The sequence below is a fragment of the Lactuca sativa genome, chromosome 9 (genome assembly GCF_002870075.4).
Source record: "Lactuca sativa cultivar Salinas chromosome 9, Lsat_Salinas_v11, whole genome shotgun sequence".
In the NCBI taxonomy this organism is placed as follows: Eukaryota; Viridiplantae; Streptophyta; class Magnoliopsida; order Asterales; family Asteraceae; genus Lactuca; species Lactuca sativa.
In genome coordinates, this window is record NC_056631.2 from 10,362,648 (window position 1) to 10,434,736 (window position 72,089).

Below are 72,089 nucleotides of genomic sequence, written 5' to 3' on the forward strand. Positions count from 1 at the left end.
TTGCCAGACAAGTTGAATTTATCAATTATAAACCACAATCACATTCACATGTTTGTTCATTAATAAATGTTTCAAGTGCGTTTTTCAGTTTTATGTTTCAATTAGGACAGTACACAATTACATAAAAGTACAACATGTTGTTGCGTAAATTCCACTAACAATTGTAACCTAGAAGGAAGCATGTTAGCTTGAATGGAAAATTCCTCTATGTTATGAAAAGCTGCGGGTGCTCTACCTGTATTTTGTACTACTGGCAATAGCCTTCGATGTTCTGATGTTACTACTGAAACCTAAGAACTCTATGGAGATTGTGCCTTAAACAGTGCTTGCAGGAATATCCATGACCACATTATTTAGTCTACTGCTACTCAGGTGACAGGCTTCTTTAACTGTCTAGTCTTTCTATGCTAACGAATATGACTATTAAGGCTTAACATATACAGCTCCAACCATGTAGAACTCAGTCTTTCTTCTACGTTGCTATATGTCAATTGTATTTGTTTGATTTAAAATACTAGAGCAACTGTCATTCTGTATAATCCATATCTGGTTAGTGGTTATTGTACATCTATTTCAGAATTGAAAGTTAAGCTGTTTTGTAGTTCTTATCAAGAATCTGATCACATTCTCCACTCACTATTTAATAAAACCGAGAAGCAAAAGATCAAAACATTCTTACCTTTCTGTAAACTTGGTGGATTAGTTTATTAAAAGTTAAATTTTGTTGTGGAATCCTTAGGATAGATGTTGTTTGTCATGTTTTCAACAATACATACGAGAGCCTTCTGCTCCCTCTTTTTACAACTTAAATATCACACAAACAATAGAATCTTATATACGAAGATTATTAGCTTTACACATGTTCTGTTTAATTTTGCAGTGACAGCTGTCACAGCAATGGCTACTTTGATTTCTCAAAATGCGGTTTCTAAAGACAGAGGCGAGAAGATCAAAAGAAAGAATCCTGATCTTGACGAGACTTTAACATTAGATGTGTTACAAGAAACAAAAAATTCAGAAAACATGACCACAGTGAAGCCTAAGAAGAAAAAGAAAGAACGAAAAGAGGACAAACAAGCTGAAACTGAGCAAGCAATTGAGATGAAGAAACTCGAAAACGTCTTGTTTGGGTCTTTATATCCAGTGGAATTTGGGAAGAACATTGAAGAGGAAGAAGAAGAAGAAGAAGAAAGTGCTTTGTTCTTCACTGATCGTTCTGCCAACAGTGTGTTGTCTGTATATGAAGAGGATGCAAAAACAGGAGAAATAGAAATTGTTGCCACAGAGGATCACGCCCCACGAAAACCCGTTTGGGTAGACGAAGAGGAAGAAAAAACCAACATAAACATTTCAAACGTCAACCGTTTAAGAAAGATCCGGAAAGAAGAAGACAAGAAACTAATATCGGGATCCGAGTATGTTTCAAGGTTACGGGCCCACCACATGAAGCTCAACCCGAGCACAGACTGGGCCCGGCCCGATTCACGCGAACGGATTTACAACTCCGATGACAGCGATCAAGAAAACGGAGATTTTGATGGTATCCTTCAAACCATGGAAGATCTCGTTGTTTCGGGCAGCTCAAAACTGCTGCCCGGGTTACTCGAGTATTCAAGATTAGTCGATGCAAATGCACAGGACCCGTCCAGCGGTCCGATTAATTCGGTTCAGTTCCATAGAAACGGTCAGTTACTTCTAACCGGTGGACTAGACAAAAAGCTGCGGTTTTTCCAGATCGATGGAAAACGAAACACAAAAATTCAATCCATTTTTGTTGATGATTGTCCAATCAGAAAGGCGGCTTTCACCCCAGATGGCTCGCAGGTTATCCTTTCCGGAAGGCGAAAGTTTTTTTACAGCTTTGACTTGGTCAAAGCAAAGATGGATAAAATCGGTCCGTTGGTGGGGCGTGAGGAAAAAAGCTTAGAAACATTCGAAATCTCCCCGGATTCGAAAACAATCGCGTTTATTGGCAACGAAGGGTATATTCTACTGGTGTCATCCAAAACAAAAGAATTAATAGGAACTCTGAAAATGAACGGAACTGCCCGGGCTTTAACTTTCGGGAATCACGGGCAGGAGTTGGTAGCCACGGGTGGGGACGGGCAGATCTACCATTTTGATATGAGAAGCATGAGCTGTTTCCATAAAGGTGTTGATGAAGGGTGCTTAACGGGTACAGCTCTTGGAATGTCACCAAACGGGAACATATTTGCAGCGGGGTCCGATAGTGGGATTGTGAATGTTTACAATAAGGAGGAGTTTTTGGGGGGAAACAGAAAGCCAATGAAAAGGATCGAGAATCTGACAACAAAAGTTGATTTTATAAAGTTTAATAGTGATGGGCAGATTTTGGCGATTTGTTCGAGTATGAAGAAGAACAGTATGAAGTTGGTGCATGTGCCTTCGTTTACTGTATTTTCAAACTGGCCACCAGCAAATAAGGCGTTGCAGTTTCCTCGGTGTTTGGATTTTAGTCCGGGTGGAGGGATGATGGCTATGGGGAATGCTGCTGGTCATGTGTTGCTCTACAAGTTAAATCATTATCAACATGCATAAGCCATAAAGCAAGCAAAACCCCATCTGTCTGGTTTTTACCTTATTCAAGCATGTTTGTTTTTACTTGATAGTATTAAGTTACAGCGACATCTATCTGTTTGCAGATTATTTTTTGGCTATAAACTGTTTTGGTTTCACTTTGTATTTTTTTATTTTACTATTATTTACTTCTATTTTTTGGCTATAATCTTATTTACTTTCGTTTGTTTATAATCTATAAACTGAGTATTTTAGTGTTCCGTTTTCCATAAAATCTATAAACGATGCACTGTGGAAGCTAGAGGGAGAAGGTAGGGCCGTGTTGGGCTTTAATACCAAAAAAGTCGGTTAAACTCATTGATACGTCTCATTCCATTAAGACACTGACACATACATATACAACAATCAGTTACATATCGAACCTATCTACAAACATATGCTAGAAAAAAAAGATATACGCCAATTCACTAAAATGTCTTATTAATAAAACTGATATATTTACATATTTTATGTTAATATGTTTTGTTCTTTTGTCCATAAAATATATTGATGATGAAGATGCCCTTCGATTTCCAGTTTTTGATCTTTTGAGTAGTTATAGTCAAGGAAGCGAATGATAGCTGCATAATGACACCTAACTAATGTGAAACACCCTCGGACAGACAATTTGTAATTGTCATTTAAAATAATAGTTCCAAGGCATTTTGTAGAACAATGATCATTTTTGGATAAACAAATTGCAGACAAGGTTTCAAATATGACATCTATAAGAAACAAGTGTCGAGATATATGTGGGGGTAACAAAATATCAAAAGACAATAGTTAAAGAGTGACTATTTTAACATCAACCAGATGTCTGTTAAATGTCCAAATCTAAACTTCATAATATGAACACATGTTAAACTTAACAAAAAAAAAAAAAAAAAAAAAAAAAAAAAACCATGAAACTATTTTTTATAATCATTAACAGTTTTCAAATATATAATTTAAATATAACTTACAATAAGAATAGTTAAAGACAATTACAAAAATGTTCCATATGGTTTGCCAAAAGTCATAAAGTCAGTCCCTGCTAATTTTTTTTGATGCAAACAGTCCTTGTGGTTTGCAAAACTTGCAAAGTTGGCCCTTTTTACTAACACCGTTAGTAAAACGCTGTTAGGGACTGAATCTATAAGGGCATTTTCGTCTTTTCAAGTATAAAGGAATTAAATTCGTTACATTTGATAAACCACAAGGACCATTTTTGAAATCTCTTTGAAAAAGACAATTAAAATGCAAAGGAAGGAATCGAACTCGTGACCTCCACTCTTCAATAAAGCGCCTTAACCATTTGAGCTAAAGACCAAGGTTTTTACCTTCTAAAACGCATTTATATAATAATAAATTGATAAAACATAAACAATAAATAAATTTAAAAAAAACATTTTTTTACATAATTTTTTTAATAAAACAAAATGTATTTTAGCGTACTATAAAAAATACGTTTAGAAAAAGTATTTATTTTTATATATTTATTTTACATAAATTGTTTTTTTTAATAAAACATTTTTTTTACATATTTATTTTTATGAATTTATTTTACATAAAATGTTTTTTTTATGTCTTTAAAAAATACATTTTCATATAATATGTTATTAGGTTGTAATGGAAGCCAAAATCGGCCGAATTGGTTCTTTTTTTGGCCAAATCGGATTTCTAAAAACCGTTTTTCGGTTAAAAAAAACATAGCAACAATTTTGCTATATGTATTTAAGCAATTAATATGTTTTTTAAGTCACAATCAGTGTTAGTTATTGTTATTTTAAAAAAATATATATTTATTTCTTTCCATCGTCATTTTAACCATACGATTTATAACTAGCGGTTAAGTTGAAATACGTAGTTTAAATAAGATATATAACCGAATAGGTTTTATATGTGTTTTTAAATACATATAACCGAAAAACGATTTTTAGAAATACATAAAACAACATATTTTATGTAAAATAAATACATAAAAATACGTTTTATTTATTGTTTATGTTTTATCGATTTTATTATTGTATATATGTGTTTTAGAAAAAAAAAATACGTTTTGTTTTACTTAAAATGTTTTTTGTAATTTACTTATTTTTTTGTAATATGGAAAAAAGTTTTATTTTATTTAAAAAAAAATTATGTAAAAAAATGTTTTTTGTAATTTATTTATTGTTTATATATTATTAAAAAAAATATTTTATATAAAAAAAATACATAAAAATAAATACTTTTTCTAAACATATTTTTTTATAAAACACTAAAATATATTTTGTTTTATTAAAAAAATAAGTATTTTTTTTAATTTATTTATTGTTTATTTTTATCGATATATTATTATAAAAATAAGTTTTAGAAAGTAAAAACCAAATGAGCCTTTAGCTCAAGTGGTTAAGTTGTTGGACACCGTAGTAAAAAGGGCCAACTTTGCAAGTTTTGCAAACCACAAGGACCATTTGCATCAAAAAAAATTAGCAAGGACTAACTTTGTGAGTTTTGGCAAATCACAAGGACCATTTTTGTAATTTTGTCATAGTTAAAAGTAATATTATATAAAAAATTATAATGTTATATTTAAAAACAAAACAATATTTGTGGTTTTAAATAATTATTATCAAAGAAACTAACAATATTCATCAAAAAAATTTAAAAAAAGTTAACTTTCTGAAACCAAATTAAAATAATTAAGAGTTTCAAATACATTATTTAAAATAACTTACAACAACAATAGTTAAAAGTAACATTATACACAAAAATTATATTGTTAACTTTAAAAACAAAAATAATGTTTAATATTTTGAATAATTACAGTGATAGAAATTAAAATGACAAGCAAATAAACTTTTTAAAAATAATTAATCATAACAACAACTATAAATATCATTAAACCATATATTATATTTAATTTTATTCACGAGTAACTCGCATGTAGAGGTCATTGACACAACTGAGATTATAGAATTTTAAAAAATATCTATATTATCATATAATTCAAAACAAATAATTTTTATACCAACTTATTATAAGATTTATTATATAAGAACAAATAACAACCTTATTAATATACTTATAAATATTTCAAATATATTGTTGTATTCTACGCAACGCATGCCTAGTCATACATACTTATAAAGTTAGCATTTTTTCTTGAATCTTATGCATTTGAAACCCCCATTCTTTTTTCCTTTCACCACATTCATTTGAAACTCCCATGACTTTTCAATTTCTTTATAATAATAATTATAATTTGGTAATTAGGTTAAATAAATATCAAATCTAAAGTGTATTCATATATAAACTAAATTACAATATTAAAATAATATCTTTAATTCTATTTATAAAATTATGTTTTTTTAACTTTTAACATATCATACTTAATTTATTAATTTTAATATATTGTTGAATGTAAACCATTATCATTTTAAAGGTATAATTTTTGAACAATTTGTATAAAATACTTAAATTATTAATTAAAATATAACATTATATGCTCAACTTAAATATAAATTTTATTTAACTTAAACAACCCAAAGATTATTTTATAAATAATTAAAAGTGATTAATTGTAGTGTCTTTCTAATAATGATTTTAAGTTGGTTAATAAGGTTAAATTAATATCAAATCTAAAGTGTAATCATAAATAGACTAAATTTCAATTTTAAAATAATATCTTTACTTCTATTTATAAAGTTATGCCTTTAAATTTTAACATATTATACTTAATTTATTAGATTTAAAATGTTGTTGCATGTAAACCATTATCAGTTTAAAGCTACAATTTTTGAACAGTTTGGACAAAATACTTAAATTGTTAATTTAAATATAATATTACAGTGTCAACTTAAATATAAATTGCAGTTCTGCTAAAAAAACCAAATAATATCTTGTAAATAGTTAAAAGTGATAAATTATAGTGATAAATGCAAAAACTAAATTGTAATATCAGTTTAACTAAAATATTTCCTAAATATATTTATATAATCGTTAAAAAAATTCAAATAAGTAGCTTAAAATAACTTATAATAACAATAGTTAAAAATAACTTTATATAAATGATTATATTGTTACCTTTAAAATCAAAAAATAATGTTTAATGTTTTAAATAATTATAATGATAGAAATTAAAACATTAAGCAAACATATTTTAAAAAATTAGTTAAAAATAACAACTATAAATAATACTAAACCATATATAATATTTTTTTTTGATGTGTAACTCACGAGTAGAAGTCATTCAAATGATTGAGATTATGACGTTATAATAGATTTATATATTATCATACAATTCAAAATAGTCAATATATTATATCAAATTAATATACGAATTATTATATCAAATTTAACAACAACGTTAGTGTTATATTTTAAAATATATATATATATATATATATATATATATATATATATATATATATATATATATATATATATATATATATATATTTGTAAAGACTTCAACTATATAGGTGTTTCTGCGCATTACAATGTCAACTCAAATATAAATTTCAGTTCCATTTAAAAGAAAACAAAAGAATATTTTATAAATAGTTAAAAGTGATAAATTGTAGTGATAAAAACAAAAACTAAATTGTAATTTCAATTGAAGTAAAATATTTCTTAAATATATTTTTATAATCGTTAAAAGTTTCCAAATAAATAGCTTAAAATAACTTATAATAACAATAATTAAAAACAACTCTATATAAATGATTATATTGTTAGCTTTAAAATAAAAAAACAATGTTTGATGTTTTAAATAATTATAATGATAGAAATTAAAACATTAAGCAAATAAATTTTAAAAAATTAAATAACAATAAAAACAACTATAGATAACATCAAATCATATATTATATTTAATTTTATTCATGTGTAACTCGCGGATAGAAGTCATTTAAACGATTGAGATTAAGAAATTATAATAAATGTATATATTATCATATAATTCAAAATAATCAATATATTATATCAATTTAGTATATACAAATTATTATATCAAATTTAACAACAACGTTATTGTTATATTTTAAAAATCATATATTTGTAAAGACTTCAACTATATAGGTGTTTCTGCACAACGCGCGGGCATTCGCCTAGTATACTTATAAAGGAAAAAAAAAATCTTTCACCACATTCATTTGAAACTCTCATGACTTTTCAATTTCTTTCTAATAATGAGTATAAGTTGGTTAATAAGGTTAAATAAACATATAACTTAAAGTTTAATCATATATAAACTAAATTTCAGTATTAAAGTAATATCTTTACCTATCTTATAAAGTTATGTCTTTAATTTTTAGGGTAAATTACACGAATGGTCCCTGTGGTTTGGGATAGTCTGCGTGGTTATTCTCTAACAATTTTTTTTAACTCGGATCGTCCCTACTTTATATTTTTATTGCACGCTTGGTCCCTGATAGACATAAAATGACAAGATCACCCTTATTATATATATATATATATATATATATATATATATATATTTCATTATTTATATATTATTATAAAGTATAAATAAAATTTAAGTTGAAAAAATTGAAAAAAAACTTAAATAAAATAAAAAATGTATATAGTCGTCATCATCGCTTCATACCCTATTCATCTTCATCCCCATTCCTTCTTCCTTACCAGCTGCAACTTTCCATCTTATTTAAATTCAAGAACTCTAATGAACAACTAAACCCACTGTCACCGAACACCACTTCCAAGCCACCAACACCGGCCGGAAACAACAACAAAGCCGTCGACCACAACAAAGCCGTCGACCATGCCTCACCACCTTTATACTCTATCTAAGCCCCTCTAAAGCCTCCATCGAGCAGTCACAAAGTGTCGATCTACACTCTAGAGCTACTGTCGACTGTCGACATCCTCCGCCACCTATTGACGTCACCGGAAACCACTCTAAAGGTGCCATCGGTCCCGATTTACACTCCAAAGTCACGATATTTCACTGAAACGACAATCATTTGGTTTTAAAAAAACAGAAAGCATATTGGAAACGACCACCCAATCTCTCTCTGTGTTTATCTCTTTCTCTCTCCCCCCCCCTCTCTATGTCTCCTTCTCCCATAACATCGACGAAATCTCTACTCATTGTTATTGGGAATATTACGGAAAGGGTTGACAGAGAACCGACGATGTGAGAGCATCATGACGGACTTCAAATGTGATATGATTCATTAATCATTTCAGATGGGGTTTCATCATGAAAGTGTTGGGGTTTCAAACATTTTGATTTCGAATTTTAATTCTGATTTATAGGTTTCATTTGATCTCAATTTCTAATTTCTAGTTTAGTTTTAATGTCTTTGTTAGTTAAGTACGTTCAGTTTCAATTTCTGATTTCTAGGGTTCTTATTTGTTGCGGTGGTAATGACCGGAGGTTGGTGGTGGTGGTGGCCAGAAGTAATTTTCCGGTGTAGTGATTGGAGGTTAGTGGCGGTGGTGGCCAGAAGTAATTTTCTGGTGACTGGACATAAGAAGGGGAGGAGGGTTGGGGGTAGGGAGGGGTCACATTTTAATTTATTTTATTGTTTAAATAATTAATAAATAAATATATAAATAAAACATTAATTAAAAAAGAAATGGATGAGGGTAAATTAGTCATTTTAGAACGGACAGGGACCAAGCGTGCAATAAAAATATAAATTAGGGACGGTCTGAGTTAAAAAAAGTTGTTAGGGACCAAGCACACAGACTACCCTAAACCATAGGGACCATCTGTGTAATTTACCCTAATTTTTAACATATTGTACTTAATTTATTAGTTTTAAAATGTTTGTAACAGCCCGGATTCCCAGGTATTATTTATTCTTATAAATTTGGTGATTTGTGAGGAGACTCGGCGAGTTGGAGCTAAAACTCGCCGAGTATGATCGCGGTTTGGGCACGGGTTCGCGTCCGGACTCGGCGAGTCCACGCTGTTTAATGAAACCCTAATTTCCAAAGTATGAGACCTATTTAAAGGGGCTTATGGCCGTCATTTGCGGCCACCAACCCCAGAGAGAACCCTAAAGAGTCTTTGAGCGTTTTGTGAGAGAGAAAAGGAAGATCCTTGACTATTTGTGGGTGTTTTTGCATATAGAAGAGGATCAAAGCAAGAGGAGACCAAAGAGGGTGCTAATCCAGTGATTCCTGAGCTCAGAGACTTCATTTGAGGTAACCATTCGTTCCTTTCTCAGTCCTTGGTGTAAATCTTAGAGTTAGGGTTTCTTTGTGGAATGATCCATGGAGTAATTGGCCTCTTCTCGTGTTGGTGCTTTAGATCTGGACCCAAAGAGGTCCAGAGACTCTTTTCCCTCAAGCTTTATGAGTGTTAATGGAGGCCATGAGCTTAGAATAGCATTCTAGAGACCATATCATCATATAAGGCCTTTGAACCTTTGCATGAGCACCAAGATAGTAACTTTACGTGATGTATGTGCTTGGAAGGACTGGATCTATGAGTTATTGGAACGGATCTGATCTTAGGAGTGAGTTTGAGTTTATGCATGGCATAGACTCGCCGGGTCCGAAGAACAGACTCGGCGAGTAGCATGAAGATTGTCCATAACTACTCAGCGAGTGGTCTTGCCGAGTTAAGGGGTTGACTCAGTGAGTCAGGGAGAGTCAGAGAGGGTTGACGGGTGGACTGAGTCAAGCTGGAACTCACCGAGTTGTTCTTGAGACTCGGCGAGTTGAGTCGTGGTGGCCCCGCGATTCATGCCAGGTGGAACTCGTCGAGTTAGGGAAGTACCCGACGTGTCAAGAGAGGATCCTAGAGAGTCAGTGAACACGTATAGACTCGCCGAGTCGCTCTAGTGCACTCGTCGAGTCCGGTCAAGTTGACCGTTGACCGTTGACTAGAGTTGACCAGTGTTGACTTAATAGGGGTAGTCAACCTTAGTTGTGAAAGTGTTAATTATAGATATATTGTGTTATAGGAGGACTATAGCTCGGGGGATCAAGCGCGAGTGATTTCTGGGATTTGCGAGTTATCGAGATACGCGAGGTGAGTCTTCTCATTATACCTTACCTAGTGTGGTAACAGAGTTAAGAGACAGAGTATTATAGAGTTATATGCCAGTGTGATTGCATGTTATTATGTGTTGTGATTTATTGTGATATGTGATATGCATGATTCATAGATACAGAGTTGGGACTTTCGGGTCCCTAGAGTTAGGGCTAGAGGGCCCATAGAGAGTTGGGGATGGAGGGCCTCACTGAGACACATTGACCAGAGGGTCAACAGAGTTACAGCCTCGAGTGGCTATTATGTGATTATTGTGGTATTTTGGGGAAACTCACTAAGCTTATGCTTACAGTGTTTAGTGTTATGTGTTTCAGGTACCAGTGATGACCGCGGGAAGGCGTCAGCTTGATTCATACACACATATGGGAATTGGATGTATTTTGATCTTGGGAGACATTGTGATTTGAAAACTTGATGTTATGACGTTTTGTGAACGAATTGTTTAATTAAAAACGTGTTTTCAAAAGTGAAAATTTGTTTTAATTTTACAGTGTTACAAGTTGGTATCAGAGCCTAGGTTTGAGGGATTCGGGTGCACCTTCGGGCGTATCTGAACTCAAACCGAGGATTTGAGAATAAATTTTGATAATAAAACTCGTTTTCAAAAGAAGAACTTGCGAGATAAACAGAGCAGAGTCGTGTGTACGAACAGCCAGCGCCCGAACGGTGATTTCCCAAAATACCATTATTATAAGTGTTATAATATATGATGTAATATGTTATCTGATGAGCTATGATATGCATGCTAGAGTAGACTAGGTATTCTTATTAGGACTAGAGTGGCCTGATATGTGATGCCTGAGTCTAGGAGTCTTACTGCTACGAATATTTCAGAGTGGTTAGGTAGCAGCGAGGAGATATTGAGAGATCTGTTGCGAGTATCATATGATTAGAGAGAGTAGAGTGCTTGGGACTTGGGACTCTGGGAGGAGGACTTGGGGTGGATGTTGATGCGGTGTGGACGGTAGTATTGGGCCCGTACTACTGAAGACACCGGGTCAGTGCACAGTCCAAGTAAGAATCTATGGAGTACCAGGGAACAAGTAGGATGGAGTACTCGAGTGTGAGTATACTCGAGCGAGTCCCTGATATTATTCTTATGTTGTATTTCAGAGAGAGATCATGGTTGGGAATCGCCAGACATCAGGGACCAGTGACACGAGGGATGAGGAGATCCGTAGGATCATCCAGGAGGAGGTGGCTGCGGCCATCAGGGCAGAGATACCAGAGATGTTTGGGTCTATCAAGACCATGTTGATAGAGACATTTGATGAGAAGTACGCTGCTCTTTCTGAGGCTGCTGTTGCTGCAGCCACTGCAGCCATAGCTGCGATGAGGCCGCAGGGTGGTGATGCGTTGCTGTTCTAAGAGTTCAGCAACACGAAACCACCGGAGTTTGACGGGACCCAAGACCCGATTGCGGCGATGAGATGGATTTCAGACATAGAGGGGTGTTTCTTCACTTGCTCATCTCCTGAGCATTTGAGAGTCCGGTTCGCGCTGAACCAGCTTCGCTTGGGGGCGAAGGACTGGTGGAAATTTGTGACGGCGCACTATACGCCTGTTGAGCTTGCAGTAGTGACCTGGGAGAGGTTCACTGCTATGTTCCGAGATGAGTACGTTCCCCAGGTGGAGAGGGAGCGTTTGGCCCAGGAGTTTTTGACCCTCAAGCAGGGTACTGAGTCTGTTACTGTGATCACGAGGATGTTTCATCAGCGGGCGATGTTCTTCCCAGAGCACGTGTCCTCCGAACAGGCACGTGTGAGTCGATATTTGAGCATTCTGAGGAGGGACATACGTGAGTTCGTGGCGAACTCGACGTACCGGACATTTGTCGAGCTTCAGGCAAATGCCCATAAGAGGGAGATAGAGCTGGAGACTCAGGCTAGGGGGGAGGCTGAGTCTCAGGGGAGGGATCAGCGACCGGCGCAGTCCCAACTGGTAGCCAAGCAGGCCAAGCCTGCCGATTTGAGATCATGGAACCAGAGGGGCCGCACTTGTGGCAAGTGCGGCAAGAGCCACGACGGAGTGTGCAGAGCAGGGTCTTGCTACAAATGTGGCAAGGAGGGGCATATGGCCAAGGACTGCCCCAAGGGGTTTGCAGTATGTTTTCACTGTAACCAGACCGGACACCGAAAGGCAGAGTGTCCGCAGTTGTCGGGATCAGCACAGGGAGCACCTCAGGGATCTGCGCCTGCCGCCATCAGAGCTACCGAGAGTCGGCCAATGAAGGCCGAAGCGCCGAGGGCACGAGGGAGAGCCTTTCAGTTGACCGCGGAGGAGGTCCGCGCAGCGCCCGATGTCGTGGCTGGTATGTATTCTTTCATGTATTTAATTTGATGATGAGATATTGTGCTTATATTATGTTATGCGTAGGTACTTTTCTTGTGAATTTTGTACCTGCCTTGGTGTTATTTGACTCGGGTGCGAGTCGGTCTTTTGTATCTTTGGCTTTTAGTCAGCATATCAGTGTTAGTCGTGAGGCGTTGAGCCGGCCTCTGAGAGTTTCTATAGCTGACGAGAGGGTGATTTATGCCACAAAGGTGATCCGAGAGTGTGTATTCGAGATTTTCAGTGTTGAGTTCCCGATTGATTTGATTCCTATTGCGATGGGTGATGTCTGTGTCCTTGTGGGCATGGACTGGTTGAGTAGATTCGATGCGATTATCGACTGCGAGCGACAGCTGGTGACCATACGAGACCCTAGTGGGGGAGTTCTTACGGTGTACGGCGAGGGTACACGTTCTGGGTCAGCATTTTGTTCGGCCGCTAGGGTGAGGCAGTGTCTACAGCAGGGCTGTCAGGGCTTTGTGGCGTATGTGATGGATACGCGGGTTGATTCAGGGAGACCGAGGTAAGTTGAGGAGGTTCCGATAGTGCGTGAGTTCCCGGATGTTTTTCCAGAGGAGTTGTCGGGTATGCCTCCCGTGAGGCAAGTGGAGTTGAGTATCGATTTGGTTCCGGGGGCCGCGCCTATTGCCAAGGTGCCCTATCGCCTTGCACCTCCAGAGATGCAAGAGTTATCCTCGCAGCTTCAGGAGCTGTTGGGGAAGGGCTTTATTCGGCCGAGCAGCTCGCCGTGGGGAGCGCCTATCCTGTTTGTCAAGAAGAAGGATGGTTCACACAGGATGTGCATTGATTACCGGGAGTTGAACAAGCTGACGGTCAAGAACCGTTACCCATTGCCAAGGATCGACGATTTGTTCAATCAGTTACAGGGAGCATCTTGTTTCTCCAAGATCAATTTGAGGTCTGGATATCATCAGGTGAGGGTGCGAGATGAGGACGTCCAGAAGACAGCGTTCAGGACGCGTTATGGGCATTACGAGTTTGTGGTGATGCCTTTCGGACTCACCAATGCCCCGACAGTGTTCATGGATCTCATGAACAGAGTGTGCAGGCCGATGTTGGATCGGTCGGTGATCGTGTTCATCGACGATATTTTGGTGTATTCGAGATCCAAAGAGCAGCATGAGGAGAATTTGAGGGAGATCCTCGGAGTTCTGAGATCGGAGAGGCTTTACGCCAAATTCTCTAAGTGTGATTTCTGGTTGCGAGAGGTCCAGTTCCTAGGGCACCTCGTTAACCAGAAGGGGATTTTGGTCGACCCGGCCAAAGTAGAGGCAGTGATGAGTTGGGAGGTGCCGAGGTCACCGTCCGAGATCAGGAGTTTCTTGGGGTTGGCAGGCTATTATCGGAGATTTATCAGGGATTTCTCCAAGATCGCCGTGCCACTCACCAGGTTAACCCGAAAGGGTATCGCTTTTTCATGGGAACCAGAGCAGCAGACCTCCTTTGAGACGCTTCGCCAAAGGCTATGTGAAGCCCCAGTGTTAGCCCTCCCGGAGGGGATGGAGGACTTTGTGGTGCATTGTGATGCATCGATCTTGGGGTTGGGAGCAGTGCTGATGCAGAGAGGGCATGTGATAGCATACACATCGAGGCAGCTGAAGCCTCATGAGACGAGGTATCCCACCCACGATCTTGAGTTGGGGGCAGTGGTGTTCACCCTCAAGATTTGGTGTCACTATCTGTACGGGGTTCGGTGTACGATATACACGGACCACAAGAGCCTGAAGTATTTGATGGATCAACCCAACCTAAACATGCGACAGAGGAGGTGGTTGGACGTGGTCAAGGATTATGATTGTGAGATCCTGTACCACCCGGGCAAGGCTAATGTTGTAGCCGATGCACTGAGCCGCAGGGCGGAGAGCACCCCGTTGCGAGATGTATGTTTGAGATTGACCGTGGTAGCTCCGGTGTTGGACGTAATTCGTGGGGCACAGGCTGAGGTTGTGCAGCCTGAGATGCAGAAGAAAGAGCAAGTTGTTGGGTTGATATCGGGGTTCGTTACCGATGGCCGGGGGCTTATGACTTTTCAGGGGCGTATCTGGGTACCGTTTGTGGGAGGGACGCGTACCATTTTGATGGAGGAGGCTCATCGGTTGAAGTTCTCGATCCATCTTGGGGCCACCAAGATGTATTTAGACCTGAGAAGGGAGTATTGGTGGCCATGTATTAAGAGGAATGTCGCATGGTATGTTGAGAGGTGCTTAACTTTCCGTAGGGTTAAGGCCGAGCACCAGAGACCGCATGGTAGGTTGCAGCCGTTGGAGGTTCCCGAATGGAAGTGGGAACAGATTACCCTGGATTTTATCACCAAATTGCCAAGGACTGCTAGGGGAGTCGATGCAATTTGGGTGATTGTGGACAGGTTGACAAAGAGCGCCCACTTCCTTGCTATCAGTGAGAGCTCTTCCGCAGAGAAGTTGGCAGAGATATACGTGAAGGAAGTGGTATCTCGGCATGGAGTGCCGATCTCGATTGTCTCAGACCGGGATGTGCGTTTCACTTCTAGGTTCTGGAAGAAGTTTCATGAGGAGTTGGGTACTAGGCTGCATTTTAGTACCGCATATCACCCCCAGACTGATGGGCAGAGTGAGCGGACAATTCAGACGCTCGAGGATATGCTCCGGGCGTGTGTGTTGGATTTCGGGGGGAGTTGGGACACGTATTTGCCCTTGGCAGAGTTTTCCTACAACAACAGCCATCATTCGAGCATTGGTATGCCACCCTTTGAGCTGTTGTATGGGAGGAGGTGTCGGACTCCCATTTGCTGGGGTGAGGTCGGGCAGCGTGTTATAGGTAGTACAGAGATTGTGCTGCAGACGACTGAGCAGATACAGCAGGTCAGACAGAGGTTATTGACCGTTCAGAGTAGTCAAAAGAGTTATGCGGACAGGCGCCGGTCCGAGCTTGAGTTCCAGGTCGGCGACTTTGTACTCCTGAAGGTCTCTCCTTGGAAAGGAGTGATCCGATTCACGAAGAGGGGCAAGTTGGGGCCCCGTTATATCGGTCCTTTTCGGATAATTGCAAGGGTAGGCAAGGTAGCCTACCGGTTGGAGCTACCTGTAGAGTTAGGTCAGATCCATGACACTTTCCACGTGTCGCAATTGCGGAAGTGTATAGCTGATGAGTCGGTAGTGGTACCATTGGAGGATATTCAGGTGGATGCGAGTCTGAATTATGCTGAGAGACCAGTGGCAATCAGAGATCGGAAAATCAAGGTTCTGAGGAACAAGGAGGTACCCTTGGTTTTGGTTCAGTGGCAGCATCGGAAGGGGTCCGAGATGACTTGGGAGCCGGAGCGTGAGATGCGTGAGCAGCATCCAGAGTTATTTGCAGAGCGAGACTTCGAGGGCGAAGTCTAGTTCTAGTGGGGGAGAATTGTAACAGCCCGGATTCCCAGGTATTATTTATTCTTATAAATTTGGTGATTTGTGAGGAGACTCGGCAAGTTGGAGCTAAAACTCGCTGAGTATGATCGCGGTTTGGGCACGGCTTCGCGTCGGGACTCGGCGAGTCCATGCTGTTTAATGAAACCCTAATTTCCAAAGTATGAGACCTATTTAAAGGGGCTTATGGCCGTCATTTGCGGCCACCAACCCCAGAGAGAACCCTAAAGAGTCTTTGAGCGTTTTGTGAGAGAGAAGAGGAAGATCCTTGACTATTTGTGGGTGTTTTTGCATATAGAAGAGGATCAAGGCAAGAGGACACCAAAGAGGGTGCTAATCCAGTGATTCCTGAGCTCAGAGACTTCATTTGAGGTAACCATTCATTCCTTTCTCAGTCCTTGGTGTAAATCTTAGAGTTAGGGTTTTTTTGTGGAATGATCCATGGAGTAATTTGCCTCTTCTCGTGTTGGTGCTTTAGATCTGGATCCAAAGAGGTCCAGAGACTCTTTTCCCTCAAGCTTTATGAGTGTTAATGGAGGCCATGAGCTTAGAATAGCATTCTAGAGACCATATCATCATATAAGGCCTTTGAACCTTTGCATGAGCACCAAGATAGTAACTTTACGTGATGTATGTGCTTGGAAGGACTGGATCTATGAGTTATTGGAACGAATCTGATCTTAGGAGTGAGTTTGAGTTTATGCATGGCATAGACTCGCCGAGTCCGAAGAACAGACTCGGCGAGTAGCATGAAGATTGTCCATAACTACTCAGTGAGTGGTCTTGCCGAGTTAAGGGGTTGACTCGGTGAGTCAGGGAGAGTCAGAGAGGGTTGACGGGTGGACTGAGTCAAGCTGGAACTCGCCGAGTTGTTCTTGAGACTCGGCGAGTTGAGTCGTGGTGGCCCCGCGATTCATGCCAGGTGGAACTCGTCGAGTTAGGGAAGTACTCGACGTGTCAAGAGAGGATCCTAGGGAGTCAGTGAACACGTATAGACTCGCCGAGTCGCTCTAGTGCACTCGTCGAGTCCGGTCAAGTTGACCGTTGACCGTTGACTAGAGTTGACCAGTGTTGACTTAATAGGGGTAGTCAACCTTAGTTGTGAAAGTGTTAATTATAGATATATTGTGTTATAGGAGGACTATAGCTCGGGGGATCAAGCGCGAGTGATTTCTGGGATTTGCGAGTTATCGAGATACGCGAGGTGAGTCTTCTCATTATACCTTACCTAGTGTGGTAACAGAGTTAAGAGACAGAGTATTATAGAGTTATATGCCAGTGTGATTGCATGTTATTATGTGTTGTGGTTTATTGTGATATGTGATATGCATGATTCAGAGATACAAAGTTGGGACTTTCGGGTCCCTAGAGTTAGGGCCAGAGGGCCCACAGAGAGTTGGGGCTGGAGGGCCCCACTGAGACACATTGACCAGAGGGTCAACAGAGTTACAGCCTCGAGTGGCTATTATGTGATTATTGTGGTATTTTGGGGAAACTCACTAAGCTTATGCTTACAGTGTTCAGTGTTATGTGTTTCAGGTACCAGTGATGACCGCGGGAAGGCGCCGACTTGATTCGTACACACATATAGGAATTAGATGTATTTTGATCTTGGGAGACATTGTGATTTAAAAACTTGATGTTATGACGTTTTGTGAACGAATTGTTTAATTAAAAATGTGTTTTCAAAAGTGAAAAATTGTTTTAATTTTTACGGTGTTACAATGTTGTTGTATGTAAATCATTGTCATTTTAAAGCTACAATTTTTGAACAGTTTGGATAAAATACTTAAATTGTTAATTTAAATATAACATTACAGAGTCAACTTAAATATAATTTTAGTTCAGCTTAAACAACCCAAATAATATTTTGTAAATAGTTAAAAGTGATAAATTGTAGCGTCTTTCTACTAATGATTATAAGTTGGTTAATAAGGTTAAACAAATATCAAATCTAAAAGATAATCATAAATAAACTAAATTTCAATATTAAAATAATATCTTTATTTCTACTTATAACATTATGTCTTTAACTTTTAACATATTATACTTGATTTATTAGGTTTAATATGTTGTTGTATGTAAACCATTATCAGTTTAAAGCTACAACTTTTGAACACTTTATATAAAATACTTAAATTGTTAATTTAAATATAACATTACATGGTCAACTTAAATATAAATTTCAGTTCCACTTAAAAAAACCCAATAAATATTTTGTGAATAGTTAAAAGTGATAAATTGTAGTGCTAAATGCAAAAACTAAATTGTAATCTCAATTTAACTAAAATATTTGTTAAAGATATTTTTATAATCATTAAAAATTTTCAAATAAGTAGCTTAAAATAACTAACAATAACAATAGTTAAAAATGACTATATATAAATGATTATATTGTTACCTTTAAAAACAAAAAAACAATGTTTGATGTTTTAAATAATTACAATGATAGAAATTAAAACGTTAAACAAAAAAATGTAAAAAAAATAATAATTAACAATAACAACAACTATATAACATTAAACCATATATTATTTTTTATTTTCATTCATGAGTAACCCATAGGTAGATGTCATTCAAATGATTGAGATGATGCAGTTTTAATAGATATATATATTATCATATAATTCAAAATAATAAATATATTATATCAACTTAGTATATGAATTATTATATCAAATTTAACAACAACGTTATTGTTATATTTAAGAAAACATCTATTGGAGAGGCTATGCATAACCAAGGTTGGTCCAATGACTAGAGGTATCAATTTATGACACGGCACGACAAAAATACACGAAACGAAACGAAATCTGGACGAAATCAAAATTCGAATTCGTGCTCATGTCGTGTTCATGTCAAGATTAAATAACACGATGTCGTGTCGTGTCGTGTTCGTGTTCATAAATCGACACGAAATTGACACGATTAAGCATTTGGTTGTCGGGTTTTTCGTGTTTGTCATTTTTATCGTGTTATATATCTTTAAGTATGAATGAAATACACTAATAGTTATGTATTATTATCTTTGTCGTGTCGTGTTGTCATGTTTTAATTGGTTCGTTTTCATGTTAATGAAAAAAAAAACACGACATCGGGTTGTGTCGTGTTCGTGTTATACAAAACATTGTCGTGTCGTGTCGTGTCAGACAAAAACACGACACGACTGCTCGATTTGACAGCACTACGCCCTTACCAATGACCCACCTAATTTTTCTAATTTATCTACAATTTCTGTAGAAAATTTTTAGTAACCTGCTTTAAAAAAATTAAGGCCTACCTTACCAATAAAATCTTTGAATTTGTATAGACAATATTCTATAGAAAAATTAGTGAACAATTTGGTTTTCTATTCTAGACTGGTCACTAGTTCAATGAACCACATATATGGCTTAATGGTTTCGTATGCTAGTAGACCAACCCCAATAGGCCTAACAATTCTCGACACGACCCACACACGACACGAAATAAATGAGTTTGGGTTGAGTTTTTCAACCCTTTAACCCGCCAACACGCTAACCTGTCAACCCGTTTATTAAATAGGTCATATATGAGTTTCTCAAAAAAAATATACGGGTTGACTCGCCAACCCGTTTCGAATTTTAATAAAAAAATTATATATTTTTTTAAATGTATTAAGTATTATACACTATACAGTTTATACTTATACTAGGATAGGATACCCAATACCATTAACCATTTGACATTTGACGTTTGCCCTAAATAATCTCAGTCTCTCACAAACAAAACCGAATAAGCTCTATCTCGCTCTCTCCTCTGTGATGAACGACCTAAACAAACTCACGAAGAACGGCGACATGAATGATTGAATCATTATCGAACGATGTTGACGTCTGAACGTGAACGACGGATGCACAACATAGTAGACAATTGATTTGCTGCGATCCAACCCATGAACACACGAAACCAAATCTGACCCACGAACCCGCCAACCTGTGAATCTATATAAATAAATGGATTGACGAGTCATATATGTGTTTATACTCCAAACCTACCAACCCGTGACCCGCCAGCCCGTAACATGTATAGTTAAATGGGTCGTGTTCCGGTTGGTATATTTTGACCTGTCAATCCGCGACCCACCAACCCGAGCACGATTGCCAAACTTAAGCCCCAATATTCATGGTTTTTTGTTTTTTGATGGTTGTACAGTAAAAGGAACGAAGATCATCTTGCATCTGAGTACAAGTTTTCATACATTAATGAAAACAATTTCACATAGAATTTGTTGCGCGTATTTAGACGATACAAATTACATTGGTATAATACGTAGTAGTACTTGTTTATACAATATGTTGCGTCAAAGTAAATCACATATGAGAAATTGAAGTATTTCGTTTTCTGCTTCGTCGTTAATTAGATAAAAAATAAAAAATATATTATGTTTAATAGGTTGTCATGTTGAAAACATGTTAAAGATTGCCATCAAACTCAATTGAATGTATTTTTAAACAGATTGACCTATTTATAAATTGAATATGTTAAAATATAACTTAATCCAATAATTTTAGATTGGATATCGTAAAATTTTGATTAGTCTTATGAAAGCCTTTTTAAACCATTGGATCATTTAGGTTTGAGCATTTAACTTGAAATAAGTTCTTTTGGTTGCTACCCCGTGGTCCGTGGGCCCAACAAATAAGCATTTTGAACTTTTTGATTGGGTGAAAGTTTAAACATCATGTTTTTATCTTTAGAAATTGCGAAGAAAAAGCAAAATACGGAGGCGGTAGAAACTTGGGTGGAAAGTAAAATTTGCAGAAAAATCCAAAAAGAAGAGAAGCGAAAAGGTTAAAATCTCTAAAGTAAAATTAGAAAAGTGAGGGAAGTAGTATCGCCGGAAAACCGATTATCGCCGTCGCCCGTCTTGGACTCCCTCGCAGCCCTCCGCCTCAATTGCCGACGGTTAGACGGTTAGCTCTCGCAATCTCGCTTCTCCTCACATCACTCGTCTAGTGGCCTATCTTTTCGACGGTGGACATAATCCGTTGATCTTAGACTTTTGACTATTTATACGGTATATTCGTTTAATACTATGGTGATTCCCAACTTATAATTAACTATTTATAATAATTTTTTTTGGAAAAACAATACAATTTTAAAAATTAAATATATTTCAAAACTTAATTAGGGTGTTATATGGTAAAATGAGTCCTTTTAGATAATGTTTTGAGTTTGCCCATGCAGAAAATTTCATTGTGGTTAACATGTTTGAAAGAGTAAGCAGCCATTGGCAACAACATACTCATGTGTTGGGTTGTGGGTTAACCAAAACAACCGGGTGGAGATAATACCGAACTAACAAGTAAACAAAAGCACTCCCTCTTTCATAGCCTTCACTGATACAGAGTTGTTGGTAGGAGAGGGTGCAAAAAATCAAATAGCTAGGAACCCTACCAACACTGTGTTCGGCAAGTCTTTTTTTTTTTCATCAAAATTTCCTGTTTTTGTTGTTTTCCTTTAAAAATCATGTGTGTGTATATATATATATATATATATATATATATATATATATATATATATATATATATATATATATATATATATATATATATATATATATATATATATATATATTTTCAGATGTTAAGCGTCTGATTGGGAGCAGGTTCGGTGGGGCTCATGTGCAGAAGGACATAGAGTTGTGGCCTTTCAAGGTCATTGAAGGGCCTTCAGAGAAGCCAATAACTATATATTGTGGTTGAGTTCAAGGGTCAAGAGAGGAAACTTACACCTGAAGATCAGTTATCTGGCATGGTTCTCAAGAAGATGAAAGAGGCTGCTGAAGCATTTATGGGGACAAAGGTGACGGATGCTGTGATCACTGTTCCAGCTTATTTTAGTAACAAGCAACGAGAGGCAACAGTGGTAGCAGGAGCTATGGCGGGTTTGAATGTATTGTGTTTGATAAATGAACCTACTGCAGCTGCAATTGCATATGGTGCATGCCAACAAGATTAATACGACACACAAGGAGAAGAACGTATTGGTGTTTGATTTGGGTGGTGGAACGTTTGATGTGTGTCTTTTGAAAGTTGGTAAAACAGGTGTGATTGATGTGAAAGCTGTCGGGGGAGACACTCATTTAGGTGGTGAGGATTTAATTTGATAGGGCACTTGTTAATCACTGCATGATGGAATTTAATAAAAAACACAAGGTGGATGGCATGAACGGAAATCCTAGAGCCTTGGCCAGGTTGAAAGTTGTTTGTGAAAAAGCAAAGAGGGATTTGACCTCAACAACTTTAGCTTCAATCGAGATTGATTGCTTATATAAAGGCATTGACTTTTCCACTAAAATCAGCCGAGCGAAATTCGAGGAACTGAATTCAACTTTGTTTGACAAGTGCATTCAGCTGGTGGGTGACTGTTTGAGTGATGGGAAAATGCAAAAGACAGATCGTGGATGAGGTGGTGGTGGTTGGTGGATCGAGCAGGATTAGGATTCCAAAGGTGCAACAAATGTTGGAGGAATATTTTAATGGGAAGACACTTTGCAAGAGCATGAATGGGGGTGAGGCTGTTTGCATTTGGTGCTGCAATCTTGGCTGCAAAGTTAAGTGGGAATTATAATGGTGTTGCTGGATGTCACTCCTCTCTCACTAGGAATAGCAATTGATACACCCCCCCTATAGAAAAAACGTAATGAGTTTTATTATTCCGAGGAACACGTCCATACCCACAAGCATCACAAAAATATATTGTTCACAAGTCAATACAACATCAGCACGTATTGGGGTGTATCAGGGTGAGAGCACCCAAGTTAATTAAGGACAACATATTACTTGGGGAGTTCAACCTTTATGGCCTTACTCTTGATCCCAATCAGACTTCACAAATAGATGTTTGTTTCAGTATAGATGTTAATGGGATCCTTCACGTCTCTGCAGAGGAAACATCCACAGGTAAGAGCTAGAAAAACCATTACAATCGTTAAGACCTGAAGTTCTTATCCCCTTACCCATTAATTAGTGGAAAAGAAGCACGTGTGTTTAAATTTTAAAATATATATGGTTTGCATTTTGCAAAAGATTATATGCTAGTAACCTGCAGGTGGACTTAATTGCTTTCAATCTATTTTTATTGTCAATTAAGCTTCATGATTTGTTGTTTTTTTTGGTGAAACATGAATATTTTTTGCTTGTTTTATCCACCCTCGTCCATGACGAGACTGTTAGGGTTAAGTACTTGTTTAGTGATATATTCTGACTTTCATACATAACTTATTTATTTTAAATTAACATATATGTTTGTAGTGACACATTAGTTGATATTGAGACATAAAGTGTTTAAACACTACAGCCAAGCTAGCTTTATGTTGATGAAGTGACTCTGAGACACACCGCACACGTGTCGACATGCCGTTGTTGATTGATTCTCTCTAAGATTTTGGGAGAGTTTAATTGCAATGACAGATTAAAAAAACCAAACCACTAAGATAAATAAAAGTTTACTAGCCTTGTTTCAGTTACACATTCGTAAATTGTTTTGAAGAGGAATTAAAAATGTGAATAAGTGAAGAAGTATCTAATATCCGACCGATTAAACATTATACTTTTAGGAAATTCTCCTAAGTTATCAAGCGTCATAAATCAAACAACTCTATCATGTAATTCTTGATTATGGCGGGTCCTAGACAATGTGAGGCCCGGGGTAAAATAAAAATATTGGGACCTTATAATTTTATTTATTATTTTTTTTTTTTTTGGTAAAGGGGGGCCTAGCCCCTCGGAAAACTTTGAAAATTTTATTAATTAAGAAAAAAACCCAACATATAGAAAAAAAGGCTTCGAGACATACTGCGAATGCCAAACAACCAAGTAACTGTTAATACGAAACAACAAATAAAAAGGTCATCCTCCGAAGCCTAATACATAAACATAACAAAAAAAAAAGATATTATCTTCCTCATTTAATACAGTTTCATATGTGACATTATCTTGTAAATTAGAAGAATTTAATTTTTTTTTACAAACTTATTCTTAGATTCTTTTTAGCTTCATTAAATTGTTCATTTTTTCACTTCCAGACATATTTTCTAACAAATCAACAATCACATAGATTTAAAAATCAACAAAAAAAAACAAAACAAATTAACAAAAAAAGTGAATAGATACTATCTGCTTAGTCAACTGTTCTCTTGCCGTTTATATCCTCCGAGACCAAAACAGAAATGAGAAATCTGAAGTTTAGAAAACAGAGAAGTCAAATTAAACTAAATAATATTTAAAATTTAGAAAATTCGAATTAAGCAAAATCACAAAAAATTGATTAACAAAAAGTGAAAAGAGAATACATGCTCAACAGCTATCCTGGATGTTAATAATCCTCTGAGCTCAAATAAGAAATGAGAAATCTGATTATTTGAAGTTTAGATTAGAAAACAGAGAAATCGAGTTAAACAAATTCATCATTAAAATTCAGAAAATTCGAATAAGCAATGATTCATACAAATTTGAAATCAGTAAATTCTATTTCAATGGACAATGATTCATACAAAATCAAAATCAAAGATCGATTTTGCAGATTCTTAACAAAACAAGTTCATAAATTCAGAAATTCGAATCAGATAGTAACACAAACGATTATGAAAGATTGTTCTACTTCACACTTCCGACTGAATACGATTCAGAAGAGATTAATCCAACTGATGCACTTAATCCCGAGTCTCAACTAAAAAACATATGATTCAGAAATAAAACGACAACAGGTAACATCCAATTGCTCGTATTTCTAGAAAAATAAAATCATAAATAAGAAGTGAAAGAATCAAGTGTTGCCTATTTGTCTTTGGACTTGGGCGAATTCAGCAAATCAGAAAAGAGGAGAAGAATCGATTATCTTCAACTAGAAATAGAAAAAAAAAAAAAAAAAACTCCCTCACTTCTTCATTTTGGTTTGTCGCCTATACTCTTTACAATATTTGGCCAAAACTAGTCCATAAGTCTTAAATTTAATGGGTTGTCATTAATATAATCCAATAACAAATATAAAATGGGGCCCTTTGGCATTTGGGGGCCCGGGGCGATCGTCCAGCTTTCCCATGCCCATGGGTCGACCCTGTCTTGAATATCCATAGCTTACAAACTAACATGTATATCTAACATATCATCAATACACAAAACAAGTGTGGTATCTTGGGGAATAACTTTTCTTGGCTCCGGTTGATTGTACAAATCAAATCATCTCTTTTAATTATTTTAGATTTCATTATGAAAAATATTTTGCAGTTCCATAGTTTAAGTTTGGGATCACACGAATTTTCATCCAATTCTCTTAAACCAAGGCTCTGATACCAACTTGTAACATCCCAAAAACTATGATAAAAATTTTCATTTTTATAAAAAACATTTCCACTAGAAGCCAAAGATAAACAACCAATGTTTTGAAATCATATCCAACAAAATCAGAGTATTAAGTTAATCTCTCAAAACATCAAATCATAAGAGGATGTGTACGATCATGCCTTTGCCTTACACTAAACAATGATAATTCCTCAAACTACAACCCAAACCCTAAAGTTGACCTAAAGTCAAAATTGGTCAAAGTCAATGGTCAACTCTAAACAATCGCCACGACATGGATGAGCTTATGTCACGTCTTGGGGATAATAGGACAAAATAGTCGAGATTCTGCCAATCTCCACAATGTGGCGACTAATTCTCCACGTCGTGGAAACTATCTAGACCAGCTTAATCCATTAAGCCCTTAATTGTTTTCTCCATTAATCTAAAATTTCTAGAATGCTTCCATACTCCCCAAAGATCATAAAAGGCGCAACTTTATAGACATGCATATCTAATGCATGTCTTGAGCTCAAGCTAGGTCAAAATGGTGCAAAATGGGGCCAAGATCTCATGCAAGAATTCAAAACTCTATCAAAATTCAGATCCATCACTCTAAACCATAAAAGGACTCTATAGATCTATAAAGTTGGAAACTTTATGGAACCCAAACATTCCAACTAGACTAATCATGAAGAATAAAACTAGAAAACCTAGAACTAAGAACATGGAGTCATAAAGCTTGGAACTTAAGGACTTACAAGAGTGTAGAAAACACGCACAAAGAGAATGAGGAGAGTTTCTTGTTGAAACAAAGTTTCAAGGGACACCTTCTTCTTCAAGACACCACCAAACACCACGAAAGCTTAAAAGTTAACAATGGAGGCTACGGTTCGCTTTTGGAGGATGAGGGGGAGTGATAGAGGCTGAGGATGGCCAACCACAACCATCACATCCCTTAAATAGGGGCACAACCCCCGAAATTAGTATTTGTCATTAAACAGCTTGCCACGTCGTGACCACTATACTGTCACGCTGTGACACCCACTAATGATGCGTGATTTCCATGGCCTTTGCCACGTCGTGGAGACTACATCCCCAGGCCGTGGCCTTGAAAACAACTATTTTAACTTAAAGCCTTAATGAAAAAAGGATCACATGGACCAGATGCTACGAAAAAGTTATAAAACTAATTTTTATAGAAGTTAAAAAAAAGTTAGTAAAAGAGGTGTTAAAAATTTATAAAAAAAAGATTTTGAACAAATCTGTAAAAATTTGAAAATTAGTCAAAAAAAAAAAAAAAAAAAAAAAAAAGAAATTGGATCAAGTTTATAAATGTCTTGTAAAATTGAAAATATTACGTGTGTGTGTGTGTGTATATATATATATATATATATATATATATATATATATATATATATATTGACTTAGGTTATTGTATTCTAACTATTTATTGTGTGGATGTAAGGTTGATTGTGAATCAATCATTTTAGTTATTTTAAAAAAGTGATTAATACATATTATTGAAATAAAGATAATTAAAAAATACTGTCTAATTTCATTGTAAATGTATTTTAGTAATTAACATAAATTTAAAAAAAAAATTGCAGATTTTAGAGAATAATTAATTCTCATAACTTTAAAATCTGATTTTTGGATATTTAATATATTAATTCGGACATTTTAAAAGAATATATTTATGATTATCTTGAAAAAAAACATTAAATTTGACAGAATACAATAAACATATATTATCAATATTAGTAATTTTTAATGAATACATATTTTATATGAAAAAAATTAATATTTTAGAATCATAATTACATTCATTCTTAAAGAATACAAATATGAAACATAAATTACGTTTATGTTGAAAGAATATCACTAATAACGGTTAACAATTACATTTATTTTTAAAGAATAAATTTGAGAATGGTTAAAAATCAAATAAAAATATTGAAATGTAAGTAAAACATTAATGCATTTTGATAGAATATTAATTGTTTAATTAGAAGATAAAGATTAAATCAAAATTGGTTTGTTTTTAAATTAGATTAATTAAATTAATTTTGAAATTTAAACTTAAACCTACTATTTTAGAAAAGTTTTAAAATACACCTTATATTATATAATTAAAATTTAATACACTATATGTATAAGATAAATCAGTCAAATCACTAATACGCCTCATTCACAAAGCCATATTATAAAAGGAGTTTAAGGAAGCGACATATAAAATAACCGTCATTGAGTATCCATTCTTACCCACCGCTCTCTTGAATGGCGGAGGGTCTTTAGCTGAATGGATTTGATAGGACATAATTTCCTTAATAATGTAACACTCGGTTCCAAGCATGAATTAAATTCAAAAGTCTTTATGATTCTCTTTGAACACGGCATGGTGAAGCCTTATCACAACGTGTTGATAGGCCTTTGGGCCGTGAATTTTATTGGACCAACACGGCGTGTTTGTGTCATTACACAACGTGTTGGTGTCTGGTGGAGAAGCCCTAATTTTTAGGGTGTTGCATCATATTTAACGGCCTTAAGTCCTCATCGTTGTCCTCCTTACTAGCCTCCATCGCCATTAAAACCCTAAAATCGATCCCTAAGTCTCTTAGTGGTATTCTTGAGCTAGTAAGAAGTTCTTGGTGCTCTTTTTTGGCCTTTGTGAAGGAAGAGGAGATCTTGAAGTTGTCTTGCTTGGTGGAAAGGCCTTGGATCCAGAATCATCTTCTCTTGTGCAAGCTTTCTAAGGTATCAAGTTTGAACCTTGACTTATAGATGTTTAGATCACCTCATTTTGTGTTTTGTTATGCTTTTGGCCCTTTTTTGGGTTTTTAAGAGAGTGAAGTCGTTTGAAGGGCTTATTATTCCAAATCTGAGTTTGTTTGGACTCGTTGAGCATAAAGGTGCAAGCTTTATGAGATAATTGGCTTCATGCATGCAATAAGTCACTTATTTAGTCCCTTTTAAGCTTAAGAGCTTCATTTAGACATGCATGAACGTAAAGTTGGCAACTTTACGTGGATTTATAGCTCAAGGAAGTCAAATCTATGTTTCGAAGTTATGTCTTCAAGGATTAAGTGCTTATTGGTTAAGCTATTGCTCTATCAAGCCTTATGGATGGGTTTTGGACCCTTTTTGGTAGTCTCTATGGGTAAAGTTGGAAACTTTACCCTTCTAAATCTCACTTTGGTATAGATATGATCTTTGGAGCTCTTAGGGTCGAAGAAGGCAGTTTAATGTGTTAAGTTGTTGGAACTCAGGAAAACACGACGTGTTTGCAAGTCAACACGGCGTGTTGGCTAGGGTTTTCCTCGACTGATTGGATGATGGTGAAACATGGCATGTTTACAAGTCATGCTTCTTGTACTCACTTAGGACGTCCATTTCCCAAAGGTCATGCTTCTTGGACCAAAAACCCAATAAAATGATAATAAGAAAATCTAAAAAGTTATTAAGCAAGTTTGAGACTTGCTTACCAGGAAGGATGAAATGGAGTCTCTGGATCTACTAGCTTCTTCTTGAACCCCCAAGCTTCTCCTTCCTTCATAAGCTTCAACACACACAAATCTTCACTCAAAAATGGCTCACAAGCTCACAAATGCATTAGGGTTTCTGGATTTAGGGTTTGGGACCTGGAGGCTGGAAATGAGGTCAGCATGTGGGGATTATGATGCTTAAATAGGGTGCAAAACCCCGAAATTAGGGTTTCACCCCTGCCAGCCTACTCGTCGAGTTGTGTCACACCCCCGAACCAGACGGCGGAAACGTCCAGGGGCTGTTGTGACTCAATTGAATACCATCACAATGAATATACATGAAACATAACATCATTCATCACCAACATTTGAATATTACAACTGATAGTGTTTACATCCATTACATTGTCTCAAAAATTACATGTCCAAAAATAAATTGTTCATTGATAATTAAACACCCGCAAAACATCATAGAGTACAATCCTTTCTTCACTTTATCTGTTACCTGAGAATACAAGTATTTTGAAAATCGTCAACATATGAAATGTTGGTGAGTTCATAAGTAATGTTTGAAATCCAATGTTTTGTATTGTTTGAAAACCACCAGAAAATCCGATATTTTCTGAAAAGAGCTTAGTATAAAAAGTGTGAAGATCCATAAGTATGCTTGTTTGTTTCTATAAATGTAAGAATACGATTTGTAAAACTCGGTATGTAGTTCAAAAATGTATTAATTGAAACCCTAGGAAAACCCGACGTTTCCCTATCACTTTACTTTAAATAGTTCATGTGTTGGTACTTCGTTACGACAGGTGTATGCATTGAGCTCCGGAGACCTTGGATAAACAGTGGGTTGTGAATTGTTGTAACGTACGTAAATGAAAACGACCAGTTGACAACCGTACAAACGATCCCTTAGGCGTCGCTCGCACTTATTCACATAATCCAACCCCCCGGAATCATGTAGCCCCACGACCGAGAGGAAAAAGAAGGTGCGAAGCCCCCGGTAATTCCCTACGTCGTTCAAGGCTATAGTGAATGCGAAGGACCCTTAGCCCAACTCGCATTTGAGAAGTCTCGACTTTGCTAGCAGTACCGAAGGACCCTTGGGGACCAGCAGCACGTTTGCCATTGAAAGTCCTTTTACGCTGTGTTGGATCATGTAAGACCCAACAACTCGTAAGGTTGATGTCTTCGGGCCTAAAGATCAGGTCATTGGGCTAGCTAGGCCCAACAAACAAGATTTTACACTTTTGGGCCCAAAGATGGTGCGTCGACGTCTGTGCACTCTCACGTGTGTATTGAATTCCCAAATGTTACTTGTGTGAATTGAGTTATCGTCGTGTTAGTAGTTTCGGGTTGTTATTGATTCGAGACCGAATCAATTCGTTTAACAACGATTTTTGGTATTGTTGTGTATTGTATTTTGTCGGTAGTCGCGGTGCCAATATTTGATCACGATGGGTGTATTGAATTAGCATTGAAAATTTTCTGTTTACAGCCCCTCTTTAAGTTGTAAATTTACTTTTTCGACCCTTTAAATAAATAAATTTCCGGTTTAGTCCTTAAACCATTTTTCTTGTCATTTTAACACCAAAACTTATCGAAATTGATATTTTTCAGCATATTCTTAGTTGAAAACAGTTTTGTTCCCTGAAAATACAGTTTTCTCGGTTGTAACCCCTCTTTTTCGCAGTTTTTACAATTTTGGCCCAAATCAGAAAATTTTTGCAACTTTGGTCCTTTTAAATTTTGAAAAGCATTTTAAACCTTAGAAAAGGACTTGGAACACTAGTAGTCCATTGTTTTACAGAAAAACACAGTTTTAGCCCTTCAAAACAGAAAATTTCGCATATTGGGCCCTATTGGGCCGAAAATGCCATTTTTAGCCCATTAAGCTTGAAATTTATATTTTTAATCCTCCAAAAGAATGTATTTCCAGAAAACACTTTATTGAAACTGTTTTGACTCATCTCACCCATCAGAATTTGTAATATGTCATTTTGGGCCCTTTAACTTTATTTTTTTAACATTTTGTGTCCAAAAATGAGTTTTTAGCCCAAAGAAGATGTTATTAAGCCACTTAGCTATTTTTCTTGAAATACTTTGTATGTAGAAATATAATTTATGCTAGTATCATTTATCATAAAGTATATGTCGATTTTTAGGGGCTTATGACTAGATCCAACATCATAATCACACAAAAACACACATATAAGCATAGAAATCATACAAAGCATACAAATACATATAGATCTACACATTTGCTTGTATTCCCCCCCCCCCCCCCCATAAAACTTATAAAACAGAAAAATAGGGAGTATGAAGCTCACCTTAGGGTGTAGTTTCGGTTTTTGAAGAAAAGATGGAAGAAAACTTGGTGATTTTTGGCCCTAGCTCCCCTTGATGAAGATCTCGAGTTTATGGAGTTTTCTAGGAGTATGATCACCAAAGAAACTTGTTTAGGATAAGTGATCTTATATGAGAAGGGAGTTTTGTAACTTAGACATGGAAAAGCTTACCAAAGGATGATGATTATCTTGTAAAATCCTCTTGAACACAAGAAAAATTTCGAGATTTTGAATGGAGAGGAAGAATGATTTCTTGAGTAATCTAGAGAGAGTTTGTGAGGTGTGTGTGTGTTTGAAAATGGCCGAGAGCAAGAGAGAGAGAGGGAGAAATAGACCTTGAGGTGATATGCATGGAAACATGAGACATGTTGCATGGAAAACCAAGAGATAAAAATGAGGTGGCATGGTAATAGTCAACTTCTCATCTTGGGCTTTTCTTGGGCCGAAATTTTGTAAAGAAAAGGGTGTATTGGGCTTTAATGCCCCTAAGCCCAATATGTAGAGTTAGGTTTGATGAGTTTGACCTAAAAGAAATATAATATGATTTTAACACTTTGTTGGGCTAGTTTAGGTTAATCATGGTTCAAAACTTTTAATTTATTTCATTCTAGGCCCAATATGGCCCATAATGTTGAAATAAATTAATGTGGGTCCAATTAGAGCCCATTTAAAGGTTCTAATTCCATGATAGTCAAATTGGAGACTTATTGGCCCAATGGGTCCAATAAGGAAGTCCTAGTCCAAAATGGACCTAAACAAGAACTTCTAGGGTTTCCAATTGCTTGATGACTATTTGTAGTATTTGTATGATGTATTTGATTGAAGTTTTTGATGTCATAATAATAGGTATCACACATGCTCTTAAGTTTTTGATTCAACATTTTACTTAAGTATAGTGATTACAAGACACAAAATTTCTAGTTGTGACAAGTTGAGGGCTCTCAACTCGTCGAGTAGTCTTTACAACTTGCGTCCAATTTCCATTCCTACTCGACGAGTTTGGGGCCTCCAACGCGTCGATTTTGTTTACAAAAATGAATAAATCTTTAGTTAAATACATACCAGGAACTAGGCGTTACAACATTAGATTACAAAAAAACAAAAAAAACAAAAAACAAAACGTATTTTCATCATTTGTTGATTACGTCACGAATAGATTTTTTATTTTATGGTTATTCAATGTGTAAACCCATAAAATAGTCATAGAACATTATCCTTTTCTTTATTAAAACAATATCTTTTCTTTAAACGGTAAAGTATTTTACAAAATATTCAATGTGTAAATTCATAAAATAGTCATAGAACATTATCCTTTTCTTTATCAAAACAGGGTCTTTTCTTTAAATAATAAAGTATTTTACAAAATCTCAGTTAGTAGTTGTTCTACGCTTTGTCACCTTCTATACATTTTCTTTAAATAATAGAGTATTTTACAAAATCTCAGTTAGTAGTTGTTCTACGCTTTGTCACCTTTTATACCAGTAAGGGCTCTATGCTTTGTTCCCTACTAAACTAGTAGGGGTTCAATGCTTTGTCTCTTTCTAAACTAGTATACTAGTAAGGGTTCTACGATTTGTCCCCTTCTATACTAGCAGGGGTTTTACACTATAGTCTGATACGGCTACCTTTGGTGATATTCCACCAAGACACGATAGAAACGCTAAAAGCCTTTAGGTAGCCTAATTCGGGCCCAGCTAGTTAGTTCAGGCCTAGCTAGCCAAGGGCTAGACCATTGGGTTGTGAGAGCCAAGTTAGAGTATTTGTCCCCTTCTATACTAGTAGGGGTTTTACTTTTGAAGTAATTTATCAATTTAATAGCAGACTATGTGTCTATCAACTTGTTAATTGGCCTTTTCAATTCATAATCATTTTCGCTTCTTTTTATCAAACATGTTACATGGACTATTATGTCTACAAATTGCTAATGACTAGTATGTTGCTAGTGTAACCAGGGTTAAAATGCTTGTGTTGTGATAAATTTTGAGGGATCAAGTTATGCAAGATCGTATTCATGAACCTGTTACATAGTGCCTTTTGGAATGATCATCTGCTTAAACATGCTCTATGTTACTTAGTGCCTTTTGGAATGATCATCTGCTTAAACATGCTCTATTCTCTTAGGGTTCATGTGGATGTTGATGTCTTCCATATCTTTTATTAGCTTGTTGGTAGTGGCGAATGCTTTGCTTTTCTTCTGTTAGTCGAGTTTTAATCACATATACTAGTCTGATGGTTTATTTCAAGCTCTTTAAGCTTTTCAACCGAGCTTGCATATGTCCGGAACCAACTAACCAAGTTTGTGCTTGCATACTAAATTGGGTTTGAGCTTAGCCTAAAAAGATCATTTAGTCAAACTCAAATCCGGCTAAGCTTTTAGGCTAGTCCAATCAAACCCCATACATGGCATCGTTTATGCTTTTCGTGGACGACAGTCACAACGCACACCACTGCTTCATAAACCTTATTGGTATTCAAGGTCTATTTGATATTTGAAAACATAAAGATTAAGGTCTGTCTCATAAAAAAATTTAGAGATACGTGTGAATTACTATGAATACAAATGTGCCTTTTTCCAAACTGGTAAGTGTTGAATCCTACTTTAATTCGATCTTAGTTGACGACACATTCATGTACTATACCTTAATGTGTATTGAACTATTGATGATGACTTATGTGATGCGGGTCCGTAACAAATTAAACCACGCAAATTTGTATGGCAAATTAGGTTATGTAGTTGATCAATAAATAATTTTCCCTTCTATTTTATAAAAAAAATTACATGAATAATTATTATGTTACATTTTTAAACAAAAATTGTCTAGCCTAACAGAAAGTGCATTCCTTGCATTTGTGTCTTATTCACAACCCAACTCAACCCAAATATCTATTAAAAAACTATTTATTTTACGTGTCACATACACAATCTAACTAACCATAAACTTTTATCCATATTAGCAACTCAAACCAATCTATTATTTTATTTTTTTTAAAATATTCAAAAAGCATATCAACATTAGTCTCATTTTGTAGAGTATTATTTTTATGTATTTTAATATACTTTATTTAATTTTAAAATTAATACCACATCTATATTTTTATAAAATAAATGAAAGTGAAAAAAAAAATGGTTAACTACGGTGAGCTAGGTTGTGTGGGCAATCTGCTCACACCATTTCTTTTTTTTATTATTTATATTTTAACTTTTTGAGTGAACCATGATGAGTTGTTCACCGATGTGGCTAGTGTTAGGGAGGTTGAACCTCTCCTTCATTTCAATGCACCAACTGCCAAAAGCATGGTCAATTGGTCATAAAGAAAGTGATGTTGGTATAAGGAGAACAAGAACACTATGTAGAAGAGGAAGATGAATGCCTGTTCATGTTCATGACCTATGTAAATCTTCAAATCAACTCAAATGAAGTGTGGTTTGCAGATAGTGCTTGCTCAAACCATGTAATCAATGACAAAAGCAAGTTCAAAGACTTGGATGAAACTCATAAATCTTGGGAGAGATTATGAGACAATAAGCAAGTGAAAACTGAAGAAAAAGGAACAATTGCAGTCAAAGTTAATGAACAGGTAACAATGAGAGTTGCAGTTGGTCCAAGTATTTTCTACTCTTCATCAATGATGTTTCATGAATGAGTTGGGTTTATTCTCTTACACACAAATCAGAAATTTGTGAATCAAGAGGACATGTTGAATGATTCAAAGCATTTCCTAAAAGTTAAGATAGTCAATAAGAGTATCTCTCTCAGTCTAACAGATTTTTTTATTCCTAGATTTTGGCTATTTATGTTTAGCTTTCATCTTCTTCTTTTGTTCGTGTAAAAGCCTGTAGTCTTCAGTTAATAAATGCATTGATCATTCAGCATACTTGTCTGGTTTCTATTCTTGTTAATATTTCAAACACATTAGAAGATGAAACTATTACTGGAGGAAAATTTGAATATCCAAGTTACTGAACAAAAATGGGTTCCCCAGCAAAAGTTATAAACTTTGTTTGGTGAAGAAAGCAGCAATCAGATTCAAAGAAGACAAGTGAAGCAAGAATTGTGATAAATACATACAAACATGGATATATGTACCATTTGAGTCAAACATGGAGATGCTAACAGTAGTAAAAGCATTGGGAATGATGACCGCTTCAACATATCTGGGAGTAGAGGAGTGGGAGTATCTGTTCGTGATGAATTCTTTCATGTCACCAACAAAACTTTTAAAAAAAAAAAAAAAAAAAAAAAAAAAAAAAAAAAACCATCATCATCTTAGCTCTCTCTTATAAGTAGGCTCTCGCTTGCTTGTAGGATAGAAGTTGATGATGCATTGAGTTGACTAAACTCCTGCTGCAGCTTTAGACTCGGAATCCGTCTTACCCTGAAAGGATTGGAAGAAAATGAATTAATTATACAATTATTTGGTGAAAGAAATTTTGATAATAGAGAGGAGAGTGATATAAATTTACTGCAGGTGGAGGGGTGCGAATTTTCCTAGTAGGTGTCCTCATGGTGACGAATTCTTCTGCGGATGTGGGGTGAACACCCACTGTCGCATCAAACTGCGCCTTGGTCAACCCAGCTTTGATAGCAACAGCAAATCCCTGCATTGTAACATATATATATATATAAGTTAGTTGACTGACTTAATAGAGAAAGTCAAAAAGAAGCTGAACAGATGATGGATGATATAAGAAAGAAAAAAGGAAGCAAAGAGAACCAACCTGAACAACTTCTGCTGAATCTTCACCGCACATGTGTAAGCCGATGACTTGGTCGGTGTTGGCAGAGACTATAAGTTTCATAAAGACTCTATCGGGGAGGCCGGATAGAGTAGCTTTTAAGGGCCTGAAATTTGCTGTATACACATCGATATCACCATATGCTTCTATTGCCTGCAAATAATCTCGCATCAATCGCTTGTTTGTTTGTTTTGTTGGTTTGTTAGATATATTATATGTTGGTGTGGTTGAGGAGTTTTAGGTACCTGTTGCTCACTAAGACCAACTTGGCCGATTGGTGGCTGGGAGAAGACTGCAGAAGGAACAGCCCTAAAATCTGGTTTTGTAGGCTCATCTGCAAAAAGGGTTTTGGCTAACGCCCCTCCTTCCATTAAAGCAACCGGAGTCAGATTCATTCTATCCGTAACGTCTCCAACTGCCCAAATCGATGGAACTGATGTGCGAGAGTATTCATCCACCTGACTCCACTCCAAAATTTCATCATCATCATATATATATTATTTTTATTTTATGATGATCCACAAACACAAACACAAACACAAACAGACTGCAACATAACTTACTTACCTCTATTGCTCCATTCTTGTCCAGTTTCACACCCACCGACTCCAATCCCAAATTCTGCCAATCAAATCAATTCAAACATTTTTACCACAAACAATACCTGCCTAACCATATTTCAATCTCAAACACAATGCGATATGTTGTGTTACTGTTGGACTGATTAGATGTCTGTTCTTTGTTGACTTGTCAATACACGCACTATGACTCAGCATTTAACTTTTTATTATTTCTTTTACTTTACATTATATATGCAACACCATCAGATTTTCTAGGTTACATATTGCCTAAATAAAAAAGAATGCAAATTGGTTACTATTGCTATTGCAGGTTAAAAATGAAGTGCATGCGTATTATGGTTAAACTACAACATCAACATTCCCTGCAATTTCACACAGTTTACCCTTATATGAAAAGCAAATTTAGTTACTTTACAACCTAGAAAGACAACATATTTAAAAATGGATAAAACAAGTAATTATGTTAACTATAATTTTCATTCAATATATGTTTATATCATCCGTAATCACTATCAGATCACATTCGAATTCATATGAGATAAATGCTGATGAATTTTAAACTTATGTATTTTAAACTAAGCACAAGAATAAATTTTGGATAATATGATTCTGCTACTCAAAGACAAGATAAATTGGCACTGCATTTATCTTGGGAAATTACTTTAAATTCATTTTTTTGTAAAGTGATTTTGATTGGTTGGATCCAGTTTAAATTTAGAGTTTTATCGAACTTAAAATTTACTGTTCTTGAAGATGAAGAACAATGAAGATGTGGATTTGGGAGAGAGAGAAAGAGATAAGCAAACGGATAGAACAAGGGCAAAATGGTCATTTTTCATAAATTTAACAGCAGGTGCATTAAGTTAGACAACCGAGTGACCAACAGCTCAACGAAATTACGGTTTATGAATTACTAATTTCAACCCATTTGGTGTAGTTTCCAAGGTCCTCAAATAAAATAGAGACTAGTAACAAAAACGATTATGAAAGAAAAAGTACCCTTGTGTTGGGCTTGCGCCCTGTGGCAAACATAACATGTGAGAAGCCCTCAGTTGTTCCTTTATTTGTCTTCAAAGAAAATGTTCCATCTGCAGCTTTCATCACAGCCTGTGGCGACTCCTCTGTATGGAACTCAATTCCCTTTAATGACATCTGCTCTGCAAGAAAGTCTCTGATCTGTTCAACTCAAAAAGGTTAGCCTCTTAACAGAACAAGTCCCCCATAAAAGTCTTGTTTTCAATTCCTCACCTCCTCATCAAACCCACGTAAAACCTGCTTTTGACGAATAAACACATGCACCTCACTTTGCAATCCATTGAAGATGCCAGCAAACTCAAGGGCAATGTAACCACCACCAACAATTGCAATTTTTGTAGGCTTTGAAGGCAAATCAAGAGCAGCATCTGAATCTATCACATACTCTCTTCCAGGAATATCTGGAATGAATGGGCGACCTCCAACTGAAACTAAAATGTTTCTTGCAGTGTAAAGTTTCCCATCAACATCCACCGTGTGTGGGTCCACAATCTGCTTGCAAAGTCATAAGTCCAACTTACACGTTTTTTTTCAATATGTAATTGCAAAAACAGAAAACAGAAAGTGTTGTCAAATGACAATAATAACCTTTCCTCGTCCTTCAATCAGTTTGACACCCGCGTTGTTTAGAATGTTCTTGTAGATACCAGTAAGACGCTGCAATTCAGCATTCTTATTAGCCATTAAGGTGCTCCAATCATGTGTAGGTTCAGAGCCATATGACCATCCAAAACCAAGGCTCTCCTCAAATTCATGTGAATATTTAGATGCATACACAAGCAATTTCTTTGGTACACATCCACGAAGCACACACCTTTATTGCAAAGATCAGATATTATCAGTGTAACATTCCTTTTCTTGAAACAGAACAGTTTATATTATAACACCATCAACAAAATAAAGTATCAATTTCATTGATAATAAATGGTTATACTTCAGAAAATACCCCAACCAATTGGACAAAGAGCAAACAAGCTAAAGTTTCTACTTTTTTGTTCTTGAACAATTTCCAGTTGTAACCAACTCCACCTACACGTTTCTAGGCTCATCATGAAATTCATCTTGTTACAACACCATCATTTAAAATGATTTATTAATTATCCTTAATAATTACTGTTATTCTGCTTATCTTGCACTTCATATTTGCATAACATATTGAATTATTATATGTATGTAATCGAAGTTTACATACAAAGGTCATCAAGCAGTCAAAGAATTATATAACCTGGACTTACAAAAGACAAGAATATAGTCCTAATGACAATGCAGGAGCTTGAAAATAACAAGTCTATGAAGGGAAATCAAAATTGGGTAGGGAGCAGTAAATAGCCTAACAAATAAAACTAAAACGATATATTCCCAAGTTATCGTGCAATTGCATCTCGAAAAATTCAGTCTCAAATAAACAAAATTTGCGTATGCAGATTATAAAACAATATGAGAAACGAGTAGCCATTAATTTTAATTAAACCAACTGCTCCTAAATCTCAATTGTAAAAAAATACACAAAAGTAACAAAAGTAGGAACTTACGTTCCGCCTACCCCTCCAGTGGTATCGGAAGATATGGTAGCAAACGGAAGCTCGCAAACAGCAACTGAAGCACCAAAATTCGCAGCAAAACGAGAAGCCCTAACGCCACCACTCCCGGCACCTATAGTAAACAAGTCGAAGTCATAGTGACGTGGCTCGGCGCCGTTAGTCGATTCCGCTCTGGTGGCGAATCGACGAGACTTGAGTATGGCATTCCCCCGATGGTCAGAGAGAAAACTTAGGGCCTTTTTCGAGAGATTGAAACTAGATGAATAGCAGGAAGATGATGATGATTGCGGACAAATAATGAAAGGAGAACGATTCAGGGTTGAGAACTTGTGTCTATATAGGAGGGTTTGAAGGGTTGAAGAAGACAGAGTCGTGCTGAGCTTTGGTGTGCTCAGGGATGTCGCCATTGATTTACAGTTGCTTTGAACACAACCACGATTTTATCACTGGAAATATGAGAAGCTTTATTTCTAGGTTACGGGCCTGTTAGGAACGCAGAGTTAAACGATGGTAAAAACTGCAAAGTAGAGTTAAACGCTGGTAAAAAAAAAAAAAAAAAAAAAAAAAAAACTTTGCTTTCAAACAAAACGCGGTTGCTGCTGTCCGCTACCAACTAATCCCTATATATTTCGATACTAGTTTATAACCTGTAAAACTACGGCTACAAAATTAATTAAACTTTAATAGTTAGAACATAAAATTATTAATCAGTTATAATCGTTAATTTAAATAAATATGTGAAATTATATCACCTTATAATTTCTATTAATTTTATTTTAATTTTTATTGCATTGTTATTAATTTATTGTAATTAAAATGAAAATTTTAAAATTTAAAATAGAGAATTAATAGGTTGACAAGTGGCATGTATTAATTAAGAGTTTTAATAGGGTGACACATGACAAAAAAAAAATATGTATTAATTAGGAGGTCTAATATGATGACACATATCAAAAGGATATTAAAACTATTCTTTTATTAGAATAGGGATACCCCACCACTTTGTAGCCCAACAAATACAATTAGATAGTGTTTTAATTTCCATCTTTGTTTTTTGGAATATAAGAAGAAACATAAATTTATAAAATATTTTAATCATGTTATCAAACTAAAAAAAATTATACAAGGTATAAACTTTCAAACTACTAATAAGTAGAGAACTTGAGTTTTGCAACTTTATATATTTGAATCTCATGTAGAAAACTTAAGTTTTGCAACTTATATAAATGAATAGTAACAAAAAGAAGTTTGGTGTTAAAAAAAGGTTATTACCATAAAAACCACAAGTTTTACGTTCTAAATTTATTTTTGTTTCTAATGACTCATGGTTTTTTCTTAGACATGTTGTTAGCTCTAAGTAAGATGAAAAGTGTTATTTTCACTAATCGATCCAATTTTAGTTGTTTTGATATAATGTATTCTAAAATTCATATCAAATCATAGAAAAATAATTAGTCTTAGTATAATATATCATTAGAAAGGTATTGAGCTTAATTTTTAAATATGGGATAATAATCTGGATTGAATGGGTTTAAAGGGGATAAAACAGGTCTTGAGCAGACTGTAGTTTTGTTGTTAAAAGTTGAAAATGAACATAGGGACTAACTAGTTGAATTATGGGATGAGGGTTGCTTATTAGTGTTTTATAACACTTTTATAAGAGGAGGAAGTGCCTTGAGTTCATTGGAGCTTTGGTGTTTGCTTTTTGTTGTATACATTTAGTTCGATGTGAGTTTCTCACTACATTACATTGACGTATATGTCGTTACATTAGATTGTGTGTGATACTTGATTGTTTAGGAATGGTACTAGGCTATGTACTATTGAGTATGTGTATGTTATTGCCATGTTTTGTGTGGATTGTACATGTTTTTGTGTGGATATATATATATATATATATATATATATATATATATATATATATATATATATATATATGAAATAGTCTTTCATCTTTTATTTATTATTATTAATAGCTTTCAATTTACAACACATAGAATAGTGAAACGTCGTGTACCTCTTAGTAATCTGTGAGCATGTCTGACTTGTGAGAGAGGGTTAACAGTTAACACATCGACTATAAAAATTGAAGACGTATACTTATCTATAGTGCATTTCGATTTAACTCCAGTTTACTCTCTAGTCTCTACTTCTACACTTCTGTGTTTCTCCTTCTCATTCTCCATTCTCCAATCAATTAGCAAAATCCTTTGATTCAAGACTCAAGAAATCTGATTCAGGTTGCACTTCTTCTTCTCCGATTGATCACCAAGAGGGCAAAATTGTCCAATGGTTGTTACCATGAACGATTATCATCAGTGAGTTTCTTTTTCTTATTAAACTTATTTATTAAAGTTGATTTCATGTAATCTATTTTCTGCAATCGTTTTAAGCAATAATCGATCTCATGTAATTGGCTTATTTGTAATCGTTTTTTCCTGTAATCATTTATCTTTAACTGTTTTTTTTCTATAATTTGTTTTTTGTAATAATCGATTTCATCTACTTGGTCTTTTCAATAATCGATTATCCTTCAATCAGTCAGTTAGTTGTTGGCTTGTTGTATATAATAAGAACAATACATAAACAATCTTTTTATTTTGATTTTACCGATCCAGTTAGGAAAAATAGAAACAGTGAACCCATTATTTTAATCATAGGGATCGATAACTGATATGAGTTTCATGTTTGTGAAAAAACTTAGGATTTTTTTTCGTTTGCTATTTTCCAAAAACTCACCGATGTAATCTGTTTGCTTTCTGTTTTTTTTTTTCATGATTGTTATCTAATTCCTGTTCTCTTTAGTTACATAATATTAAATTAATGTAATATGTTTGATATGGGGATTGATTATGTAAATCATTCATTCTTATAATGTGGACTTATGATCCATAGTTCTTTGTGTTGGGCTAAACCCATGTGATGACTCATTGATGATCCATGGAGGTTTAAACCCATGGAGCATGAGGAATATGGAAGTTCGTGCACATTAAGGTTTGCATGGTGTAACCCTAACTAAGCCACACTATATAAGAACCCCTCTAGCTCATGAAATCGGACCTAAGTAAGCTTACAATAGGGCAAGCCGATTTTATGAGTGCAAGTAACCTCCTCTCAAGTTCCTTCATTGTTGGTGGTCTTGTGTGATTCCATTTGAGGTGCAACACTTGGGGCACTAAGTTCTTAAAGGTCCAAGGTTTCCAACTACAAGAAAAGGTATGTCATTCTACTAGTTTTTGTATTACATATACTTCATAGTAGGCTAGTTAAGATGAAACCATGGAAAAATAAAAGTTTGCATGTATAATAGAGAAAACATAGATCCAAGGTTTCTAGGGTTGCATGTACACCTTAGGAGTGTTCGAATGCTCAAAACTCTTCAATTGCCTCTTTCGCGTCTTGCGATTATGCTGCCCTGTTGCACTTGGGTGAATTGGACATTCATGGCTTGAGGAGGTTTTGTTCGTTTAAGGATAATGATGGTAAAGGTACTAGTGAGTTGTCGGGGAATGTTGTTGGGGATGGTGAATCTCTCTTACATAATATTTTTTTAAGTGCATCCATGTCTTTATTTGTGCTCGTACGATATTGAGCTACTTGATCCGAAGTGCATCCTTATCTTTCTTATGAAAATGTTGAATCACTCTTACATAATATTTTTTAACCTAAATAGTCGGTCCATGTTGGTTGACATTTAAGCAAAGCAACATATAACCTAATCCTAACTCTATGTTTACGCCAAAGCAACCATTTTAATCAAGAATATTTTTTTGAGAAAAATTTAACTATGCAAGTTGAAATGTGTAATCGGAAATCCAAAACCCTTCTCCAGACCGTGAAATTTCAAACTACATGGTCCTTTTTGAAAATGTGTTAAAAGATAGTTGGAAATACATTTAAACATATTTTTTTATTATCCTTTTATTTAACCATTGTTATTGATTTTAACCTTGTAAACCTTTAACATAATGATTTTGCATCTTACCTAGCATAAGTTGTTCACAATATAAAATTTTTATTTAAACTAGAAGGATGCCCATGCTTTGCATGGGATGGAGGGTGGTCGACTTGATTTTCACATTTTAATGAAAACATGATTCATAAATATACCAAACATCAAGGAAAAAACTTGTAATCTAATTGAAGGCGGTAACTATATTCACAATTTGCAGTTAAATCTCACAAAGTGAATAGAAATGAATTATAGATATATGCTCTACAATGTATTAAAGTGATACAGCCACCGGGTGTTTGACATGAAAAATTTATGGGTGCCATATATGGGAATAACCATCTGGTACCTGTCGCATATTACATAAGAAAAAATCATGAGGAGCAAAAGGAGGATAGAAATTTATCAAGTTTCAAACAACTGACAATTGAGATCTATACCTTTTGGCAATTGAATTCTATACATTTGGGCAACCATCTATTACATGTCTATTTCTGCATTGAATTGGAAAAGTGACATGTTTGGTTCCCAAGTTTCAATACATTTTGGTAACCAACCATATCATACAATAAAATCTTGAATTCCAATTACTTTGGACTAAGCTGGAATCCATGAGCTAAAACAGGTTCGTATCAACAAAATCCCATATAAATCTAATAGACAAAACACAAGGAAAAGAAGACTGGATTCCGATTTCGTTTGATTTACCTAGAATATACAAACCAAATATGCTCTAAGGATATGTTTTATTCGGATTGGGACGAAATCCAATGACACTAGAATGTGAGATTCCATTTCATGACATGTTTGGTTGCACAATTCAGGAATTGAATTGAGTCAATTCCAATGAATCAGCCAAAATCCATATATGATGGATTTCATCATTTTTAGGAATGGAAGACGGAATTGAATTCCATTCTCCCATATCAAATTGTCCTTACAAACCCTATACTTATTAAAGGGTATTTTGGTCATTTAACAAATTATTCTACCCATTTATAGATTCCGGAATAGATCAACTTATAAACATATAAAGAAGACTCTATACAAACTATAACACTTACCCAATCACAATTATTTAGTTTATAAACTGTTTATATTCTACGATGGACTACAACAATTAATATACAAAAAGCAAAAAAGAAAACACCCAATAAAACATTTTCAATGTATTACAAAGGGGTAGGGAGGGGTAACCCACCCCCATAAAAATGGAAAAAGAAAGAAGAAAGAATAACAAATTTGTCCAAGTAAAATTTATTTACAGATACATGCACAAAACCTTTAATTTAATTTTCACAAATCATCGATATCACACACCACTTACCCTTCAGCTCATCAAGCCTTTGGTGGCTCGGTTAGGGATACTTCCTCTGCCTTGACTGGGGTGGTTTCCGGTGTCTTCTCAACCTCCACCGCCTCCACCACCACCTCTTATTTCTTCTCTTTCTCCACCACAATCTCCTTCTCTTTGCTGGTTGTTTCTTCCACCCGAGCTGCTGCTTCTGGTGCTGCTTCCGGTGCTGGTGTAGCCTCTCTTTTTTCTCTTCAACTACTATGAATGTTGACACCTTCTCAAAAACAAAGAAGATGGGTCCCTTCACCAAGGTTGCGCCGAATTTACAACAAGCTTCATCAACTAGTTCCGATCAAGGAAATTCTAACACAATAAAAAAATACAAAATTTAGTAAATTAATCATATTAATGAGAGATTGCATGTTTAAAGTAAATTATTTTAGTTTGCAGTTTACCTATTTTAGAGAGTTCTTCAAGGAACTTCTCAACACCAGTAAAGACCTTTTTCAAGGCGCCCTCTTTCTTCTCCTTCACCACTATCTGTTCCCATATTCAGTAAAATTCGTTATATTTTTTGCTAATATTATTCTAATAATAAATGTTTCAAGAAAAATAGAAATATATGGAAATTTGAAACTCAATAATTGAGTTCAATTATGAGTGTCATTGTCTTTTTATTATAGCTTATATATTAAGTAGTTGCAAAGCATAACTTGATTTTTCTTTTATTTAATTATGTAATAGTTGTTCTTTTATAGGTATAAAAAATGAGAAATTTAAATATCTAATTTAAGTGAAAGCAAGTTAGTTATCTAACTATAGACCGACCTTGATTTCATCAGCAGAAGCTTCATAGATTTCAATGACTTTAGCTTGGAGTTCACTCTTCTTTTCTTCAAACTCTTTGATGTAATCCTTCTGAATATACATGTGAATTATTTTAAATATGAAAATCTGTTATAAGAAATCAATAAAAATTAATCATAGATACTAATTAACAAAAAAGAAAAGATACCTTTGAGAGCGCAAGTGTGTTAATTCCAGATGAATATGAAGTTGAAGATGGGATGAATTTTGTAATTGAGTGGTAAGCTTTGTGATCATAGTTATGCCCTTCAAATCATGTCATTGTATCTTCCTTTGTTATATTTAATCTTTTTGCTTGTATATATATATATATATATATATATATATATATATATATATATATATTTCATGTCCTCTATTTCTTATCTCATATTTTCCATATCTAATTGTATTCCCCCTTTCTCCATTTTCGTCCAATAATATTAACTGATTTAAATTAAGAGTTCAAGTTTATTAATAAGGTGTATATCTTCATTGAACAATTTAATTCTTGTGCAAAAATATATAATTATATAGTTAAATTCTTGAGAAGCGAAACACCCAAACATAATCCAAAACCAATACATAATGAAAAGTATCAAAATCACTATATGAAGTTCTATAAATTACAAATTCAATTTTAAAGGACCTAATTATCCACACACATACCTGCTTCGGCATCAGCAGACCGATTTCAACATTTGTTGAGGTTTTTTAAATTTGGTATGCTAAGTAATCAAACACCTGGGGTGCGAAATCATAACTTTAGACAAATGTTGCCTTTGATTGCTTGTTTCTCAGGAGAATATGATGTTTCAGATTTTCAAACAGATTTTTTTATCCTTTTAAGTTCAAATAGAGTGACGAAGTATGGGTATAAGAAGTTAGCTTGACCTTTTAAGTTCATAAAGTTTTGTGAACTTAATACGAAGGCAACAAGCAACGGACCAATGTCGTCTCTATTATCGTGGTATCCTCTTCTTCTGATTAAGAAACAAAAATTTCAGCATCAGTAGCAAAAATTGAATAGGTTCCAAACAAACAAAAAAATAGGTAAAACAATAGGAAAGCAAAATATAATTACACCAAAATAAGAATGTAAAAATACACAGAAAACCTGGAATAGAAACCGCACAACCAAGTTTGAGCACAAACCTGAAGGAGGCAACAACGAAAGTGTGGAATAGAAGATGCACAACAAAGTGTCACCGAATGTCAGCAAGTCAGCGATCGGGTAAGAGTATCAGTTGTGGTTCACAATCCAAGATTGAGGGGTGAGAAAGGATGAATCGGAATAGTAGGGTAGAAATTATGTGAAATCATCAATTACCTTTGATAAATGCAAAATTAGTTCAATAATCCGATTACCCCCCGCACAATTCATGAAGGTCACCCACTTTGGGTTCTTCAACTTGATTTATGTGGCACAAATAGAAACCCATATCCGACCATTATGCTCTTCTTCATCTCATCGTCCTCTCAAATCATCATGCCCTGAAACAAAAAATTTCATGGAGGGGGTGACCAAAAAATACCAAATACATAAGGCGGTGGAGAAGACTGGGTGGATTGCATATCAAAAGGATCGAATGCCCATAAAACAACATATGCCCAGTATAACAAAACCAATATAAAAGAAGGATCATTTCTGCCAAAAAAACCATCAACTTTCACTATTCCTAACTTTGGACAATTTTATATATATATATATATATATATATATATATATATATATATATATATATATATATATATATATATATATATATATATATATATATATATAGGGTTAGGATTAAATGTGAATTCTAAATATTGTGTGAATGTGTGACCAAATTATGATCATTGGATTAAAAAAAATTAATGACTATGATTTTAGGGTGCATTGTATTAATGTAGGATAACAATTACTATATAATTACAATCAACTAATCCTAAGGTTATTAAAGAGTAATTATGACATTTTATTAAATGAGATAAAAGAGAAGTAAATATATTAAATATATTAACAGAATCCATATTATTATTTTTAAAACCAAATCAAAGAAAATCACGTATTGAAAATTGTGCAATATTTTTTTATACGATAATCACAAAGAACGAAATAGATTTCATTCTTTAAAAAATTACTTAGTTTTATAACATATTTCTTTCTATAATAATTAGACGATTTCACTATTAGTTTTAAAAACTATTAACAAAATGTTTTTATACAATGTTTAGAAAGTAGAAAATTAAAGAATCGGACGGTTTGATTCTTTAAAAACTCAAGAATTTACTTGAAACTTATTTCATTTTTTAAGAATCACATTTCATTATTTAAGAATGCATTGACTAATAAATATTTGTGAACTACTGTCATAAAACTAGTGCTATATGTGAAAAAAAAATCATTCTTTTTGAACGATCCATTAATATTTTATAACATATTTTTTTTAAAAGTATATGTAATATTCTTTTTATATAGATTCACCAAAACTATAGACCAACTCAAAATTCTTGAAGAATAGAAAAATATTATTTTTACAAATAAAAATATGTTACAGTATGTAACATAATCTTGAAGAATATGCAATAAACTAATATATTCTTTATATGAATTCCGAAAGAATGAGCATTCGATTCGGCACTATATCTGAGTTTTAGTCACTAACTTTCTTGATACATATATTAAAGAATTCAATTTAAACTACTTACTAAAATTATATGAGTGAAGTTAAATGAAATGAGTTACAATAATTATAAGATTATAACTGAAAATGCATTTATTGATTTATATGTTAATTAGTATCATACCTTATTTAAATGATTTGTCAAAAATTGGTTATACAATCACACAATATATAGTGTTTATATATGAACCTAACTCCCCTCTCTCTCTCTCTCTCTCTCTCTCTCTCTCTATATATATATATATATATATATATATATATATATATATATATATATATATTCAAATTTGCTAAAACCAAGATGTTGTTAAAGATTTTAAACATATTAATATTATTGGTGTGCAATACAAGATTATTGCAAAATTATTCACTAATAGATCAACTAAGGGGTCGTTTGATAGATCCTGGCTTGGTTAGAGCTGACTGAGTTAGAAGTTGACTGAGTTAGAGTTTCTGACTGAGTGAACTTATGAATGAAACTTGTTGTTTGATTTTGCATATGATAGTATAAAATAACTATATTACCCCGAGACATCATTTTTTATAATAATTCATTAATTATTTAACATTTAATTTATAACATTATATTTTTAATAAATACATTCACCCTATAGTAAAAAGTAAATAAATTAAAGATGTAAAATTTGATAAACATTGTTGAATGATCACATGGAAACACAAATCAAAATAACACCTCAACTCCATATTAAATTCAAGAAAAAAAATCAGATATTAACAACACAACACAAGCTTTTGATTAATTTTTAAGTTTTCATGACTCGTGAGTTGCTATTGGCATTTGTTCCCCTTAACAAGTGTTTGGTAATCTGTCAAACCCTCGTTCTCTATCCTGTTTGTTCTCCACCCATCGAAGTGAAGCTTTCTTAAGTACTTACAGTGCTTAGCAATGAAGATAACCCACATATTTGTGCATTACGTTGTCTTGACGATGTGTAGAATTTCCAACTTGGAACAATTAGAGAGGGATGAAAGCTCAACATCTGTTACCTGTAGCCTCTTCGGATGAACTTCAACCAACAACTATCTGCAGTCTCCATCGCCTCTAATAACCTATCCCAATCGCTTAAGCATCTGAGCAATTTCAACGTCTTCGGTTGTTGGAGAAGCAGAGATCGGCGATGCAGAGGCCGTTGAAGAGAAAGGTCGTTCAAAGCGTGTTAGGGGATTATGGCTAAGGAGGGGCAAAGGAGTTTGAGCAATCTGTTTGGAGTCGTCGTTGGAGGAGGGCTGATCGATGGTGACGATGAAGGAAATGTGGGCGATTGGAAGGAACGAGGTAGGAAGATGAAGAAAATACGACCAAGGTTAGAGAAGTAGAAGGGCACGCGAGGGGAAAGATGGCTTCTGGTCTCAGTCAACTTTTTTTTTCATGACTGGGTAAGAGGCCAATGGACCGTGTCAATGGGTTATTTACTTGCATCAAACAAACTTACCGGACCGAGTCAAACCATCATGTCTGACCGGACCCAGTCAAACCCAAATCAAACAGCCTCTAAGGTTTTTAGTTAGTTGGAAAACAATCAAACATTATGTTTTTGTAAAACGTAGATAGATTTTGAACGGGTCATTGTTAACCGCTATGCATACAACGGTGGCCTGAGTCGCAACTATAGTATTGTTGTTATAGAATGGTCTCCAAAAAATGTCGTTGTCAAGAAAATAAAAGATATGTTTCCCCATTTTCTTCCTCAAATGTCAAAAAGATATGTTATGGTAGAGAGACGGTGCTGGTGGTCTATGTGGGCTTAAATAATAATAACAAAAAAATAAACTAAATGAAAGAAAAAAAAAATGAGTATATTTAAAGATAAATTAGTCGTTTCAAGTTTCGCCTACACCATATTAAAAAATAATAATAATAATAATAAATAGGTTTACTGATTACTAAAAAAAATTACCGTTTCGAACTTGTGGTGCTAATGAAACATTTTTATTTGACAAAATCAAAAGAAATTCGAAAATCATATGGCCAAATTTGTATTTTTTCTTAAAAATAAATTCATTAGAAAAAAAAAACACTCGCATTTATTGATAAATATTCCATTTTGACACAAATATTTTGATTACTTATTTATTTTTATTTTTTAGCAACAGACAATCTTTATGTCGATGTATGTCGACTTGAAGCATAGATAAACTCTATTTAAAAAACATTTCATATTAAATAACCACTACTAGATTATATTGAGATAATTATTTTCCTATTTGATACCAACGAGGAGAGCTATATACCAATTATAATCTTAGAATCTTTGGATGCTATTATGGTAATGAAGACTTTACTTGACATGTGACGGTAGTAAATGCCCAATTAATACCAATTAGCAAGTAAAAGATAATTATATTAGTTATTGAAAATTTCAATGGGTTGACTTTTAAAAATATCAAAATAATAAAACTTAAAATACGTAATTAATTATAATGATAATACTATTCTATGATATGAAAGTTATGAAAATATATATATTTACAAATAAGAATAATAACGAAATGGTCTTGAAATGGTCTTTTGTCGAGCGGTATGTGTCTTGGAAATATGTCTTTCCCACAAGATTGAAGGTTGAGATCTTCTCTTATAGTATGATTTAAAGTGTGTGACTTAGCCATTATAAAAAACAAATAATAATAATAATATTATTATTGTGCTACACAAAAATAATATTTTAAATCTAATTTTATATCTAGAAATGGTTGTTAGTTTTATATCGACATATTAAAGTTAAGAAGAGGCTGAAATGAAGATACTAGATAAAATGAATACGTCAAGGCACTATTTTTATTATTTTGTTAGGCATCTTGTATATATTATGTTATAATATATGAATAATCATATGTTAATATTCATGTAACACCCCAAAAATTTTAAACGTTTTAAAACTTTATGGTTTAAACAAAATCATTAAAGGTATTAACCTACGTTTAACAAAAAACGGTTCAATAAAAACATTTATGATTAAAATATTGGATGTTATCGTTATACATCATACAAACCAAAACATTCAAATAAAAATTACATTGATATCATTTAAAAATGACTTGATGAGTTCCACTTCATTCTATATCTCTTAACTATATATTTCATCTATCATCTCTTCTCCTTAAATGCAACATGACATAAATGACATTAAAAGAGACATGTAAGACGCAAATGTATCGTGAGCTACGCGGGTTTGTGATCCAAAACATTTATCACATTTTCATTAAAAACATTTCATATTTGCAAGACCTATTTCAAATATACAATTTCTACAATTCGTTCCATATCAAAACATTTCATTAATGATAACATATTTCAAAATACATTTATTTACATGTTCCATTCATTCTTTCATTAATGGCTAATTCTGGTGTTAAACTGTTGTCATTTTTATATTTAAGGTTTACGTCCAATAAAGGAAACACTCCCAAGTGTAAACCAAGGTGGAAAGAACAAATCAATCCACCAAGGCATCATTTCCATTAGGACATCTACTCCGCGGCGGGGAATGTACCATCCTAGTAGATTCATCTAGTGCCTTTTATGAGGTATCATTGCCTCGACAATTTTCATTGTTCCTTTACATTCTTTCCATTTTAGTTTCTTTTTAGCTTTCACTTTCCACGTTATCAATACTAATATCATCATTTATAATAGCATAGGTTATTAGGAAGATATATTTTGAAAAGACACATTTCACATATTAAACATTCGTTCTTTCAAAATATTCTTTGCTTTCAAAATATTTTTACTTTCGAGGTATTATTTCAAAACATTGTTTTCAAACAACGTTTAACACTTTCATTTAAAAACATTTCATATATCAAAGCATTGCATTTCATTATCATAAAATCATTTTGCCATGTACCCAAAAGTGGAAAAATATCAATATGTTGTAACATCCCAAAATTCAAGACCAAAAATTTCATTTTTAATTTAATAATTATAAAACCATTGTCTGAAAACATCATAGAATCAACTCATATCAAAACCAATGTATCCATAATCAAAACAAGTCATGACAAAACAATATCAAAGTAAAACTCCCAAAGATCTCATGTGCGGAAAATGTAGTGTGATGCGCGACGATCATGCCAACTCCAAAACTGAAAAATGTAAGCACAAAGCTTAGTGAGTTCCCCCATTATACCATATAATAACATACGGCAAGGCATATCTGGGTGCCCAACCTACGTTGTCAGGCATATCTGGGTGCCCAACCTACCCTGCCAGGCATATCTGGATGCCCGACCTACCCTCCAGTTTATCTCAACCGGTTACCAGGACTATTTCACCCCTACCACTACCACATAATACATAACATAAACATATTGTCAGGCATATATGGGTGCCCGACCTACCCTCCGGTTTAGCTCAACAAGTTACAGGGTCTAATCCACCCCTCCTACCACTATCACATAATATCATATCATACTAGCACATAAATCATAACAGATAGTGGCATACCAGACAATTATCACAAAGACAATCATCTTAACTATAATCAGCTACTAGTGGTCCGACATTGGTGCCTTCGACCCACTTCTACTAGAAGGTAACTCACCTCAAATGTTGTAAAGTAGATGGGTTGTCCTCGGCTCTAAAATCAACCCCACTCAAACTCCTACACATAACATATTTCCTTTAATTACCCTTTCATACTCATAAACCCCTAAGGGTCGACCTTGGTCAAAGTCAACGTCATCATTTTGGTCAAAGTCAACATTATGAGTTGACTCAACTCGCCGAGTCCCATAAATCATAAACCCTAAAATAGCAATCTAACTCGTCGAGTTCTTTCACGAAATCGTCGAGTTCCTCCTATCAACAGAATCGGGACTTTCCCACTCAACTTGTCGAGTCTATCCTTAAACTTGTCGTGTGCTTTCTATTACAGAATCGGGGCACTTCGACCCAACTCGTCGAGTTCCTCTATGAACTCGTCGAGTTCTTCAGTCTGTTAAGTTTTCTTAATGTATTAAGCCATTATTCTTCGATTCTAAGTCGCATACTCCAGATTTGGGTCAAATACACCTCTGGGAGGGTAAAGTTTCTGACTTTACCCATTAAGACCCATCCTAGAAGAAATGATCCCTAACTCTAGCTCAAAATGGCTTAGTTCCAACTTCAGAAACCATCAAAACTTTAATATAAGCCATAGGATCATAGATATGGACTCTAGGGACAGTTTGGTCATGTAAAGTTCTTATCTTTACTTGCATTTATAGACTACTTGTCTCAAAAGGCCAAAAAGATGGTCCACAAGTTGCATGGGACTTCCATGACCATAAAGTTGGCACCTTTATATCATAAAGTCCCCTATAGAACCTAGATTTGAAAGGTTTGCCCCCATGGGACGTCCAAGTCCCAAAGACCAACATTCTTGGACCAAAATATGGAGAAAACATCCTAAACCTATATGTGACATCCCAAATTCACGGCCAGAAAATACCGATTTAATTTATGCTTTTAAAATAATTTCAGAGTAATCATTTGATTAAAAGAGTTGCGGAATTTGTTCCCAAAACACAATATGATAAAATAAAGTTTATCAAAGCATTTCTTAAGGAAATATATTTTCATATATAACAAAACTCGGGATGTCATGTTCCGATACAGACCAAAAGCATAAACAGCATATTATAAGTCTTACAACGGTTATTTACAACTACAGGCCTGTAAACAAAATAACTTGATGATTCATCCAACTTATGCTCTTGCGCCACTACCTGTAATACAAATAAAACTAAGTGGGTCAGGCTTGGGAGCCTGGTGAGCATATAGGGTTTTCAACCCACAATAAATAATTATATTTAATTTCACCAACCAACAATAACCCGATTACCCATTCTCGTTATCCTCACTTTACGTCCCTAAAACAACAACTATCACAAGGGACCTAGTCTAAGGATTTTCATCGGGACGGATATTACTGCAAATGGGTTTCCTCAACAATAGATGTCCTAAAGGCAACCATGAGGGGGACAAAGTACACCGGTGAACACATTGTTCACAACACCTACAGGTTATACTCAAATAGGGTGTATCCTGGTCCTTGACCATCTCAGTCCTCACTAACGACCTGATCAAGCTATATTTTTACCTCACGGCAAACCTACTGCCATATGTTATGATTGAAGATCACCATCAGTGCAATCCCACAGGGCTCACTCCCAAACTCAGAGACCGAAATCTCAACACCTCTTACGTTTCCCACAAGAAACGGAAGTAGCATCACTCGGGTCACAGAAAGTGACATCTCCACTATCGGCCAATTGCCCAGCCCAGACCGTATTCTTCCATAACGCACCAACCCTGCTCAATTCTGAGCCTTGAGACTGTACTGTCATATCACTAATAACGCCTCGGAGTTAACTCAATTTCCCTCTCAAGGGATGCTCCACCAGAACTCGTTAATCCTGGCCTTCTGGCCCCACACCCTTTCACATCCGACCTCAGTCTAGACACTCACCACGGAATAACCGGTAAAAACAGAAGCACTAACCGCCACATATCATGGTACCTGAACCATGTGGCCACCCCTTGATTTGCCATGAATCATGGTGCTCGAGCCATGTTCTCTCTTCTCAATCTGTCTCAAATCATGGTACTCGAACCATGACATCGCCTTCCGACCTGCTACCAATCATGGTACTCGAACCATGACATCATCTCTCGATCTGCTACTAATCATGGTACTCAAACCATGACATCATCTCTCGATCTGCTACCAATCATGGTACTCGAACCATGACATCATCTCTCGATCTGCTACCAATCATGGTACTCGAACCATGACATCATCTCTCGATCTGCTACCAATCATGGTACTCGAACCATGACATCATATCTCGATCTGCTACTAATCATGGTACTCGAACCATGACATCATCTCTTGATCTGCTACCAATCATGGTACTCGAACCATGACATCATCTCTTGATCTACTACCAATCATGGTACTCAAACCATGACTTCATCTCTTGATATGCTACCAATCATGGTACTCGAACCATGACATCATCTCTCGATCTGCTACTTAGAACCTCTGGAATCCTCCCTGCATCGAGTATGGGTCCTCTGCTTTCAGTAGTACGGGCCCATACTACCTGCCACATCTACCCATACTCTCTACACGGACCATCCCAGATTCCCTAAGTAGCTGCTCAACCTTCTCAATTACCAATATTAACTCGCGCTGCTCACTCCCCATCGAATTACTCCACTCTGTCAGCTTACTCATTTGACTAAGGTCACTTCCTAGGTTCTTACACTTCTTTGCCATCAGCTGCTAAGAGACTCCTTATGATGCCAGTCATCTACCTCCTGAATATTATCACATTCACTTGGTAGCCGACTCCCATCATCGAGAATCCCACAAAGCATGAAGCAAGCAACATTCGGGCATCGAATAACCACGTATAACCCACTCTAGGTGATAAATCCACTTGCTCTACTCGTACTCAAAAGGTATTACTGAACTCTGCAACTTTACCCCTTGCGAGCATCAAGCTACTCTCCCGATATGTTCCACAAATGCTTATCTAGGTATCTCTCCTAGATTACTCCCCTACTCTAATCCCTCTCCACAAGGATTCCTGCTGGATACTCTCACTCAGCACATACTCGAAAGTGCATCACAGATAACAACAACTCCTAGGCAAAGGCATCACAAATCAGGCCACTTTAGTCCTAAAATATGAAATACCAAGCCTATCTCTAGCATGCATAATATCTCATAACATATTTCATAACACAAAAGTAAGGGTATTTTGGGAAATCACTGTCCAGGCTCTGGCTGATTGTACACACTGCTCCTTCTCGTTATTCTCTTTGAAACTCTTGCTCGTTTTTAGAAAATCATTTCTTATGAAAATTTTCTCAAATCCTCAGTTTGAGTCCAGATTTACCCGAAGGTGCATCCAAATCCCTCAAACCAAAGCCCTGATACCAACTTGTAACAACGTAAATTTCAACACAAAATTTTCATTTAAAATCATATAACCATCATATCACATTTTATAAAAACTCGTTTATTGGTTTACAAAACACAATCCCTTATTAATCACTCAAATATCCAGGATCCTCGAAATATAATTCATTCTCTGGTGTGTACAATCAATCCAGTGCCGTCCCGAGATATTGAGAGAAACTTGAAACACAAAACACATAACACTGTAAGCACGGAGCTTAGTGAGTTCCCCAAAATACCCCATACAACACATATTAGCCACTTGAGGCTATAACTCTGTTTGACTCTCTGGTCAATGTGTCTCAGTGGGACCCTCCAATCCCATAACTTTGTGGACCCTCTGGTCCTAACCCTGCGGATCTCCCGGTCCTAACTTTGTAAACTCTGAAACATACATAACATAATTCACATAGAAATAATGCAGTGTATCACATCATATAAATGGCATACAAAATACTCTGTCACATAACTCTGATTACCACTCTAGGTAAAGTATAGTGAGAAGACTCACCTCGGATGATTTTGGATATCCTTTTGTGCTCGATAACCCGACCTAGTCTCCTCCTATCAAAATGATAACATCTCTAATCAATACTTTCTGTTGTCCTCATCTGTGACATCCCCAAAATCACGGCCAGAAAAGACCGGTTTGTTTATGCTTTGTTTAAAAATCAGAGTTACATTTTAAATGAAAGTGTTGCGGAATTTGTCCCAAAACAAGATATGATAAAGATTTATCAAAAGCATTTCCATAGAAATGTATTTCATTAAAAGACTTGGGATGTCATGTTCGTACAGATCAAAAGCATAAACAGTACAATATAAGCTTTACTACATTATTTCATATCTACAGGCCTATATCCGTAATCCCTCGTCCAAAACATCACATCTATGCTCATGCGCCACTACCTGTAATACATAAAACTGAGTGGGTCAGGCTTGGGAGCCTGGTGAGCACATAGGGTTTTCAACCCACAATAAATAAGTTTATTAATTTCATCAATCAACAATAACCCGATTACCCGTTCCCGTTATCCTCACTTTACGTCCCTAAACACCTATCATAAGGGACCTAGCCTAAGGATCATCATCGGGACGGACACTACTACTAAGGGGATTCCTCAGCAATAAATGTCCTAAAGGCAACCATGTGGGGGATGGAGTACACCGGTGAACACATCGTTCACAAACACCTACAGGTTGCGAGCCTGCTAGTGTTCCACTGGACTGTCTAGAAGAGTCCGTGGTCGTCATCCATACTCCGCTAGATGACAGAAACAACAACATCAACATCGAGGCCTCTCATCATTTTATCACACATCAGCTATTACATCTACCCATGTTTTACCCCAACATTTTCGTAGATATAAAATACATATACAGTTTAAATCATTGAAAACATGTATAACAATGTTCATCCAGCATAGATAGCAAGTATTCAGATAATATGCACACATAGCACGTAATTTATATAAAATACTTCATATCTATGTGTAAGCTGAAAGTAACTATGCACTCACCTGGTTAGGTGGTGACTCAGCACTCGGACAGCGCTTCGATACTCTCAAAACGATATTCCTTCGATAAAACCTAGTATCGATACCACTAGGGTTTAGTTTAACGATAACCGCGACAAATTAATTAGTCCGAGTATTATTAAGTGTTAATAATACTCGATATAACTCATAATAATAGCCCAAATAATTATTTTAAGGACCTAATAACATTCCTATAATTATTTGAAAGCTATATTAAAAATTGCGTAAGCGTAGCACACTTACAGCGAATTTTATCGAGAACCGGGACTTGATTGGAGCAACGTTTCGAAACCGAAAAACTCCTTTTTCTCGGGACTCCGGGAGCCTCGGGGCTTCCCTAGGGTGCTAAGGGGCTTAACTAGGGTTTAGAGGTGTTTTGGGGTTGTGGAGAGAGAAAGAAGTTAGAGAGAGAGTGAAGAAAGGTGTGAAAAATGAAGGAAAATCGGCCCCTTTTTATAGCCCTGCGAGGCCTCGGTACGCTGGGCGTACCTCGGACCTACGCGGGGCGTAGTCATCGGATAAGAGCGCCACCTCGGACCAGCTGGCTAGCACTCCGGAAGAGATAAGGGCGAGGGTACGCGGGGCGTACTGGCTTCGGACGCGGAGCGTACAGCGAGGGCAGGTGTCATCATCCGAAGCGCATTCCTTCATCAGCGATGGGCGGCCCAGATGCAGCCACGTCATCAGCCTCGCAACAGACTTCGCATTTTCATACTTCAACTTTAAAAATTCGTAACTTTCGCGTACGACCTCCGTTTTCGACGTTCTTTATATCCACGCGAAGGTGGGAACGTACTCTACAACTTTCGTTTAGACTCCGTCGACTAATTTTGGCTCAATTTTAAATTTTATATTATTAACGGGCCGGGACACGATTGGTCCATTAAATCCTCATAACTTCTTCATCCGACATCCGTTTTCACCCATCTTTTTCTCGTTACGCTACCCTTAACGAGATCTTCGATTCTCGTTCAGGTCGTGTCGGCTAAAAACCGCTCGATCTAATATTCGAATTTCGGGCTGTACACTACTATTCCGAAACTTCGAAAAATCATAACTTCTTCATACGAAGTCAGATTTGGGCGTTCTTTTTATCGATGTTCTTATTTTAACATATTCTACGACTTTCGTTTAGATCACTAAGGCTAAATCTTGCTCTATCGTAAATTCACTATTTACGCTTCCCGGTGTCGTGCCGGTTTTACCGTAAAACTTCGACGGGTCATAACTTCTTCGTTATAACTCAGATTTCGGCATTCTTTATATGTACGGAAACCTTGAGACATATTCTATAGCTTTATGTAGAGATATCGGGATTATCTTAAACTTTAATTTTGACGCTTATTTTTATTATTTATTATACATTTATAATTAAATTATAAGCACATAAATACACATAATTCACATAATACTCAAATATTTCATCTTTATTACTTCAAAAAGAGTTACAAGAGTTGACCTAGACTATTACATTGACAAAAATGCTTAGCCCTGAAACCCGGGCGTTACATCATCTCTCAAGAATGGGTAGAAGACCATTCTACCCTACCTTGACCTCTCTTAAATCAGCTTGACCAAAACCCTAAGGTTAACTGAAGTCAACTTTAGCCAACGGTCAAACTTTAACCAGACTCGTCGAGTGCACACAGGTGACTCGGCGAGTCCAAACGTGTTCTCAGAATCCTCTTAAGGCCTCCCTCGACTCGTCGAGCTAGCCTTTCACTCGACGGGTTACCACTGGTCACGAATCATGGGGCAACCCGACTCAACTCGTCTAGTCCCCATATGGACTCGGCGAGTTTCCTCCATGGTAACACTCAAATGACCTTTTGAGGTCAGATCTGCTTCTCTAAATTATAGATTTGGCCTTCTAACACTCAATAATCACGCAAAGGCTCAATCTCTAAGCTCATGCAACACTTATATGTCCCTAAATGAAGAAATAGCTCCCAAAATGGCAACCTAGATCCATAACCCCAAAGGGACTGCATAAAGCTAGAAGGCTGGGACTCTCTGGACCTCTTAAGGTACAGATCTAAGGCTTATTTCACATTGGGACCTTATGTACTCCATATTCCTTTAAAGAAAAAGGTCAAGAAACCCTAGATTCACGCAATCAACACCATACAGAAGGAAAGGTCCGAATTGTTACCTCAAAGGGAAGCTCCATGCTTCAAAGTCTCAGAACATCACCCTCCTCTGGTCCCTCTTGATAAAGCTCTCTTTATCCTTTGCAATGTCACACCAAAAAGGTTCAAGATGGCTCTTCTCCACTCTCTAAGCTCTCTGGTTCGAAAGGAGTCTAGTCCCCAACTCTCTGGACCTCTTAAGGTACAGATCTAAGGCTTATTTCACATTGGGACCTTATGTACTCCATATTCCTTTAAAGAAAAAGGTCAAGAAACCCTAGATTCACACAATCAACACCATACAGAAGGAAAGGTCCGAATTGTTACCTCAAAGGGAAGCTCCATGCTTCAAAGTCTCATAACATCACCCTCCTCTGGTCCTTCTTGATAAAACTCTCTTTATCCTTTGCAATGTCACACCAAAAAGGTTCAAGATGGATCTTCTCCACTCTCTAAGCTCTCTGGTTCGAAAGGAGTCTCTCAAGGTGTAGGTGGCCGCCACAGACAACCATAAGGTCCTTTAAATAGGTCCCAAACCCGGACAATTAGGGTTTTCCTTAACAGCGCTGACTCGGCGAGTCAGATATCCGACTCGTCGAGTCCCTTCATTAAACAGGTCACCGAGTCACGATCCTACTCAACGAGTTGAGGCGTCAACTCGTCGAGTCACTTCTCATATTTCAATAAGAAATACTCAAATTGCCATGCCTGGAAATCCGGATGTTACAGTACCCCTGAAGGTCTCACCCTGGAAGGTTGTGATTCGCTTCAGGAAGAGGGGGAAATTGGGACCCCATTACATTGGGTTGTTCAGGATTTTTTCAAGGTTGGCAAGGTGGCTTACAGGTTAGAGCTACCAAACGAACTTAGTCGGATCCACAACACTTTGCATGTTTCACAGTTGCGGAAGTGTATTATGGATCAGGAGGCAGTGGTGTCATTGGATGATATTCAGGTCGACGAGTGCCTGAATTACGTGGAGAGGCTTGTGGCCATACTGCAGAGGAAGATGAAAATTCTGCAGAATAAGGAGATACCTCTGGTGAAGGTACAATGGGAGCATCGGAGGGGGTCCGAGTGGACATGGGAGCCAGAGGCAAAGATGTGGGAGCCCTATCCGGAGCTATTCACCGCGGCAGACTTCGAGGATGAAGACTAGTTCAAGTGGGGGATAATTGTAATGCCCCGATTCTCAGGTTCGATGTTATAAGAATTCTCTAGTTTTCAAGGTCTACTCGACGAGTTGGCTGCCCTACTCGTCAAGTAGCAGCGGGTTGGTCCATGTGTTTTAGTGACCTACTCGCTGAGTCCAAGAAGGGACTCGACGAGTAGGAGCTGGTAGATGAAACCCTAAATTTTGGGGTATTGCACCCTACTTAAAGGATCATTGGCCTCCCCCAGCCTCCCCTTTACAACTCCTTGGCACCCTTAAACCCTAAATCGTGTGTGTTTTTCTTTGGTGTGTTAAAGCTTAGAAGAGGAATCTTGGTGAAGAAACACTTGGAAAACAAGTAAATTGAAGCAAGGAAACTCGTGGGAAGCAGAGATCTACTCCAGTTGACACCCTTTTGAAGGTATTAGGCTGTTACCTTGGCTCATTTCATTCTATATCTCTTTTGGGTGGATTTTAGGGATTTCCTATTATGTTTGGAAGCCTTGCTTGTGTATGAGCTAAGATCTGAAGTTGTAGCTTCAGATCTGAACTCTCTTGGGTCTGTAAGTCCATAAAGCTTCCAACTTTTGCAAAGACGAGACTCTCCTTAAGTGCAAAACCTCCATTGCAAGCTTAGTTTGTCATTCTAAGACTATAGGGCCTTGCATGCAAGTAAAGTTTGCAACTTTACGTGATAAACATGTTGATGCAACATCGACCTCCGGCGAGTCTTCTTGTCTTATGTTGTGGCGGAGATCTGGATATCACAATCAGAGAGATGCGTTAGAGCCTCCCCAGGGACTGTGCCCTGGGAGCGGACTCCGACGGTCAAGTTAGATCATTTGGTAGATCTAAGATGGTTCTCTTTAGTTAGAGAGAACCATCTTGGCGCTGGTGTTGGTGCTGGGGGTAGTGGCTGGCGGCGGAGCCACCCGGCCGGAGTATAGGGCGGCAGCTAAGCCAAGGGGAAGATCCCTCTCCATGGAGGAGGTACTGTTCATTATATAGGGGATAATTAGGTGAAGGGTAATTAGGTCAGGCCTTGGGCCAGCCCAATTCAGGCCCAGCTAGCAAGGAGTTGGGTGAGGCCGCCCGGAGGCGCCGGGCGAGGCTGGCGGGCACGCACCAGGGCAGGCTGGCAAGGGAGCGCCAAGCTAGGGTGCGCCAGGCAAGGCCGACATGAGAGTCCCCAGCAGGGCTGGCAAGGGAGAGCCAGGCCGGGCTGGCGGGAGAGTCCCCAACAAGGCTGGAAATGGAGCGCCAGGCAAGGTTGGCAAGGGAATGCTAGGCAGGACTGACAGGAGTGCACCAGGCCAGGCTGGCGCACTAGAGCAGTGTGGGCCATGATAGTGGACCATATATCATCAAGTCCCCCCAGTCTGGTGTTATTGGTACGCGGCCAATGACATCGGACTGGACTTAGTCATATGAACTGTGTGTCGTCAAGTCCCCATAGTCTGATGCGATTGGGTTGCTGACAATCAGATCGGACTAGATAAAGCACAAATACATTAAATAATAGAGAGAATGACCAAACCTCACCCACGAGAGTTGTGGGGTTGTGTGATGAGCCAAACATTGCTTATGCAACTTGAGCTGGCTTGGTACACCTTCATTGAGAGGAGTGTGATCCGTCGGTGAGATGCGGCATAACTGTTGTTGGCAATGTTATGCGCAACTGGGCTACTAAAGAGTGTTGCGCGACACTGATGTCGATAAAATGTCGGGTCAGGGTAGCTAAGAAGCGTAACCCCGCCACACAGTCTCTAAGACCGTTGCCGAGCTCCGAGGTCTATGAATAAATACAATACACTTGGTCCATGATTCCCGCGTTCTAGTCACAGCTGAAAGTTTTTAATAGAAATAGACGCTCTAAGCGTCGCGCGGGTACCCCGATGAGGGGGACGAGACCCGCAGCCAACACCGGGTGGGGAGTTATATTTCTATGCCCGCTGGATGGTAAATCTGAGTGACTGGTCGGCGGTGCACACTTCACAAGTCCCCTGTATATGCTTTACAGGCCGAGCTCTACTCTGTGAGTTTGCTATTGGTGCATTCTGAGTGAAGCGACACTGGAGCAATTATCTGAAAAGACAACTCGATCAAATAGTTAGTATTTTTTCTTGAAATAATAAATCGATTCATACTGCTCATCACGATTGTTTTTAAACGCTTCACGAGTAAGAGTAGTACACTACTCTTCTCCCTCCCCCTCTTTTTTTTAAACCATCAAATAAAATGGTAACACTATGAAGTAAAAATAACTTTCACTGGTGTTTTGAAATGTGCCAAGATTACAACACAAGTTACTAAGATAACTTTTGATAATATATAAATTAAAAGATAGTAAAAACTCATAAAAGCTTTCTTTCTTCTAAAAGTAAAATAAAACCATCAACATATAAACAAAAAATAGATTTAAACAAATCCTTTCAAACATGATCAGAAATCTTAGCAGCTCCTAGGATTTAGACTGAGAATATATAAGAATACTCCAATGAAAAATGAGTTTCCAGAAATTTGAGAAGGTAAAAAATTCAAAGAAACTTATTTCTTCTTTCAAGCTTTTAAACATCTTGAATAAACTTGAAAATCATACATCAAACAGGATTTTCTGAAAACCCATGAAAATCTCATCTCTTCTTCTCTCTTTTCTTTTCCTGAAGAGTTTTGTAAAATGTACAAGCAACACAACTATATGTACAAATAAATGTTTCAGAAATTGAAGTTCTTTACAAAAATCGTTTTCTGTAACATATGAACTAAGAATGAGGCAAAACTTCTCTACTTCTTAGATTTGCTGAACAAAACCCCATATTATAAGTAAAAAAAACAGATCTGATGTGGAGTGCTGCACATAAGGCTTCATTTTCTTTTCAGCTTGCTCAACAAGCTATCAAGATATGGGCAAACAACAGATCTGGAGGAAATTTTCGTTTTTCTCCTCTAATTTCAAAAGAAAAAACACCAAAAATATAAAAAGTGGTGTAAAAATTTGAGTCTTCTGCTGATTTTATGAACTGAAAAATATGAGTAAGAACTCATAAAACTTCTTTTCTTCTGAAACAAACTCCCAATATATAAACAAAAAACAGATCTAAGAAAGTTATTGCAGATTTCGGGAGTATTTGAGTGAAGAAAATAATGTAGATCCATAGATCTGAATTAAACACAAAATGGATGTAACAAAGTTTTATCCTCACTAAACCTTCTTTACTCTTCAGCTTGCTCAATAGATCTGAAAATATTTTGTTTTCCATCTCTAAGCTTCTAGAGGAAGCATCAAATAAACAACTTGAATGAAGTTGTACATGAGAAATCTGGAAACAAAGACCGATTTTCTCGAAAATGAGCAAGCAAAAGAAGTAAAAACTTGCAAAATATTGTTTGTTCTTCCATTTGCTGGATAAAACTCGAAAATATGAACAAAGATAGGGAAAAAAAAGTCATAAAAACCTCTTTTCTCCCCGATTTTTTGAATAATATATCAAAATATAAACCAAGAGATGGATCTGATAAAATCCTTTAACTTGAGAATTGCTCAAATAAACTAAAACAAGGCAGATTTAGATATCTGAGCAAAAGCAAAGTAGATCTAACAATCTGAGCAAAAAACTCCACAAATCTAAAGATCTGAACGAAAAAAGTGAACAAATTAAGAGATCTAAACGATATTTAAACAGATCTGAAAAGATCTTGGCAAGATCCAAACGGATCTGAACAAATGATGGGTAGAAATGAAAAGATCTGAACAAATCTTAGATGAAAACACATCAGATCTGAACAAATCTGGGCAAAATCGAGATGGAGGCCAACTGAGGCTTTTGCTACTTGCTCGAATCCGAGATGGCGCCAAATGATGCGACATCGACCTCCGGCGATTCTTCTTGTCTTCTGCTATGGCGGAGATCTGGATATCATAACCAGAGAGATGCGTTAGAGCCGCCCCAGGGACTGTACCCCGGGAGCGGACTCCGATGGTCAAGTTGGATCATCTGGTAGATCTGAGATGGTTCTCTTTAGCTAGAGAGAACCATATTGGTGTTGGTGCTGGTGTTGGGGGTAGTGGCTGACGGCGACGGGTGTCCGGAGTATAGGGCGGCGGCTAAGCCAAGGGGAAGATTCCTCCCCATGGAGGTGGTACTGTTCATTATATTGGGAATAATTAGGTCAAGGGGAATTAGGTCAGGCCTTGGGCCAGCCCAATTCAGGCCCAGCTAGCAAGGAGCTGGGAGAGGCCACCCAGAGGCACCGGGCGAGGCTGGCGGGCGCGCACCAGGCAAGGGTGGCGGGTGCGCACCAGGGCAGGCTGGCAAGGGAGCGCCAAGCCAGGGAGCGCCAGGCCAGGCCGGCAGGAGAGTCCCCAGCAGGGCTGGCAAGGGAGAGTTAGGTCAGGCCGGCGGGAGAGTCCCCAACAAGATTGGCAAGGGAGCGTCAGGCAAGGATGGCAAGGGAACGCCAGGTAGGGCTGACAGGAGCATGCCATGCCAGGCTGGCGTGCTAGAGCAGTCTGGGCCATGGTAGTGGACCATATATCATCACATGCCTTGGGGGTATGGATCTACAATTTGGAGTATTAGCATGGCTTAAAAAGCCTTTGTATGGATGAAGGATTGAAAGGACTCGGCGAGTCGGATGAACGACTCGGTGAGTCCAATGAAGATTGCCTTGGGCTCGGCGAGTCGGCTAGGGTTTTCCCAACCTTTGGACACGTATGAACGAGGCACGTTGAAAGGGGAAAACTCGCCGAGTTGGCTAAAGAGTTGTGGCCACTGACACTAGGAACTCGACGAGTCGCTAAAGTGACTCGGCGAGTTGGCGAGTCATGCGAGGAACTCGGCGAGTAGCTGAGGGTACTCGACAAGTTGAGGTCAACATGGACTGTTGACTTTGACAGTTGACTTTGACTTTGACTATTGGACTTCTGGGGTATTTTGGGAAAATATGATAATGGTGGGGACATTTAGTCAAGAAGGTCATGATGGGTGTTAACTTATTATTTATGGTGTGATAATGTAGGATTCCGGGGAGACAGAAGTCAGAGATTTGCAGTACTTCAGCACTACTTGCGAGGTAAGTTATCCTCATTATATCTACAGGGTCTAAGGCACCAAGGTCGGCCCTTTATGATTTACATTCGTGGTTAGGATGGTTGTTATGTTATTGATATGTTATATTTTATCCTGGCTTAGGATGGTTGCTATGCTAGTAATTTGTTAGCTCAGTATCCTGGTTGTAGGATGTTGCCATGAGTTATGATCTGTTAGATCGGTATGGTTATCTAATATTGCATGCTAGTGTATGATGTTTACGTGCACATGTTTATTGGTTTGGGGAAAAGGGTTGAGGCAAGTCCTGCTGTGTGCAGTAGGTCAAGACACCCTGGGTGGACCGGGTAGACTGTAGGCCCGGACCGGGAAAATCTAGTCAGGCCGAAGGCCTAGCGAGTGGTTCGGATAGGCTGAAGGCCCCGAGGAGGGCGGTCCAGACGTGTCGAAGGCTCGGAGAGCGGTCCAGATAGACTGAGGACCGGGATTTGGTCTAGTCATACTGATGGCTCATTATGTATGTTGTTTTCTTATATGTTTATATGATATGGTTATATTTGTGTGGCGTTTGCGTTTTGGGGGAACTCACTAAGCTTTCAGGCTTACAGTTTCGGTTTATTGTTTCAGGTACATCAGGGGATCGCGGCAAGGTGAAGGCATGATCGTACAGCTCCTCATGATTTGTTTATGTTTCTGGGAAAACTCTGATATTATATATTTGAAAACAAACTTTGTAATGATAAACGGTTTTAAATGTTTTGAAATAGTTTTAATTTGGCATGAATTTTTTAGGTGTGACACTTATTGGGGTTTAGGTGTTTAAATAGGGTGCAAAACCTTGAAAATCAGGGTTTCATTCTACCAGTCGTACTCGTCGAGTTGAGGCTTCTTGACTCCTCGAGTAAATCCATCTCTACTCGATGAGTTTGGGGCCTCCAACTCGTCGAGTTTCTATACAAAAATGAATAAATTGAGAATTAAATATATACCAGGAACCGGGCGTTATAAATCTCCCCCGCTTATTTCAGACTTCATCCTTGAAGTCTGTTGCGTCTGGAAATAGCTATGAGTAGTGCTCCCTCATCTCGTGCTCCGGCTCCCATGTCCATTCCGAGCTCTTGCAATGCTGCCATTGCACCTTCACCAACTCTACCCTCTTGTTCCTCAGATTCTTCGTCCTCCTATCGAGAATGACTACTGGTCTCTCGATGTAGTCCAGACTGTCATCCACCTGAATATCCTCTAAAGGCACCACTGCAGAGTCATATACTAAGCACTTCCGCAGCTGGGAGACATGAAAGGTGATGTGGATCTGACTAAGCTCTGCTGGCAGATCCAGTCGACATGCAACTAGAACCACCTGAGACAATACCATGAACAAACCTATGTATCTGGGGACCAACTTCCCCCGCTTCCTGAACCGGATGACACCTTTCCAAGGTGACACCTTCAGGAGGACCATACCTCCTACCTGAAACTTCAGGTCTTATCGACGTCTATCGGCGTAGCTCTTCTACCGACTATGGGCTGTCTGGAGTCTACTTCAGACCTGCTGGATCTTCTCCGTCATCTTGAGTACCACTTCGGTACTCCCCATGACCCTCTGTCCAACCTCAACCCAACATATCGGGGTTCTACACTTCCTCCGCTCGCTTTGACCATCCGTCTGCGGGTTAAAAGTCATGTTGAAGTGCAGACGAGTACCCACTTCCAGATTCTGGAATAAATTTCATGATGATAACCTGAATGCAAATCGATCTTGGAAAACCAAGATACCCCTAAAGCTAGTCGAAGAGATCATCAATCCTCGGGAGTGGGTAACAGTTCTTCACTGTTACTTTGTTCAACTCCCAGTAGTCTATACACATTCAATGTGACCCGTCCTTTTTCTTGACAAACAGAATCGGGGCTCCCCAAGGCGAACTGCATGACCTGATAAATCTCTTTGTCTAACAGCTCTTGCAGCTATGTAGACAACCCATGCATCTTGGGAGGAGCCAATCGATATGGTGCCTTGGCTATTAGAGTCGCAAATGAAACTAGGTCAATCCTTAACTCCACCTATCTCTCCGGAAGTATCCCAGGAAACTCCTCCGGGAACACATCCAGATACTCCCTCACAACTGGCACATCGCTCACGGTCACCTTACCCCCTCTCAGGTATCCATAACATAGGTGACATAACCTATGCAACCCTACTGAAGGTAGTGCCTAGCTCTCGCTGCTGAACACAAAGTAGGCCCGCGTTGTGGCCTTTCACCCTGAATCACCAACTCTCCCCTACTTGGGTTCCTGACACGAACCAACTACTACTCAAAGTCGATCACTGCCCCATTTGGGCTCAACCAATCCATGCCTATGATGACCTTGTTCCCACGTAAAGGTATGGGAACCAAATCCACGAGGTAACGATCATCATACATCCTCAAGAAACAATCTCTGTAAACCTCTGATGCCCGGACGGATCGGTCGTCCGCAATCTCGACATCTAAAGGATAATCCAACATGCCTGAAGACTCAGCAAACCTCTTACTGAGTGCTAGAGATACGAATGATCGGTTAGCCCCCGAGTCAAATAATACTTGTACTGGGATGCCGTTCATATGGAACAATCCTAAATAAAACATATAGAATATAACTGATATGAGCATATTTAGTCATATAATTCATGCATTATCTTAATACTTTATGTTGTTTTTGTCTCATTTAATGAACAAAAGGTGCTTAATTAGTTTATAATTTCATTTTTCAGCAACAATTACATGCTCGGGTGGAAAATGAAGCGGAACTAGCAATTGGAGGCTTGGATCTTGGATTTTGAAGAAAGAAGGATGTTGCTGGACAGCTTGACCCCTCGTCAGTGTTTTGGCCATATCTCACGAACCGTAACTCCGATTGACGAGATTCAAAATGTTCTGAAAAGTAGACACAATTTCGGACGACTTTCATGTTTTGAGAAAATGCTGATTCGAAACGTACTCGGCGAGTAGGGTCGATTACTCGGCGAGTTGTATCGAACTTTCGCGATTCTGGACGCGCTGACTTGCCGTACACGGGTTTTAAGTGATGTACTCGGCGAGTAGGTCACTGGACTCGCCGAGTAGCCTCTGTTTTGTGAAAATCTATATAAAGGGACTTTCAGATCGATATCATAGGATGGAGAGAAACCCTAGGAGGCTGAGAAACGATTGGAAGTGCTGCTAGGTCATGAGGAACTAAAGAATCAACCCTACATTCAATTGTGAAGAAAATCAAGACAATTTTGGTTTATTCTTAGTAACTTTTTGATTTGAATCATGTTTACATACTTTGATTTTGTTTTTGAGTTTATGTTTACTGCAATCATGAGCTAAAAACTTATTCTTCTGTTAGGGTAGACAATTTTGTGAACATGGATTGATTATTTGAGTAGGATTATTTTTAATTGGTAGTTATGTTTTGTTAAGCTTGTTAAAGAACCTTATGTGTTGACAATAACTATTCTTCTGTTAATAAATTAGTAATTAAGTTGTATGAACATCTCTTAGTTATTAATTTCATATGATTTATTGTGACCACATAGTTGTATGTCTAGGAATAACGAATGTGAAACTAGAATTAACTAGAAGATAGATAAGTTAATGTGTGAGATTGTTTGATGAACATCAGCAATAGGTTAATTGAAGGGTCAATTTAATTAACCATTACAAGTCTTACTTAACCCGAATCAATAATCTAGGAAACCCGTTAATTTAGACAACTGGCCATTGCTTGAGTTAATTTGTTTTCTAAGAATTAGGAATAGCGAACGTGAACCTAATTATCTTAATCGGTAGCCAATGAAGAATTAATCCGATACATTAAAATCATCCATGGGAACAAATGAGTCGTACCTAAACAGAAGTCCTCTTTACTATTGAATTTAGTTGGTAATTAATTGTTTTAGTTGCTAGTTAATTTATTTGTGTGTTGGTTATTCTAATTAAGTTCCTAGTCTTGTAAAACTAGAGAAAACCCCCATTTTGTTATTTGTTTTATTTAGATAATATTAGCATTTATTTTAATTGTTTACCGTTCCCTGTGTTCGATACCCTACTTGCTTGAACTATATTACTAATCGATAGGTACACTGCCTTTCGTGTGTTTATTTTGTGTCTGAGTTAGTAGGATTAAAACTAGTTGGTTTTACACACATCAATAACTATCAAAATTGATATGCAATAAAAGTTAGGGAGAAGAAACATACCCATTACCACATCTGGAGTGGCATTGTCACACCCCAAAACCGAGAACGGCGGAAACGTTCTGGGGCGGAGGACGTCATGTAATGTATCACAACAATGCAAAGTAGTAAACAAACAACAACATCATCCATTGCATTAATAGTATAATTTTAAATACATGTGTGTTCTTTCATAGTATAAAACAACATAATGAATAATCAAAATAAAAGACGAGTCTTGACATGCTCCGTCTTCACAAAACCTGGTCGTCGTACCTGTCTATTTGTGACCTGAGAATACAATTTATTTTGAAAGTGAGTATCAGCAATAAAGTTGGTGAATTCATAAGTATTTTAATGTCTTTGATTTGTAAAATTGTAAAGAAAAGACTTGTAAATGTTTGAAGAAAAGTTTGTATAAGTATGAAAACCCTAGAAAATCTCATATTTCCTACTAGTATAAAATGTAGTCTTCTACCAAGACTCGACTGTTTTGAAGGTTTGAACCTCTACATATGTGAAGTTTTTTCCCTTGTACAACTATTATTATTCATATCTAATCCACCTCATCGATTATGTGAATGTGACACAAAGTAAAGGTAATAAGGAAAATAATATAATAACTGAAATTGTATCCTTTTGCACTAGGATATTCACGGCGTGGTAACTCGCTGAACAGTACAACTGTAGACGCCCATCGGTGAGCATTTTCCCTACTGTAGCTAACAGCCTTGGGTGTGGAATGGTAAGTCTCGAAATGTATGTAATAGTATCTATGTAATCGTATCTCTTGTAATTGTATGTCTTGTAATTGTATGTAATCGTATCTCTTCATATAGTATGTCTTGTAATTGTATGTCTTCGTATAATATGTAATGTATTAGTATAAACTCATGAATGAACTGACTCTTGTGTTGTCACACCCCAAAACCAAGAACGGCGAAAACGTTCTGGGGCGGAGGACGTCATGTAAAGTATCACAACACAGTAAGAGTAAACAAGCATACAACATCATCCATTGCATTAAATATATAATTTTAATACAAGCGGGTTCTAAACAGTTATAGACACCAAAAATAGTGTAAATCAAAATAATAAGATGAGTCTTGGATGCGCTCCGTCTTCTCAAAATCTGGCCTCGGTACCTGTCTACTGTCGACCTGAGAATACAAGTTATTTTGAAAGAGTTTATCAGCATTAAGCTGGCGAGTTCATAAGTATTTTAGTGTCGGTGTTTGTTATCAAAACGTTTGAACAATGTCTTAAGTGTAAGTTTGTAAAATGTATGTAAATGTTTGTAAGTGTTTGTAAAAGTTTGAATCTCTCAGAAAAACCTATATTTTCTATTAAAGTAGCCTTCTACCAAGGCTTAACTGTTTTGTATGTTCGTTTGTTGTAAAAGTGTGTAATTTCCCAAGTGTAACTATCATTAACAAAATATAGTTTGTACATTAATGTTTAAGTGACCTAATCACTAAATATATGTAATGGGTAAATTATTGTAGTACTGTAGTGTTGTATTATATGAACTACTGTTGTACTAACTACCTTAAACCGGATTTATATTAAGGTATCATGTGATTTATTGTACCATACTATCGACTGGATAAACAACGACAAATGTAGGTCGTAAAAAGAAATGACGTTTGGCACCCGCAGACCTGCAGGTCCGGCTGTAGCTAGCAGCAAGGTGTAGGATATTCAATCCAGTATAGATCTATACACAAACTCACGCTCTCCCTTCAAGAGACTCTGGCTACAACTCGGGCCATGACATTTAAGTCATGCTCCGATTCATATCACAATAATTAACGTATTCTTGTATATGTAATGTAATGAATTGTTCTAGTATAGTTGTATGTGTTCTTTCTCTAGTATAGTTGTATATGTTCTCCTTCTAGTATAGTTGTATATGTTCTCTATCTAGTATAGTTGTATG

The 72,089-nt window shown here is 36.6% G+C and overlaps 2 protein-coding genes and 2 pseudogenes across 4 annotated transcripts in view; 2 read left to right on the forward strand and 2 right to left on the reverse strand.

Moving 5' to 3' along the window:
- Positions 1 to 2,703, forward strand: part of LOC111881203 (U3 small nucleolar RNA-associated protein 18 homolog) — a 2,942-nt gene extending 239 nt beyond the window's left edge. The window contains exons 1-2 of one of the 2 annotated variants that reach the window (XM_023877608.2): positions 1 to 372; positions 881 to 2,703. The exon at positions 1 to 372 is cut by the window's left edge and continues 12 nt beyond it. In XM_023877608.2, the coding sequence (XP_023733376.1) occupies positions 898 to 2,559 (1,662 nt within the window). In that variant the 5' untranslated portion in view covers positions 1 to 372; positions 881 to 897 and the 3' untranslated portion in view covers positions 2,560 to 2,703. The remainder of the gene's footprint in view (positions 373 to 880) is intronic. The other variant, XM_023877607.3, reaches the window with a different exon arrangement.
- Positions 2,704 to 21,010: 18,307 nt separating this feature from the next.
- On the forward strand, positions 21,011 to 23,839 carry LOC111881282 (heat shock cognate 70 kDa protein 2-like; annotated as a pseudogene).
- An 11,572-nt stretch (positions 23,840 to 35,411) lies between these two features.
- LOC111881189 (glutathione reductase, chloroplastic) lies at positions 35,412 to 39,875 on the reverse strand. Of its 2 annotated transcripts, XR_008226269.1 has the most exons (10): positions 39,336 to 39,875; positions 38,392 to 38,617; positions 38,017 to 38,295; positions 37,768 to 37,944; positions 36,755 to 36,808; positions 36,433 to 36,654; positions 36,170 to 36,340; positions 35,915 to 36,049; positions 35,712 to 35,826; positions 35,412 to 35,664 (listed from the first exon to the last, which is right to left on the reverse strand). XR_008226269.1 is itself a non-coding variant. In XM_023877583.3 (9 exons), exons 1-9 carry the CDS (start codon positions 39,749 to 39,751, stop codon positions 35,785 to 35,787), a joined length of 1,713 nt encoding a protein of 570 aa, XP_023733351.1. In that variant the 5' UTR covers positions 39,752 to 39,874; the 3' UTR covers positions 35,764 to 35,784. The 2 variants fall into 2 exon arrangements, 1 of the variants encoding a protein (XP_023733351.1); XM_023877583.3 differs by lacking the exon at positions 35,412 to 35,664 and having other exon boundaries at positions 35,764 to 35,826; positions 36,433 to 36,645; positions 39,336 to 39,874.
- A 4,643-nt stretch (positions 39,876 to 44,518) lies between these two features.
- LOC111881283 (plasma membrane-associated cation-binding protein 1-like) lies at positions 44,519 to 49,169 on the reverse strand (annotated as a pseudogene).
- Between the last annotated feature and the right edge of the window lie 22,920 nt (positions 49,170 to 72,089).

What these genes read in the sequence shown, in the direction of transcription:
- LOC111881189 (XM_023877583.3), bottom strand. Translation starts at nt 39,751, where the DNA reads ATGGCGACATCCCTGAGCACACCAAAGCTCAGCACGACTCTGTCTTCT. An exon ending in TACGTGGGTTTGATGAGGAG is followed by an intron (nt 37,945 to 38,016) that starts GTGAGGAATTGA and finishes TGAGTTGAACAG; the next exon opens with ATCAGAGACTTTCTTGCAGA. An exon ending in ACAAGAATGGAGCAATAGAG is followed by an intron (nt 36,646 to 36,754) that starts GTAAGTAAGTTA and finishes GAGTGGAGTCAG; the next exon opens with GTGGATGAATACTCTCGCAC.